Source organism: Hypanus sabinus, chromosome 9 (assembly GCF_030144855.1).
Source record: "Hypanus sabinus isolate sHypSab1 chromosome 9, sHypSab1.hap1, whole genome shotgun sequence".
NCBI classification, from domain to species: Eukaryota; Metazoa; Chordata; class Chondrichthyes; order Myliobatiformes; family Dasyatidae; genus Hypanus; species Hypanus sabinus.
In genome coordinates, this window is record NC_082714.1 from 135,072,090 (window position 1) to 135,133,037 (window position 60,948).

The following is a 60,948-nucleotide window of genomic DNA, read 5'->3' on the forward strand; positions in this document are numbered from 1 at the left end:
TCCAAAATTATTTATGCCAACCTTGAATTTTCAGTGAAAATTTCAGTTCCTCTTCCCTCATGCATGATTATATGCCATTCTTGATTTGGTTTCTTTTGAATTACTGATAATTTTATCTCATCTTTTATATTTCATAACTATAAATACAAAAAATGAGATAATTTAATGTTTTCTACCACTTATTGCAAGCCCTTTATCAGCTTTCTTGACAGACAATTGTTAATTACTAACCTAGATGAAATGGATTTTACCTATTGAGGCATGGTAAAGCCAGCAATACGGGCTTCTGTAACAATTTATATCCTCATTGTTAAATGCTCCACCCCCCCCCCCCAACTGCCAAACGGTAAGCCATTCCATTGGCAACTTCATAGCCCTAAATGATTTGGAACTAAGTGTGATGATCCCAAATATGTTGTATCACAAATACCATTCCAATATGGATTACTTTTATAAGAGATCAAAGGCAAAGGAGGGGATAAAAGGATAACAAAATACTGGATATAATGGAAAGCTTAAATAGTAATATGAAATACTGAAGATGCATAGATAGTCACTGAAGAGAAAAATTGAATCAACATTTCAGATTGATGACATTTCAGCAGAACTGGAACAAAACACAGTTTAACAATTTTTAAGTCACGAACAGTGGTTGAGTTAGTAAAAATAAGAAGGGGAAAGACAGACGAAAAGCAGTAGTGATTAAAGAGTGAAAGGGAGTGGTAAATGGAACAGTAAACTAAAGATGTGCCGAGAGGAGCAAGGATAATGACAACACAACCTCGGATGTTATAATTCCTCAAGATTAAGTGTTCATTGGTGCATTATGAGGCTACGAACAGAGCAATTATGGCATTGGACATGCAGGTAGCAAGGAAGAAGACAACAGAAACAAAACCTTACCACAGGTTTTGGTAGAATATGGATAAGAAATGAAGGAAGTAGTCAGGAAAATGGGATGGAAATGGCCGATGAAAAGTAATAACAGTAGAGACCTTTCATTAACTGAGGGAAACATCATTAAGGAAGCATTGATGTGAAAGGCTGTGTTTTCAAACCAGTAATACATAATGAGAGAAAGTGGAAAATTGGCAGTTTGGAAGGAAGCAAACCACTGCTGCTGAGAAAATCAATTGGCTTATAATGCTTAATAGATAATCCACCAGAAACCGAAACACATATTGGAGATGTTTTGAAGATGGACAAAGTACAGATGATGAAAGGGTGAAAACTGCAACAAGAATTGATGAAATTTGCATTTTAGGGAAGACAGCCAGAAGCACTTATACAATTATCAGTATATTCCTAAATACGATGGAAGGGGATGCAGTAAGAACAAAAGACATCCCAAGTATCTGCAAAATATAAAGGTTTATACAATATATAAGGGTTTCCCTAGCACCATCTTTTATTTGGAAGAAATCCAATCCAAAGTTTTTCAATGTGAGATTAAATTCAGCCAGAAAGAGTTGCACTCATCATTGGGAAATAGTTAGACCTTAATTCAAGTAGTAAGTAGAAGACCCAAAAACACATCTAGGGGGATTGAAGGTACAGTGGAGAAAATGAGCTTGTTAAGAACTATTAAAAAGCAAATTGCACAGGTAAAAGAAAGGAAAATAAAGTTAAGTATGTCCACATAAGGAAGACGTGCCAATGTCACAACACACTTAGTCAAATTTATGCTGTGAAATAAGTGTATTATAAAATTCTATGTATCAGACCTACTGCACCAATATATATGACATTCCATATATGGCGCTTTGGAGATAATTACACAAGAAAGAGAGAAGTCAATGACAACATCGTATTCTCTCAACTGTAACACATTTAGTCTCAAGGACTACCATGATAGTTGCAGAGAGAAGTCAGAAATTTAGTATTTTGCAGCTGCACTAAAATTGTCTTTTCTGATTGCAGTGCCTTTGATGTTTTGCTGTTTCAGCAACTCGGAGCCTAAGTAATTTCACACTGGGACTAAAATGGCAGCACATTCAGTTTGCAAATGATCGATGACTATTATAACCTACAAGTCACGTAAGGTGTCCTAAAACAAAACAATTATTGATCTGATTCTGCGTATTTGTATCAGTTTTTGTTGAATGAAGCAAACTGAAACAGATTAATTTAATGCCTCATTTAATTCCAGTATAGTATGCTGCCTGGTAACATTGATGGCAAAGGAATTTTATATAGTGTAAACCCTTTCACTTCCCAAACTTAATCTCTTCCACAGCAGACCACCCTTGTCTCTCATCTCAGATTATATCATGGCACATTTTCAGCTAAGAGACTGCGTCAACATGGAACAGAATTAGGACGGCTCAAGCATTGCTTGTACTCTCACAAGGAAGACGGTGACCTATGAGTCTAATTAAAGGGCTATGTCCTTCATTCATTTGAACAGCAGTTGAAACCATTATGTAAATTACACAAGCGGTGGTACACTTTTCAACGGAGTTCACTTGCAATATCGTTGGCCAGAGCAGTTAACAATCGAACTTAATCATGGGTACTCATTTAAGTGCCTATGTTTAAGACCTAAGTCTATAAACAAATTAGATCCCAAGTGCCAGAGGACTTTAAAATAATTCAATCACAATTTTAAGATTTGAGTGTGGTTTAAGGACAGGAAAGTGCAGAGGTTGCCTCTAATATTGTAGAGACAGTAGTATAGTTAATGCTTCAGGTCAAGATCTTACATTAGTCCTTCACAGATGCTGCCAGACCTGCTAAGTTTCTCCAGCAGTTTGTTTTTGCTCCAGTTCCGTCTCATGTCTCCTTTTGTCTAATATTTAATGAGGAATATGGCTGCCGGATTTGCATCATGCTACCATCTAGTGGCCATATTATGAATGAACGAGTTCCCTTCGAAAAACAATCCCTCATGAGTTACTGTTCACAAATGAGCTGTTACCTTATAGCAGGGTTGCCATGCCATTTTGCCAAATTGGCGATAATCTTCTAAAAAAAAATTCTCATATGCCAGAGATCATTCTAAATTAGTAACGATAATTATGGATTTTGATGTAAAAGGATGAGTCATGTTGCTTACTTACATGAATTCAATGTTTTATATTAATAGAGATTGATTGAAATTAAGCATTTTAGAAAACCTGCCTAAGTTAACATAGTAATCTTTTGAAAAGGCAACTAAAAAGCAACATCATTTCTAAATAATACTGATATTGTATCTCATATATAAACTGTGAATGTGAAATTATAAGCATTGGCACATACAAAACAAACTAAACCCATTTACTCTTAGTGATACTTTCGTTGTTGCACTGACCGATATCAGTCTTGTATTTATCGATTTGAGAGCTATCCCAGTAGCACTAGTTTCATCAGTCAACTTCCATAATTAGGCATAACCAAGTTCATCACTAAAAACAAAAAATGTCAATGAAAATAATGTTAATATTGGTATTGTAAGATTTTTTAGACAGAAGTTTCAGGAATGGAATTTCAGTGTTTCAGAACCTCACTCTTTGGACTGTTATGCTTTGATCCAGTCACCAGCCAAACTCTTTCAACATTTTTTCATTCAGTTCCTAACTCGACAATTTTTTGCCTCCAATTTAAAATGTTTTCTAAATCAGTTAATTGTATTTCAAAATTAACCTAATTAATCCTCAGCAATATTTCTAAATTCAGTTTGTCTAATGTCACACAACATAATGAACTTTGCATTTTCTTCAGATAACTTGAGATTAATGAATCTTAAAGAAAATTGTTCGGTACAAGTGTTGCTCAAAAATTGCATTCATAAGCCCTGAATGTGTCTTTGCAAGAAATTCAGTATATGGAGAGTGTTTCTTTATGTTTGGGAAATATTTCAAAAGTGCTATTTTCAGCATCATGTTTAAATACTTAGTTTGATTTCAAAGGCCTTTGTATTACCAAACATCAAGTGTGTCAGATCCCGCTAACTTGGTATTCAAGTAATTTAAATCCGAGGAGAAATCTGCAAAAATAAAATTCAATCAACAAATCCATGCAATGTCATATAGTTGTGAAACAAAAAAATTTTATTCATTAAAAAGAGATAAATTTCATCTGAACACTCAATGAATTGCTTAAGGACAGAACATCTACTAAGCTAATGAACATTGTTAGACATAAGTAGTTCTTTGTACACCTAATTCACTCCGCTCAGTAAATTCTAAAATTGTCTTTTTTTCCCCAAAGCATGACAGAAAATAAAATTAATTACCATTGTTACAGTTTTCATCACTTCAAGGCCAGCTTTTGCACTCAGAGCCTCCCTGTGCACTATACTATGAACGCCTTATCAGTGGATGTCCCAACATATTTTACGGATTGACAAAAATCTTCCTCTTATCAATCATGCTGGGTGCACCATCAATTGTCACAAAACTGTTTTTGAAAGGTTAACTTGAAGACCAATTATTTTATTACCGCCTTACACATTTCAACCTCTTTACCAAGTTAAACAGTTCTTCGCATATTTCATCATCTCTACAAAATGGAGGAGTAATGGCAAGCCTGGCTGATGAAGTAACATCGATGCTCCCATCAAGATAAATGGAAAGAAATTTACATGAATTAATGTCTTTTGTCAGTTGTTCTGCTACGATTGTTCACCCCTTATTAATGTTCTATCTTTTACTGTGTTTCTGCTTACTGGTAAATCCTTAATATACTGAATATTTTTTTCTACTTTCTGGAAAACCATCTAAAGAAAAGCACACTTTAACCATGATTCTTCAACAAATTCCCTACCATTAAGCAGTTTTCCACATTGAGCAACGTCCTTTAAAACCACAGAATTATATCTATGTACTTACAAGATACAGTGCAGGATAGGCCCTTCCGACACTTCAAGCTGTGCCACAGAGCAAACCCCAGTTTAACCCTAGCCTAATCACAGGACATTAACAATGACCAATTAACATACTATCCAATACATCCTTGGACTGAGAGAGGAAACCGGAGCACCAGGAAGAAACCCATGCATTCAATGTGGAGGATGTACAAACTATTACAGAGGAAGCGGACTGAACTCCGAACTCAGAGATGTAATAGCATTCTGCTAAATGTTATGCAACCAAGATTCACCATTAAATTTGAAATTAAGTTTACCAATTGAACTTAAATTATCTGGTTCACAAGAAGGGGTTTGAATCTGTACTTCTGGATCACTAGTTCTGTACAAATCGCCACAATTCTCTGCCTAATTGGATCACGTTATGTGCCCTGTTTTAACCCTTTGCCTCACTTCATCTGCATCTCACTCTCCCTCTTTGGACAATCTATCCGCTCACCTCTTACTAACACCTATCCAGTATAAGGGAGAAGCCCCCCCCTCCCCAGAACTTAAGCCCTCTGTCAATTCTTGGTGTGAGTGAGGAGTGTTTGCTGGAATCTGGAGCAACAAAGATCCACTGTAAGAACTCAGCAGATTGAGCAGCATCTCTGTGAGGAATTGTTGATGTTTCAGGTTGAAAACTGGATGTCAATAATTCCATTCCTCCCAGAGATACTGCTTCACCTGGTGAGCGTTTCCAGCAGATTCTTGATTGCTTGTGAAAGTTAGGGAAGTGATCAGTTTAGCAACTAGTTATCTGTGTTGCCAGTTACAAACATTGCCCATGCATTAAAATCCTCTCACTAGATTACACTTTTACTTTTTCTTCAATTTCACCTTCAGGAAATCTCAAGCCTTTCTCTCCTTGATTCTCTCTTTTGTTCCACTGTCCACAAATCCATAACACAAACCAACTTGGAACTACCTGAAATAAAGGTCATCAAATATATAGGACTATATTTTTAGTCGATTCTTGTTTTGCTCTTGCTGGCTTTTATTGCCTTGCCATTTATGAAGTTTCATTATCCCATTTAAACGAGGAAGACCTGCAGATCATTGCTTCCAAACATAAAGTGCCTCATGCTTTATCACTTCTTTTAGTCATGCCAAATCTTTCACCCCAACTCCCCCATGGGCAGTCCCAAACTCAACTGTGAATGAAGGCTTGGGCATGTGGTTAGAAACCACATCCCTTAAAAAACAAGGGCAACAGAAACACCGCAGAAGCCCCAGAGACTTCATCACTGGGAGAGGAAAGATCTTTGCCTAGATGGGCTACAACAGCAGATAACTTGAGAGTTCAGCCCAGGGCAGAGGACTCTGCTGAGTAAGTAAATCTTTCACTCAACCACTCCAGAAAATCCTTGCTGCTTCTCTCATCATGTGAACAGTTTTGTTTCTTTACTGGTGTATCTGCCATTCTGAACAAGCTGTAAAGGGTAAACACAAACTTAAAAATATCTTACTGATAAACTTAAATGACAATTTTAGTAATATATTTATAGCAAAAAATATTCAAGGCAGCTTTAAATTACATACAGCATTTAATGCTTTAATCACTAAATATCTAGTGTTCACTCACAAACACAAGAATATACAAAGAGATCAAAGATAGGACAAAGGTGCCCAACCGTTTTCTAACCAAATACTGCAAGGATTTCACCATCAGAATTTCAGATGGTGTTAAGGAGGCATACAAGAGCAAGATAGACCAGCTAGTTGAGTGGTGTAGCAACAACAACCTTGCAATCAGCATCAGTAAGACCAAGTAATTGTGGATTTCAGGAAGTGGAGTTTAATGAATACACACCAGTCTTCATCAAGGGATCAAAAGTGGGAAGGGCGAGCAGTCTCAAGTTCTTGGTTGTCAACATCTCTGAAGCTCTATCCTGGTCCTAACATATTGATGCAGCTACAAAGAAGGCATGACAATAGCTATATTTCATTAGGAATTTGAGACATGACATGTCACCAGACACCTGCAAAGTTCTACAGATGTACCATGAAGAGCATTCTAATTGGTTACATCACAGTCTGGTATGGAAGGGCCACTGCACAGGATTGGGAAAAGCTGCAGAAAGTAGTGAACTTAGCCAGTTCTATCATGGGCACTAGCCTCCCCATCAAAGACACCTTGAAAAAGTGATGCCTCAAAAAGGTGACATCCATCATTAAGGTCTCCCGTCACCCAGGATATGCCCTCTTCTCATTGCTACCATCAAAGAGGTGGTACAGGAGCTGAAGTTACACGTTCGACATTTTAAGAACAGCTTCTTCCCCTCCACCAGATTTCTGAATAGACAATAAATCTATGAACACTACCTCACTTTCTTTGTCTCTTTTTGCACTACTTATTTAATTTTTAATATACTGTGAAACATCTTACTGCAATTTGAAGTTTTATTATCTAAACAACAAATTTCACAACATATGCCAGTGATATTGAAACCTGATTCTGATTCATTGGTTTGGAAAGTACTGCTGGAATATCCTGGGAAAGTAACTGTCGTGCATTTTATGGTTAGTACCCTACACAGCAATTATGCACTAATAGTGGTGGCAAAAAAGAACTCTTGGGGTACCAATCAAATAGGCTGCTTTATTGTGGCTGGTTTTGATAGTTACTTGTGCTGCTCTTATCTAGTTAACTGGAGAATATTCCAACATTCTCCTGATTGAAATCTTATCGGTGGCAGAAAGTCTTAAGGCTGTCAGTAGCCAAGTCAAATCACTCACAAACTAACCTTGTCCTGACCTACTGCTGTAGTCACGGAGTTTATATGGTTGGTTCAGTTGAGTTCATGGACACGGTGACGACCAGGTTATTGATGGCAGGAAGCCAAGTGATGATAATATCACTGAATGACAAAGCTGATTAGATGCTGACCACAGAGGAATTCCCAGGCTGGGGAGACAGCATCACCCACTACATCCAAAAGTTAATAAGACATTAGTGCCACTGCATATTGCCTCAATTGTCTATATGCGTCCAAAGACAAGGCAATGAGATCTGTTAACCATTTGAATGCTGCAAGATTTGAGCTCTCCACAACATCCCTGGTACAGCAGCAGAGGACAGGGACTTTTAAGGTTTCCAGCAGTCAGTACAAATATCTTCACTTCAATACCACTGCCACTAGGAATGCATAGTCCATTGGTTAAAAAATAAAATCCAGTCTTTTTTTTTTGGAAACCAGAACAAAGTAATTGAATATTATTATCCATTTTGAACATTTTCACCTATTCAAAACCAGCCACAAAAGTATTGCTTGAAATTCATTCTACCCATAGTGCATCAACAAGTGTGCCATGCAACCCATAGATCTGTAATGAACTTATTATTCAAACCTGCTCACCTCTTTTAATTAAAGTTGTTAGCCCCGAGAAATGGGGATTAAAAAAACTCATGCGTGAACATATATCCAACTGGGGTACCAAATTCTGGTCAGTCGCCTTATCTTCAGATATACAACATCTACATATTCATCCCATGACACAGCATAGGTAAATTATCAGACAAAATTCAGCATCACAGGAAACAAACTCTGTCAACAAGCAAGATTTTAATCACCTTTTAAAGAGAAAGATGAATGAATCTAAATTTAATCTGAGGGTTGTAGTAAATAAATGTTAGGTTAACAAACTCAAACTGAAGGATCAGGGGAACAAAATAGCACATTAATACACTTTTTTTTCCTAAACTACACTTCTATAGACTACTATAAAGTTTGTTCCAGCTGAAGGTTATTGCTTAAAATAAGGTAATTGCTGTTCAGTGGGCTTCAGTCATCGTGAGCAAATATTTGGTTTGGCAAGCCAGCGCAAGATCTGTGTGGGGGCGGGGGGGGGGGGGGGGGGAGTGCTTTCAGGACTTTTCAGCAGACTTCAGTTATCATTACTAATGGCTTAATAAATTAAGGCTAATAAAAGGTCTAGTTTTACCTGAGTGTTCATCATGAGGAAGGCCATAGCGTTAGTAGACAAGGGTTAAGAGTGGAGGCTTTGAGGCTACAAAGCACAAGGCTGAGGCAAAAAGGGGAACGTTCCTATTTTTCTTTATTAGTGTATAGCTAGTGCAGTGAGAATGCGTCCAGGGTCAGTAGTGTGTTCTTCCTGACTAATGTGGGAATTCTGGGAGACCTCCAGTCTCGTTGATAACTACATCTGCTTGAAATGCATCCAACTGCAGCTCCTCACAAATAGTGTTAGTGAACTGGAACTACAGCAGAGTAATCTTCAGCTTGTACAAGTGACTGAGGAAGTGATAGGTGCTACAAGGAGGTAGTCACCCCTTAAGTTGCAGGGGCAGTTTGCTGGGTGACTGTCAGAAAGGGACAGTGCAAAGTACCCCTGGGGTTATTTTCCTCAATAACAAGTATACCACTTTGAATACTGTTTTTTGTGTGTGAGGGGAAAGAGAACCTACGAGGCTAAAGCTAGTCTCTGGCGCTCTGGCTCATAAGGGAATGGACAAGGAGTGCAATCATGATAGGGAATTCAATAGAAGATACAGTGGACATGATGATATGTAGACTCCCAGGTGCCAGTATTCTAAAGGGGGAAGGTGAGCAGCCAGCAGCGATGGCACACATTAGTACCAATGTCAAGGGCAGGAAAATAGATGAGGTCCAGAAGAGAGATGATAGTGAGCTATATAGAAAGCTAAAAAGTAGGAAATCAAAGATAGTAATCTCAGGATTGCTGTGTGCCATACACCGGTGAAGACAAGAGTAGCATGATCTGTAAAATGAATGAGTGGCTGAGAAATTGGCTCAAGGGGCAGCATTTCAGATCTCTCCATCATTGGGATTCCTTCTGGGGATGGTCTGAACAAAAAGAATGGATTATCCCGAGGGGGAATATATCCCTGTGGGTAGATTTGTTAGTTGCGGAGGGTTTAAACTTGTTTGGCAAGGGAATGGGAGCTGAAGTGATAGTTTGAGGATAGGGCTGTTTGAATACAGGTAGATACACCATGTAGAGTCTGTGAGAAAGGATAGGTAGCCGATAGGGCAAAATTGCAGTGGTATTGGTTGAAGTGTGTGCATTTTAATGCAAGTAGTATCAGGAACAAGGATGATAAACCTGGAGCATGGGTCAGTACATGGAACTACAATGTTGTGGCCATTAGAGACTTAACTGTCACAAGGGCAGGAATGATTGCTGGTTATTTTGGGGTTTAGATGTTTCAAAAGGAACAGAGAGGTAAAACTGGGGAGCATAAATTGGGAACAAATGTAATTGGGGAAATGCACAATAGAAATGTAAAGTTGTTTAGGGAGAACTTGCTGGGGCTTCTGGATAGGTGTGTCCATTGAGGCAGGGAAAGAACATCAAGTCAAGCAGAAACAAGGTGGTCATTTTAGGTTTAGGAAGCAAGAATTAAACAGGGCTCTAGGGAGTTCCAAGGTAGCCAGGAGAGAGGTGAAGAATGGACTCAGGCGAGCTAGATGGGGCATGAGAAAGCCTTGGCACGGAGGATTTGAGAAAAGCCCAAGGCATTCTACCCATGTATGAAACACAGGATGGCCACAGTGAGGGCAGGACCGATCAGAGAGAGTAGAGGAAACGTATCTGGAGGCAAAGGAGGTGGGAAGGATCTTTAATGAATACCTTGCTTCAGTATTGATCAGTAAGAGGGACTTAGATGATTGTGAGAACAAAGTATGCTTGAATATGTTTATATTAAGAGGATGTGCTAGAGGCTTTGAGAAAACATTTAGTTAAGTCTGCAGGGCCAGATGGGATACACCCCAGTTTACCCCAGGAAGCGAGGGTTGAGATTGCCGTGTCCTAGGCGATGATCTTTGCATCCTAATTGGCCACGTGTAGTATCAGATGAGGGTGCTATTCCTTTGTTCAAGACAGACATATGGGATAACCCTGGGAATTTTAGAACAGTTTTACTTCAGTAGTGGGCAAATTAGTGGAGAGGATTCTTAAGAGACAGGGTTTACAAGTACTTGAAGAAACAACCTGGTTATGGATAGTCAGCAGGGCTTTGTGAGGGGCAGGTCATGCCTCACAAGCCTGATTGAATTGAGCATGTGGTAAAAGTACATTAATGTAGGTAGACCAGTAGATGTGGTGCATATATGACTTTCAGTAAGGCGCTTAATCAAGGTTGGCCATGGTAGGCTCATTCAGAAAGAGGGGAGGCATGGGATCCAGGGAAATTTGGATGTATGGAAACTGAATTGGCTTGTCCACAGAAGGCGGGGTGATGGTGGTAGTAGATGAGAATATTCTGCTCCGAGTTTGGCGACCAGTGGTGTTCAGCAGGGATTCCTGCTCTTTGCGAGATTAATACATGACTTTGAAAACTAAGTTGAAGTTTGCAGATGACACAAAGGTTGGTGAAATTGTAGATATTGTGGAGAGTTGTTGGAGGTTGTAAGGGGACAGTGACCAGATGTAGAGCTGGGCTGAGAAGTGGCAGATGCAGTTCAACCCAGAAAAGTGTGGAGTGCTTCATTTTAGAAGGTCAAACTTGAAGGCAGAGTACAAGTTTAAAGGCAGGATTCTCAACAGTGTGGAAGAACAGAGGGATCGTGGGTCAATGTCCATACTTCCTTAAAGTTACTACACAAGTTGATAAGGTTGTTAAGAAGGCATATGGTGTGTTGGCCTGCATCAGTCAGGGTACTGAGTTCAAGTGCCACGAGGTAATGTTACAGCTTGAAACCCTGGTTACACCACATTTGGAATCTTGCATTAATTTTTTGTCACCTCATTATAGGAAGGATGTGGAGGCTTTAGAGAGAGTGTAGATATTTACTGGTATGCTCAATGAGAGAGCATGTCATAGGACTTCACTCTTTGGAGCAAAGGAGGATGAGAGGAGACTTGATTGTTGCGTACAAGTTGATAAGTGGCATAGATAAGAGTGGATAACTAGGAATTTTTTCCCAGATCAGAAATGGCTAATACAAGGGGACATAATGTTAAGATGATTGGAGGAAGGTACAGGGGGATATAAAAAGGTAATTTCTTTATACAGTGATGGATGCTTAGAATGCTCTGCCAGGATTGATGGTAGAAGCAGATACATTCTGGGTATTTAAAGAACACTTAGATAGGTACATGGATGATAGAAAATGGGCAGTTATGTAGGAAGGAAGGGTTAGATTGATCTTAGAGTATGTTAAAAGGGCAGCACAACATTGCAGGTCTGTACTGTGCAGTAAAGTTCTAGGCTCTGTAACAGGAAACTGAATACTGTACAGATGTAATACAGCCATGACACCGACTAAGCCCACCCACCAATTATAAAGTTCTTGACTATTTCAGTTATTTGACATTACTTTCAAGAGAAATTTGCAAAACTCGAAGATTCAGAATTTAATGCAATTCATGTATAGGTATTCATTGCACATTTTTAACAATACGGTAAATCCAAACATAAATGGAAAGAAAGCTGAACATAACTTAATGGAGCCATGAAGAAGAAATCACTTGTGCTTGCTAAACAGATATTGTTTATTAAGGCTTGTATTCTCCTAGAGGAAAGAAAATCAACCCAATGATGTTCATTTACCTTACAGGCAATATTCCATAGACATAACTAAAATTGTCTAAATAAGTCTAAATGATAGTTTATTTCTTTAAATTGAGGTCCATTTTTATAACTAAGTTTAGAAGAGTTAATCGTTTGCTTCCTAATGATAGTAAAGTTCCTCTACAATAAACACGTGCAAGTTTCTGTGAACTAAAGCAACAGGCATGAGCACCGTTTCATGCTTTATCCAGTCTGCAGCAATTTCAATGGTTCCCTCATTTCACAGACAGTACAGCAAAGTACAGCTTTCGGACAGAAAATGAATCAAAGTATTTCATTTTGGAAGAATCAAGAGACGTTTGCATCAATTTATATTTTTTGAGACATCAACCATCATTTCCACTATTTGTTCCTACATTAAAGCTTAGCTTTACAGAAGGAAAAATAAAATGGCCGTGGGATTTTCATGAAAGAATGCAAATTAACAGCAGCTTGAAAAAAAGCTCAAAGTTAATGCACATCACCAAAAACTAGTAACGCTGAAAGCATCACATCATCCAAACTACAGAAGGCTGATGCAGTAATATTTCCTATAAAAAGGAGCACAGAGTGCTCATCTTCCCAGGATTGCTAAACAAATGCAAGCTAAAGCTTCAGTGTAACAGAAGTTACCAGTGACTGCTACAGCATTTAGGTGCAAAATTACAAACAAAATGCAGACCAGTCTGGGCAAAAACAAAATCAAAAAACTGAAGAGTATTAAAAACATGATATAGCTTAATTCCCCTGCACATAAAGATATCACTGGAGCAGAAAGCTTTGATTTTTCATTCTGATGCTGGAATCACAGCACCAGCTTTTTTCAGTTTTTTTTAAATAATTCATCAAGTCAAATGTTTTCTTATCATTTGTTTCGATTCAGGCGCTCCTGCAGAGAAAGAAAAAAGTTATTTTTGTAAAGGCAAAATGAATCCTTTTCTTTAAACCTACATTTCATACATACTAACAATTCTGTTAGATTTTCAACTGTATTTCATAATCCAGCAACAAAAATTGACTTTTCTTGTCCTCTTGCTTACCATTTTAAAATACAAACAGCAATTCTTGTCACTATTTCAATCAGTTTATAATCATGCATTAATTCATAGTATTACAAAGACTTGTTTTAATCAAGTTCATTTAATAATTTGCTGGAAAGTGAAAATAAGAACAATATACTGCAGTTGACGAACTCTTGTCAAAAAGAAAAACACAATAGGTTGTGAACCAAATCTCCAACTCAAAAGAGTAAATATGTTTAGCTAATCCATATTCAGATAATGATCCAAAGCCAGCAATGCTTGCAGAAGCAGTTCACAGGATGCCAGTCCTTTTCAAAATTACTCACATTACCAATTCTAATATGCTCCTTCTTACCTACCTTGTGCAATGTGAAAATCCCACACCATACATCTCATCAGCTCTTTACAATTTGCAGATTCAACATGCTTCTAAAATAAACTGCATAGTAACCCTTATGTTCTCATATCAGTACAGCCCTACATAGGAACATCACAAATTCACGAATGTGCTGAAGCTGTATCCGCATAATTATTATCAATTAAGATTGGGCCAAAGGAAGAATATGCAGCTAATAAGTTTCAGTTCCTTGGTGGATTCCACAGCAAAATTCGTTTTGTTTGGGACAACCCTACATGCAGCATTATGTTGCCCTTTACCTCCCAAATTGGAGCATCAGAGATGTAATGAAATACCTCAGCAAACCTCTTAAAGGTTATGTTATCATTTATAAAGTTGACTAAATACACTTGGAAGTCTTGATATTTATTTGCAATATACTACTATAGATTTAGTTTGCACTACACGTTATTTCAATATGAACATTGGGGAATCTTGACTGAGATATGCATAGATCAATCAACAAGCAAGTCTGTAACTGGGCTATCCTGGCCATGCCCAATGCACACCAAGCAGTGCCAATTTCTATAGATTTCCAGCTATCACTCTGGGAAATATACTGGCTGAGCCCACACTAAGTATGATAGTCCCTTGCAACGGATGGAAGAAATCAGCTGCTGGGTGAAAGCCAATCAGGGTTATTAATTTAACTTGAATACTTTATTTTTATGATCAGAATTTTTACTATTAAAAAGTAATGCATATGTATTCTGTATGTTCTGTATACTTAAAAATGTCAAGGCATTCATATTAACAACAATGACTTGATGTGGGGGTAGCAGGCCTTTTAATCAGGGCTGCTGGCCAGTTATTCTGGAAAAATCCTCTGAGTGGAAGACTACACCCCAGATGAGAATGTTGTAGGAGCATGGTGTAGAAGCATACAGCTAATGTTTTTGGTATTTTCAGAAAAGCCACTGCATTATAAAATAGATCACAACTCTGTGGGGAATAAATTAGCTTTGAATATTTCCCCACTAAAATTCCAATCTGCACCGAATACACAGAAGGCCAATTCCCACCGAATGTATAATACAACAGTGGGGAAGGAGTTATCCCTGTAACTTTCACAGATCTATCCAATTAAGCAATTGGGGCCACACCACCTGAAGATGATGAAGTGCAATCTAAGCATTGCCGAAAACAATTTGACTCTATAAATAAATCAATTATTGTGTGCCCAATATATAATACATAACTACAACATTAATTTTAAATGTCTTTCTATCCCAAACAAAAGCCTCAGATTTGCAGTTCAAGGTTAAAAATATTTAGGATTACAAAGGAATTGGAATTTTTTGCCTTGGAGTAAACAGCTGTTCTCTCCACAAGATTTTACATCCATATTCTCTACTCCATGCTCCCCAAGGCCAAATTAACCCTTTACCTACTCCTGCTCTTCTAAGACTCTTTTTCCATTTTTCTAAGAGCAAAGTCCTCCTACCGCCAAACTAGAAGTAGGTGAAAAGCCAAATTTTAAGGGTAGAAATAGTGTAGAAAACTTTAGTGTAATCTTTCTGTTAAATAAGCATTATTTCAAGAAAATTACCTGCTCTGCCAATTATTACCACTGGATTATTCCCACTGAAACTCTCAACTGGAATGATTTATGAGAAATGAAATATTTGTGATATTAGAACATCTTCCCTTTCTAAAACAAGAAGGGGTCTATCACAGTGGAGATTATACCAATATGTTTTATAATTGTGCTAATACGTGATTTCTTGAAATTCTCGGTACTTTTTAAGATAGAGATAAGGGATAGAGATGAAAAAGCTGTCAAAGCTTCAGTTTTCTTGTTCTAGACTATAACAGGCAGAATAAGAGCAAATACCATGTGTGGTTCAAAAAAAAATAGGGTAGGGTTGGAAATTAATGCAATCATAAATGCAAGAAGGTGGCACAGGGAATAGGCTGTGGAACTCAAGTTAAAATAAAAGGGTAAAAGACAGTGGTGGAGATATTTTGGCTTGAATTGTGATATGGTGCAACTCAAACTACCTGCGTCTCAATATCACCAAGACCAAGGAGATGGTGGTGGACTTTAGGAGATCTAGGCCTCATATGGAGCCAGTGATCATTAATGGAGAATGTGTGGAGCAGGTTAAGACCTACAAGTATCTGGGAGTGCAGTTAGACGAGAAGCTAGACTGGACTGCCAACACAGATGCCCTGTGCAGGAAAGCACAGAGTCGACTGAACTTCCTCAAAAGGCTAGCGTCATTCAATGTTGTAGTGAGATGCTGAAGGTGTTCTATCGGTCAGTTGTGGAGAGCGCCCTCTTCTTTGTGGTGGCGTGCTGGGGAGGCAGCATTAAGAAGAGAGACGCCTCACGTCTTAATAAGCTGGTAAGGAAGGTAAGCTCTGTTGTGGGCACAGAACTGGAGAGTATGACATCGGTGGCAGAGCGGAGGGTGCTGAGTAGGCTAAGGTCAATCATGGAAAACCTTGAACATCCTCTGCACAGCACCATCCAGAGACAGAGAAGCAGCTTCAGCAGCAGGTTGCTGTCAATGCAATGCTGCTCAGACAGGATGAAGAGATCATTACTCTCCAACACCATTCAGCTCTACAATTCAACCACCAGGGGCAAGACATGTTAAGTGCCGGGGTTAGGACTGAGCTTAAGTTACCACTCAATGCACTTCAGTAAACTATTTAAGAACTTTTTAAAAGCTATTTATTAATGCTTTTTGGGAGGGTGATTTTAGATGTATATCATATTTATACTGAGTTAAGTACTGTATGTAATTAGTTTTGCTACAATAAGTGTATGGGACACTGGAAAAATGTTGAATTTCCCCTTGGGGATGAATAAAGTATCTATCTATCTATCAAAACCCTGTGAAGAAGACCATAATAGAACACAAACCAAGAATTTCTCACTGTTCCAACCGATTTAATAAACTTAGCCCACAGAATGATAGCAAGCAGGGAAGTATAGAATATAGGAAACAAGTACCATATTAGTTTCTTAACCCCATCCCATCAATGAAATCATAGTAGGTTATTAACTTGATTTCACTGACCTCCCTTTGCTTGGAATTTTGAGGTCCTGGTTGATATATTCTACCTTAAATCTGTGTAAGGAACAGTGTCATGACAAAATTAAGACACCATTGCCAAAACTTTAAAGATGTTATCTAACTATTTGTACAACATCTGTAGTCTTTAGAATGATGTGCCCCTACAGAAGCCTAAAACTGGTTGGAAATGTCTATCCAGCCATGTGCCAAGATGCAGCTTAAATTTAAAACCAGATTTCAGAATGCCCTAAACATGGAAACTAGGTTATAGCTTACTGTGTTCAGCATACTTTGACTTTTGTTTAAATTACAAAATTCACACTTTGTAAATGAAATATTGCTCAGCTGTTTTAATAAACTTACTATAAACTCTGCTCACTTGGGAACTAATGTGGCCAATAAAGAGTCGCAGACTTCATGCTGTTTCTACTTTCACAAATGCACTTCAATCTTCTGGATTTTATTTCAGATTTCCAGCATCCGGAGTATTTTATAATATTGCTAGATTGAATTGTCTAAATCCTATAGAAATCTGTGGTAATCAGACCTTTCTATTTGCTGGATTATTTATGTTGAAACATAAACCAGTTTTCCTTTGTATACCTAATTATTCTTTTTGGAAATTTGGGGGGGGGGGGGGGGGGGGAGCTGTTAATTCAATGCCTAGGTCAAAAATCAACATGCTGCTGGTTTCAGAAAAGTTGCTTCATTTATACTGCTCAACAATGCCCAAATGAGAGGCAATTCTACTACAATCCATCCTTATCTAGCAAATCAATTGAGCTGTAAATGCCATTATTCTGTCCTACTAGAATTCAATTTAACAGAAATGTTTTTTTGGGGAAAACTGAAAAGGAACTGGAATGGAAGCAAGATGATAAAATGAAAGACAAATGTAGCAATATTAATACATTTAAAATAGCGACAATTTCCTATCCTGCATCCTACTTTTTAAATCTGTGAAACAAATATAGCTTTATTTCCTAGTGCCTGAAAATTGGCATAGGCATGTCCTCTTCTTTAGATTGAAATTAAATGTCAATGCATCCAGAGAATGGGTCAAGATATTACACAGCTTTTCAAAAAAAAAGGGTTATTTGCTAGATTTTACGCTGCAACGAGTTCAGCTGCACCAATTATGTACATAACCCACAAAAACCCCAAGAAAGTCTTCGACAAATTGACATTTACTTCGCATCTTTACTGTTCTTGGGAACTGGCTGTGTAAAGCTCCAAAATAATGGAAACTCTTTCAAAAGATATATAGATAATGCCAAACTATGACTAACATATGCAAATTTTATTACATGGTGTGTGAGGTCTAACACACTAATTTAGTGGAAAACAGGAGCAACCATTCCAATTTTCCACAAGTAGCTAGGCAAAACATAGGGTATTGAGTTTGTTCTCAGTCTCCACCTTGGCACCTAGTTGGAATTTATCACTCTGATTGATGAATCCTTTGTTGCTCTAGATTAAGTTTTCTATTGACGCTTACCAGAGATCTTTGGAGCAAAACTTGAAGAGGATGAGGACTGATGCAGCCGTTCTGATGCAGCTCATTCTCCCTGAAGCTTGGATGACTGTGCCTTCATAGGAACGGTGGCTGGAAGGGGAAGAGGAGTGGGATGACTTTGAGCACTTGCCGGCCAGAGGCAAGTCAGACACTGATGCTTCAGCCATCTTGGATTTTGTGATCTAATGCAATCTTTGAACCATTTCCCAATTTTATTTCCCTTGGAAAGTTTGACAGTTCACATGAGGCTACATTGTGGTCATGTAATAATAGTGTAATAATCACTAAGTTCAATGAAAAGCCAGAACAGAATTCATTAGAAATAAAGCCATGGCCACAATGCCAAAGACAGATGGGCATGGTACAATCGATCCTCTCACACTCATGATAGTTGCAAAATCATACCAGTTTTCAATAGAAGAAAGAACTGAGGAGCAACAGCGTGGGGAATGAAATAAAGGATATGAAAACAAAATGGGTCACAAATGGGACAGACATCCTAAAACTTCCCACCATACGAGTACTGGCTTTGGATCATTACTAAATTTTATGGAGGAAACAATAATTAACCTTATTTTTCATACTTGTTCATGATCTGAATATTGTTATATCAATACAAAAGTTAGCTTCAATAAAACAAAAAGTTTATAACCAATGTTGAGAATGCCTAAAATGTCAGTGTAACCAAAATCAAAGTTTACAGTGCAAATACGTACAAATATAGTGATTATCTAAGCTTTGCATGACAAGATTCAGATATAACAATTCACAGAAAATCTAGTTACTGAATTGTGAAGAATAACACTGCTGTATTTTAACCATAGAAATGCAGAGAAGCATGTATGTAACTGTACTAGGTAAAGGAATTTTATTAAGATTGGTAAGTACAATTGCACAAAGAACTTACTAGAACATTTATGCTTCATAGATTGGAATAACAGGGTAAAAATTAAACATTTCAATGTTTTATTCAAGAATGCTTACAGCAAGCTTTTGTTCTCATTCTTGTTTACTGGTTCTTATCTTGGTTGCCATTTTAGTCACATATTCAAAGACATAATGTAAATCTGGCCCTCAGCTTTTTCTTTACAAGAGAGTGTAGCACTCTAGATCAATTTGAAATCAGACTTTGACCATGTAAGATTCTAGGCAAAAACCCCAAATTATACTTTGCACTGGCAGAGGCCATAGGCTTGGTGCAAGGAAGAATGATAGTTTATTCTAAAATCATCTGACATTATCATAGCACAGGCAAGGAATATAGTTTAGCAGCTAGACATGGTCCAAAAGATACCAAAACAATAGGAAAAAAGAAAAATATGTGGCCAGATTTGCAAATCAGAAGCATGAACTCAAAGAAATGTTCAAAGTATAAACAATTTTCTTATTTTAATGTTTGAAATGGTTGTATGTTACATTTCTTTATATGGTAACTTTTATATGGGATCATTTTATACTCATCACTCATGTGCTAGCTGTTTTCCTAAATCTATCCCAAGCCCTAGGCAGTCTCTAAGTTTCTACAGTCTGGTCTGAGTATGATTAGCTTTTTGTTACAAAAGGTATATACATGTAAACCAAAGCCACCAAATTACCACAAGTTTCCCCCCAAAACACTAATAAATTCTTTTATAATATTTACCTTGTAAATAATGAGAAGCCACTGGTAGAGAAACCTTGTCCTGAAAATTTAAAACAAAGAGGCAATATCTATTTGATTTGTTAACATACTATTTATGACAGAAGTAACATGTTAATTCACTCGTCAATGCAAACCCCCTCAATGAATACTCATAACACTAAACTCCCAACAGATTCTCTCTAAAAATGCCTAAGGAATTCAATAAAATGCTATTACAGGACCAAATTAGGAAGAAAGGGAAAACCCTGTATTGAGTCACTGTGGGCCAAATGGCTTCTTCCTGTACTGAGTCATTTTACCATATTATTATTTTGAATTAATGCATTATGTTAATTTAAAAAATGGTAACCTCCCACTTCAAATTCGCCATCCTGATGGGAATTAATATTTTCATGAATCAGAATGGATACACCACCCATAGGGTCAGAGTCAATATGTAAAGAAAATCCTCTTAGATGATCCAGCCAGGATCTGCACATTGCTAGCAAAAGGGACATAAAAGTTTAATATTTTAGTTAATCAAACTCTGATAAGTGAGAAGGATGTGTTTTAAATTCCTTTAAATTAGAAAATAAAGGAAACCAGGGTCACTACAATCTCTACTGACTACATTTTAATGTCAAATGGCTGTGACCACCAGAATATACTTGTTTTGCAATAACCACTTTGTGTACTCAAGTGAGTAGCACAGCAGTTAGTGCTGTTCCCTCAAAGCACGACACCCAACTACAATCCAGAATTTGTATGTCTCCACACACTGTTCTCCACATGAGGCATCAGCAAGAAGAGGCAGAAGCTCTCGGCAAGTTTCTTTCTTTGTCTATTGGTGCAGTAAAAAGGGGTCCAGTCAGTGGTGTGTTCTTTATGTCAGATGTGGGTGGGAAGTCTGGGAGACCTCCAGCTTCCCTAATAGTGACATCTGCACGAGATTCATCCAGTCACAGCTCCTTACCGAATGCGTTAAGGAACTGGAACTGCAGCTGGATGACCTACGGCTCATACAGGAGAACAAGAAAAAGATAGATAACACCTGCAAGGTGGTAGTCACCTTTAAGAAGCAGGAGGCAGGTAGCTGGATGACTGTCAGGAGCAGGAAAAGGAACAGGCAAACAGAGCAGAGTACTTTTGTGGCCATTCCCTTTCATAAACAAGTATATCACTTTGGAGGAAATCTGCAGATGCTGGAAATTCAAACAACAACACACACAAAATGCTGGTGGAACACAGCAGGCCAGGCAGCATCTATAAGGAGAAGCACTGTCGACGTTTTTGATATCACTTTGGATACTGCTTGGTAGGATGATCTGCTGAGGGAAAAACACAGCTATCACTAGCAGGGTCTGGCTCTGTAGCTCAGAATGTAAGAGTTTCAGATTTCTGGGATCTCTTCTGGGAAAAGTATGACTAGTACAAAAAGGACAGGTTGCAGCTGAACTCAAGGGAAACCAGTATCTTTACAGGAAGATTTACTAGAGCTGTTGGGGAGGGTTCACACTAGTTAACCAGTGGGGTGGGAACCAGAGTGACAGGTCAGTTCCCTATGGAGGTAAAGCCTGTCACTGGGAAATGAAACAAAAAGCCTTATGTATGTTTGAGGCAGAAGTTGATAGAATCTTGATTAGCCAGGACATAAAGGGGTTCAGGAGATTGGGGCTGAGAGGAAAAATGGATCAGCCATGATGAAATGTCAGAGCAGACTCCATGGGCCAAATGACCTAATTCTGCTCCTATATCGTATGGCGTTAGATCTCTGCCCCGCATACGAATTTCTCTCAATTCACTTCCTATGTACTATGAGCCTACTGTCATTTAATCAAAGGTAAAAACACACAAAATGCTGGAGGAACTCAGCAGGCCAGACAGCATCTAAGGAAAAGAGTAAGTAGTCAATATTTTGGACTGAGATCCTTCATCAGAACTGCTCATTTAATCAAACATTGTTTCTAATTGTTACAAATGGCAGGAGGGGAATATGAAGAGAAGCTTAAAAAAAACAAACCACACAAGAAGACTGGTTACCACTAGGAACCCCTTTTCCACAAGGTGATGAAAACAGGAGCCAATCAAGGACTTCAAAGCAAAATTGGAAAAGTGCTTGATCACAAATAATTTTTGGGTACTGAGGAATAAGCAGGCAGAGTTGATCATTCAAACAGCTTTCTGTGAGGTGATGATTCTATGAAGTCATTCTTTAACTGCTCACAGGTCTACAATTTGCAAATATTTATTATCATCCCTAGTTCTAGTTTTCTCAACACACTTCACCCACTCCACTTGCTGGTCATTACATTTGAAACCTGTGGAATTCCCACTCTAAACCTTCCCTCATTTTCTTATTGAAAACTATTTCATTCAAGATGAATTATTCCTACACATCAATGGTCAATTTGTATTTAGTTGATGTGAAAGCAACTGCCAATAAAATTCAACTCAATTTTATACATCAACATAAATTTTATAAATCAATAAAATTAAATAAATTGCTCTGCAATTTTGGACAAGAAATGAAAGACCAAGTTATGTCTCAACCAAAACTGAACAGCTTATCTTAGTCAGGCCAGACTGCACCATCAGATATTCCAGCATCGTCTATTCTTGTGTCAGACTGCACGTATACTTTCATTTGGATTCATATTGTTCATTAAAGAATTTTCTTAAAGCTTCAAAAACTCTGATGTTATTTTTAATTTATAATGATCAATAACTTTTAAGAAGCAAGTCCAATCAATGGTTTTCGTAAATTAGTAATCAGGGCAGAGGTACGAACCTTACTCTTGGCTTTTGTACTACACTATTGCAAAGTTCGTTTGTTATGTGCCATGTCGTGTGACATAGGCAATCATGGTGTTTCCACGACCATGATTGTTCTTGGCAATTTCTTCTACACAAGTGGTTTGTCACTGCCTTCTTCTGGGCAGTGTGTTAGTAGATTGCAAAGTAGACAACGAAAAACAAAAAGCTACACTTTCAAACTACTCAGTGAACATCATGCTTGGAAGGCACAAAAAAGGCAGCTAATTCAAATATTAGGGTATCATCATACAACTGTTTACAGTGAAATAATTTAACTGGCTGAACACATACTTTGATCTCAGAAATCAGAAAATTTAGATGCACACCACAATGTTGGTTATGTGCAAAGATCAGCTGCATGAACAGTGCAAGCATGGGCCAAACAATAAACTATCATGTCCATCCGCATGGCAACCTGGACATGTCTAAATTTGTAAGAAACAGTGGACCAGATGTTCATCTTCACCATCTTCATGACAATGCACTGGATCAGTCTAGACTACATTCCTTTACAAAACCCTAACACAATATTCAATGAAGAGATGTCCAGGCACTTTCTCGGAAAGAGTGGCAAACCACTCCTAAAGATTAATGACCAGATGAAGGCAAAAGTATGTTCCAATGTTTCAAAACACTTCCATCATAAAAACATACCTAAGCACAAAGATTTTATTACTGTAGTTGAGCATGTACAAAATAGATGCAAGTAGTTCACCCAAATGTAACAGCTTTTACTAGTAGGGTGAGGGGAAAGGACTGCTGATGAAAATTCACTAGAATTTGAATACCATAATTGACCAAGTTTTCATAGACTAATCAATAACAGCTACTTAACATAATACTAGAAAATCCCCATATATGGGAAAAACAACTAGAGTATCCAGAACTTTAAAATGGGTATTGTGATTTAGATTGTGGTTTCACAATTTCATTTATTCACATTTAATCCATTTAAGAGGTTTCAGGAAGTGGGGAAGATGGGAGGTGGAGATGGGTGCTGTTCCAAACAATCCCCAATGGACACAGTAAATTGTGTATAAGTTAAATATTCTCAGTTGTTTCATCTTGCTTACTATTGGACAATCAAACTGGATTCTTACCTCACAATGCATTTTTAAGAATTTTCCTCCAATGAAGGACTGCATTGTTAAGTTTATTTTTGTTATTTCCCCATACCCACTTTTAAACATTGTTAAAAATTCCTAGAGTTTATCTGATTTTAAAGAAACAAACGGGGAGAAATTTGTCTTTCAACAGAAGAGCTGTCCCACTTGAACTGAAATTGTGGCATCAAGTGTAAGCGGCAGCTAATACACTTACAGACTTAGCTCAACTGACCAAATGATGGACCTTTAGAAAATTACTTAACCTACATAGCCGAATGGATGCACTTTCTAAACGTGGCCAATTTAAGAATTATGTGAATACATTAAAAAGATGTTTTAATGTCATTGATTTTTAAAGCTTTTGCAAATTATGTACTATCAATTCCCACAAACCCAAATACAATTTTTATTCAGTATGAACAGTGTACTAATGTGACAGAGTGCAGCATTCATGTAGTTATTTTTGCATCTACTGACAACTACTCAGTTGAAGCAATTAGGGTTTATCTTCCAAATGGCATCCATCCAAACAAAATGTTAGTATTAACAATATACCAATAATATATCTTAGGTGATCACATTCTCCACTCTGAAATCAAATCCACAATAAAATTATTGGGATAGGGGAAAGAATAGGTAGGGCGATAATGTTTCTTGCCAACTTATGCAAAATAGCAGAAGATACACTAATCATCTTGCATATATACTGAATGACAACACTGGCCAGAGTGTTTTGATTATAATTGCACGCCAAATTTATTGGTAAACAGTTCTGTATTATTTTTCGTCTCTACAATATCGTTCAGTGAAATGTATATAATAGATTCAATGTTTACAGCCCAAGAGTAAGTTTACTGGCATTTGAAACAAAATCATGTGCGCATAAATACCCCAACAGGACTCACCTTACGTACAACTTCCTCCTCTTCCTGGCGCTTTTCATAATGTGAAAAGTCATCAAAAATTGAGGTGGTATGCTTGTAAGTAGCAATAATTTTGAGCACTTGCTTGGCTTTTTCTAAAGGAACCTCCTGTGTGTCTCGAGAGTTAGTGACTGGCTTATTATCATTGTTTTCCAAACGGATATGCCTCAGCTGGTTATTAGGCACATCCTTTACAAAGATCCACTTAACATCAAATTTTCCTTTCCACTTGTCCTGTGACCAAACTCCAGCACATGTGCCATAGTCCACTGCTGATTTCATTTCTGCAACTCCACAAAAATGTCCACTGCCATTTACACTGAATAGTAAGTAAACAGGACCCTTGCCAGCCAGCGAGCGATATGCACTGTCCAAGCGTTTATTGCCATGTTCTGTACTGCACCAAATGGAGTACTTGATAGAACGATGGATGTCATCCTCAGAGTAGCTCTTGATAATAAACACTCGACCATTTTTGACATTCCAGTCAAAGTCTTTTGGATTATAGCTGTAAGCAGCCTTCAGTTTTTCAAGGACAGGATGAGTCTCATTGCTTGGTGGAGAGCTAACTGGTACATTACCCAGAGAGTTGTTTTCATTACCAGGTCCATTATTTTGACCAAATGCTGCACCTCTGTTGCGAGGGGCTATCCAACGATTCTGTGGGGGTTGCTGAGGATTCTGAAATGGTTGCTGTGGAATCTGCAACTGCTGAGTTGGAGGGGGCTGAGTCAATTGCTGCTGAGGAACTACCTGAGTAGTAGGGACCTGATTAGGTGGAGGAGCTTTTGCTACAGGTCCTTTATTATCCCACGTACCAATATCCATATTGTGTTTTATAGGAGGTGGAGGCAATGCAGAACTTCCCACTGCTGCTCCAGTCTTTGGTTTTAGTTTTGGTTGAGGCTTGGCTGGTTTACTTGCAATGGCAGCCCATGACGTTGGCTTTGGAGCAGATACACCCACTGTTGAGCCATTTCCAGGTGCTGCATTAGTTATCCCTGGGCTATTCACCACAGACCCCACTGTCTTCACACCTGATGAGGTCACAGCTCCACCAATCTTTAATCCAACCATCCCTTGTTCAATGCTATTCATGCCTGGGGCTTTATTCAAAGTATCATTTGGAAACCCTGCCTGTCCATCTACTATTGTCCCACCCAAAGAACTAGGTGGGTAACTATAGCTACTGCCATATGCTGAACTTGGTGTTTGTTGTCCCTGAGACCCGCCTGTCCCCCAAGCAGAAAACCCAGGATTTTCAGGAAAAAAGTTGAACCTATGCTGATTTAAATATGGAGTGCTCCCTAGGCCCCCAGGTTGACCAAACACAGCATCATGCATGAAATGATGGTCTCCGTTGCTCAGTTGTCCATATGTTGTTAAGTATGGAATAGGAGGATCACCACCAGTGGACCATGGTGCTGCTTCACTAAGAGAATAGGAAAATCCAATGGAAGGAGCATAATAGCTTGACAGATATGGATCAGTCATTGAAGGATAGCTGTTATTCTGTTGATTAAAAAAAAAGCAAAGATTATAGATCCATGCCACAATCCATGCACTTAACTATTCTCCCATTTTAACTTCACTCAACTTAATCCAACTGATTAATTTGAAGTTCTTTAAGATTGTAATTGGCTGCAGAATTTAGATTTTATTGAACATTTGGATAATTAAAAAAAATACTATTTAAAGATATAATTAAACTTCTGACTTTCTATCATACCCATCACCAGACTGCAGAAATACACCGGCTTAGTACTAAAAGCACATAGAATTCGCTAATGTAAAGAGTTTAAATAGCAAATCTGTGATTACGTTTGACTTCTAAATGGAAAGGAGCTATAATAAAATAATGCAACACATCAGTAAAGAGTCTCCGGAAATAGTTAATGTTGTTCATCATATCCTGACCTCAAAATCCTCTAATACCTTAGAAAATTAACACATGGAGGAAAGTGTGAGTGAGAAAGTTGATAGCCTTTCACCCATAGATTCAAACTCAACCATAATCCATAAACTGATTATCAGCATCTGGCTCTCTGGATGATGTTTTTCCAGGCTTTCTTTAAACTTGATCGGTTCATTAAAATGTATAAACTAATACGTAACATAAGAAAATTAAAGATGTATAGGAGTATTAATCAAAATAGCAGTTAATAGTCCTAAAAGATCTACCAGTTGAGCACCAATGTCCTGAGAAGGAGGTGCCACTACAAGTAACATGCCAAACAAAACATCCATTATAAAAAATTCTATTAACTTAAGAAATTGGATGGACGTCACTTATTGAAAATACAGGTGAAAAATCATTTACAACACAATAATACTTTCAAAATAGTTGAGCTATCATTAATGACTCTAATTTCTCTTCGACAGGGAACATTTGACACTTAAGAAATATCAAGATCAAAATTATTGTATCTACATCCAGGCCTAATGTTTTAAAAATTATAAAAACCAATGAACATCCAATCAAATACTGACCAGCAGGAAAGGATACACACACACACACGCTTTGATACAGTTAAACCAAATAATTTTAAGTAAAAGCCTAGTTGATTTTCCACCAATCAAAGGCATTAAGATTAATTCCCCGACTAGGATCAGCACAAGGGCTCAAATCTAGTATTTTACAAATTAAGATGGTTTAGCAAATGTTAAGAAATATAATAAAGTATCATATACACATCTGTCACTTTTGACAGATTACTTGTCCTCCTTCAGTAGCAACATGCTCTATCTAGGTAAATTGAGATCACAAATAGATAGTATTTGCTCAGGATACATTGTGCTGATGGAATACTTGGTCAGGTGTAAATGAATTTGTTTATTCAATTTTTGCCCTATATAAATGACCATAAAATACCAATGACTGTCATACAAATGCAAACTGATACAGTATTGTTAATTTAGAAAAATCATCTGTTATGGAATCACCAAAACTATGAAACAGAAGGTAAACCATTTGGACAAATGTGCCTCTAGTAGGGTTAATAGTTTAACAGAAAATAGTTATTCCATTTTCATTTCTCAGCACTTCTTGTTAATCTCTTAAAGACATAAAATAATCATCAATGTTTTGAAAATGATTTTACATAGCCTTATGTTAAAGGCAAATTTACAATTGTACTGATTATGAAAGCTTATTCCTTAATGGTTACTGGACTGAATTTAAAACTCTCAGGAATGATCTCCAATCTGTGGAAACAATTCTATTCATATATTTTCTTAAAATTTACAAAGATTTTTTGTAAATCTTGAGCTATTCCATTCAGATCCTTCAAATTTGAAAATACAAAAATTGCAACTGCTGCAAGTATAAATTATAATAGAATGTTGTTTAGTAAAAAGAACATTTCAGATCTGGGGTTTATTTTACATGTCATTGATCAGGTACAAAACTGTCTACTGGATAAGATCTGCATATGCTGCACCAATGTTGGGTTATACCTCATAATCTGCTAGCAACCCAGATTAGGTTTTCCCTCACTTCCCTAAATAATTATATAGACATTTCAGCTGAGTGAGTGTTCCTTCACATCTCTCCCATGAGGTGCCATGGTGGCGTAGTGGTTACCATGACTCAGGGTATCAGAGGACGGAGTTCAATTCTGGTGTCCTCTGTAAGAAGTTTGTATGTTCTTCCTGTGACCACGTGGATTTCCTCTGGATGCTCCAATCTCCTCTAATAGTCCAAAGAAGTACCAGCTAGTAGGTTAATTTGTCATTGTAAGTTGTACTGCAATTAAGCTAGCATTAAATAGGTGGGCTTGCTGGGTGGAGTGGATCATTGTGTTGAAAGGGCCTTTTCTAAAGAAATACGGTGCATTACATGGCCCACTTTTAAATACCGTGCTTGGCCAAGCCACAATAGTCTTTAACAGATATCCAAAAGCCAAGTGATCTGAGCCAATTTTTACTAAAAATAATTTAAAATGTGTATTTACATTTAGTTTAAAAGGAGAAAGAATACACATTTCACAAGTTAGGAGGAAGGAATTCATTCCACAGATAAGTATTTCTTGCAAAGTGCACATTTACTGTTGTAAAAGCTTCCTTCTGAATTGCTACTCAAGATCTAGCATTAGCATTTATATATTAGTTAAGTCAGAGTTCAGTATAGAGAGAATGCATGACCCACAAAATGTACCAGCTCAAGAGTGTGGGGTCTTGTAGATAATGGAACACATGCGGATTGAAGAAACAGCAAGTCATTGTAATGTATTAAAGGGCAATGGATGATCCATTTGCTCATACAATAGATGAGCAAAATACTGTGCCCAAATGGTGCTGAGCACCTTAAGTACAAGAGCAGATGCATCCACCAAGAGAAGTTTCATGACTCTGGCACCATGTTAAAATTCACTGATGAACTGATGACACCCAAAGTGAGAATCTCAGACGACAATGAAGAGGTGTACAGAAGTGAGACAGATCAGCTAGTTGAGTGGTGTACAACAACAATCCCTCACTCAAGATTATCAAGACCAAGTGAATGATTATGGACTTCATGAAGGGAAAATTGGGAGAATACACACCAGACCCCATTCAAGGTTCAGCAATGAAATGTACCTAGGCATCAACACCTCAAAGGATCTATCACAGACCGAACACTGATACAGTCACAAAGATGGCAAGCCAGCAACTCTACTTCATTAGGAATCAAGGACATTTGAAATGTCTAAAACTCGCACAGATTTTTACAGATGTACAGTCAAGAGCATTCTGACTGGTTGCATCATGACCTGGTAGGAAGCCTCCAATGCACAGGATGGCAAGAGGCTGCAGAAGGTAGTAGATTCAATCAGTTCCGTCATGGACACAACTGATTCTGCCATCAAGGTCATCCTCAACAGCAAGTACCTCAAGAAGGCTGCATCCATCATTAAAGGCCCTCACCATTCGGAGCATGACCTCTTCGCGATACCATCAAGGTGGTGGTTCAGGAGCCTTAAGACTCTCTCAGGGTTTTAGAAACAGTTTTTTTTTATCTGCCTTCATATTTCTAAACAGTCCATGAACACCAGCTCATTATTTGGGTTTTCCACTAGTTATTAACTTTTATAACTTAGTAACTTTAATGTCTTGCACTGTATGGCTGCCAAAACAATAAATTTCACAGCATGACAGTGATAACAAATCTGATTCTGATTGACCATGTATCAAATTAGTGACCATTTTTGAAATTCTTAAGTTACATAACATAAATTTCAGAGTTCAATACTCATTGGACACAAGACTAGCCAAAAAGATTTTCCAATTAATTTCTCAGTCATTTTGACAAACAGTGGCAGAATGCTATTCTACAGCTGCAAATTTCTACAAAATATTTTTTCTAAAATCCATAAGCATTCACAGTAATAAAAAGTGATTCATCTGCTCCACCATTTTAGGAAAATGTTCTGAAAATAGATTACTGCAGATATTTTTATATCTCTATGAATTTACTTTCAGGATTGCTAATGTTATTCATAACCCATAAAACAGGAAACAAAAATCCAAACAATACAAGTAAAATGTAAACGCAGTCCTTTCACAGCTTTTTTCAAAATACTGAATTAGAATGTAGGATTGATAATGGTAACTCATACTGCATGAATCGAGTTGCTCTGATCACAAAATGCAAAAATAGTAGCTAAAATATAACAAAGCAGAATATCTTTTTAATAAATAAATTTCATATTATAAAGAAAAACTGTACTTAATCAAGTTTATAGCTTAAGATCGATACTCACTGCTTTCTCTAGCCTTATGCTCAACTTTTCAAAAAAAATTGTATTAACCTGCTTTTCATGGCCTATGGTACATATACAACTAAGTTGTTCATTTTAAATATGATTAATTGATTTGTGTTAACCAAAAGGCATTGAGAACAGGGCAGTCACAGTTACAAGTTAGGTCAGAGCTCAAACATTCTCATTGAATGGCAGGAAGATGCACGGGGCCACAGGTATACCCCTATATCTACAATTCCCCTCCATTCAGATTTAGAATTGTTGGGATTTCTTTCAGTTTTTACCAGAATGACCTTTTGCTGCACAAAAACATTTCAGGAACATTTTAATAGTTAAGGAGCTAAAATTCATGGGCACAATTCTATTCGAAATTAAAGATGACTACTCTATAGCTATTATTTTATTCTATGGTCAGATTTTTAAAGTATACAAACGATTATGTAAGTATTAATAAAATAACCTAATGAATCTTTATTCTGAATATTAAAAAATTAACACAGGGTTAGCCAATGCATAATTTTCAGTTAACTCTGGGAACATTTGGAAGAAGTTTACGAAACAAGCTTTAAGTCATCAACCATATCTAATAACATGAGCAATTCAAGTGTAAATAGCAGTAAGTACTTTTAACATCAATTGGAGCAATTAATAAATTTCTTTGAACTAGATTAAAATCAATTATAATCTATGTCATAATAAATGCAATTCATTAAAGTAGAGTAAGTACTGTATACAGCAGACTCTTGAATGGGACGGTAAATTATCCAGTAAACAAGTGACATGAACCAGTTTGACCTCAAGTTTGATACTGAGTGTTAAGTTGGCTGATGTACTGGAAGGCACACCATTGTTGGTTACATTGCCCTGGAAGGAAGGAAGGAAATTTAGCTGAGGTTCTGGATTCCAAACACATCACATGACACCTGCTATTAATGCATGTATAAATATATTGGTCAGGTCTGGAATGAGGTAGACTGCTGATTTCCTCTAGAACAACAATCAATCAGTCTGTTGTCTTGTACGAGTCTTCCAGCAATTGGTCAAGGATCAACCGGAATACTCGGATGAAATATTTCGAGAACAATTGCTCAATGAGGCCACAGAAAGAAAATACATAAAAAAAGAGCATGCATTATCTTTTTGTGAACTAGTAAAATAACTACTGAATTTTAAAAATCCAACATATTGGGGAGGTCCAACAGGACCTGATTAAGAGATTTATAAACAGTAAATAGAATGCAATAGTTATCTGTCTACATCCAGTGTGTGGCACTATGACAGAAGCACCACCTCCAACACAGTAAGTTACTTCAGAAGAATGAAACCATCCATTGCAAAACAACAAAGTACAGCGATTAGCAACATTCCATTAGCCAGGTGCAAAAGAAAACCCGTATTTTTGAATCATTGAATTATCAGGATTAATATACTATTAAAATAAAAATGACAATGCCATCAAGGGAATCCAAATGCACACAAACTGCCCAGTTACTGAATGTGACAACTTTGAACATTCACGAAAATAAAATCTATGTAAAAGCTCTAACAGGAATTAACAGTTGTTCTTTGGGTACTTCACTTTATTTCTGAAATAAAAACACAAGTTGACTTTTTGTGTGCAGAAAATACTCCTCAGAATGTCTCCCAGAGAACTGGATGCATTTTTTTGTGGGCACAATCATTTAAAGTAAGAAAATACATGGTAGCATGACAATGCAAAATAAAACCATCACAATATTCAAATTGTATCAAAACATAATTACTGGTAGCAATATTAATTGTATAACTTTTCTATAATAAATAAAAATGAGCAGTTCCTTAATCCTTTAGTATGTAAGATTAAACAGGATGCACTATTTTTCAAATAATGCATATGGCTTCAAATGGCATTTAAACAATTAACTGTTTAAAGTAGCAAATTGGCACACATATAGTTCTGGCATTGGCACATACAGTTTTTCCGTCATATGAAATAGCTAATTTCATGTCAAAAATATAAACTTCTGTTTATATTCATTTTATATCTTAATATTACAATTAAATTTTAAACAAGAGCTATCACAAACACAATACAAAGGCATTTTCAGATCTACTAGAATCCCAATAATACACATTTAACTCTTCTAATTAATTCTACAGTTTTGTAAAGAACAATGTGCAAAAATCATCCAACTTTTTAAACTACTATAATCACTTTTCTATGCATTAAAAAAATATTTCCCCATTTATAACAGGTGAATTTGGCAGGTTGGGAAGTCCCCGGATCTCTATATAAAATTTGCAACAAACTCACCTGATTAGACTGGCTGCTTAGGTATGGCTCAAAATCGTTGTCGTGCACTGCATCCTTTTGATGCAACGAACCATTTTGCACTGCAAGTAAAACATTGCAATAAACGTCGATAGTTTCCATTTATCTTCAAGAGTTACAATTATACAAGTCACAACTGCAGGAAATCAACAGCAAAACAGATGAACAATTATGTCTGTAAAATTCCATGGTCACAGCGTTATTTGCAGCATTTTATTTTTGAGAACGGCATTTTGCTAAATAACGAAAGAAAAGAAGTCTCATTTTATTTAGATCGGTGAAAGTAAATGCGCCTCACAACTTCTCATCCGAATAAAACATGGCAAGTACAAAGCAGAAGCCTATGATCTTTCCTTTGTATAATTCATCCAAAGCCAGGAAAACTTGGCCTTAACTCCTAACTTTACCCAACATTTCCGCCACATTCACTCTCACCGTTATTGAAGACCAAAGATCACAGGAGACGGCAGAGACGGGAAAAGGAAAGGGAGATGAACCTCTCCTCAAAAAAAGAAAAATAGTAATCGTACATTCAGGATAACTTTATACTTTCTTTAAAACCATCTGCAAGAGCCCGGGCCTCCAGGCCAGCATCTTACCTTTATTCTCTTGTCCTTTTGCTCTCTTGTTTAGGGCCACCGAGCAGACACACGTCAACAGCAGCAGCAAAACGGGAAAGGGAAAAAAGAGAATGTTAGTGCCGATTGCTCTGAACAACCCTTGGCCTCCACCGATGGAAGCGAGCCCGCGAATCCCCCCCAGTGAAGCAGCCAACAAGGGAAGGGGGGGGCACAACAAAGACTCGGCCGCTTCCCGGCCCTGCCTACCTGAGGGTCAACGCTTGTGGCAGACATGCTTCATCAATCACCACTTGCACCCGCTCAGCTGCAGACGCGAAATCCAATGTGTTGTTGAGGCGCTGGGCTCGGAGAAGTAACCAAAGGCCGCAGTTCCCCCTCCACTTCAACTTGGCTCCTCGTACGGATTTCTCAGACGTTTAACCCAATGGCGACCATACTCAGATTCCGATGACGTAGTACGCATTCCGCGCACCCCGGGCGGAGGAGGAGTCTGCCACTACTGATTACGTGTGCACATGACAACCGAGAGGCTCCTGTTCCCCTCCTCTAGTCGCCCCAATTCCCTTCTATCGTCTCCATTTCTCCCCTCCGGCTCCTTCTTTGCTGACGCCGGAGTTTCTGCAGAGGCCTAATTGTGTACAACTTAGGCCGCAACTTCCGTGTGAGTTTTGGGCCCAACAGGGTATCGCGATCTTCTTCAGTAGTTTTTGCCTCCCGTTGTCTTTTCCTTCGGCAAAGGTTCCTCAAACCTAATCACCACCCCCCTCCCCCGCAAACGACCCTTTCTCACAGTTCCCTTTCGACCTGGAGACTCCACTCTAGGCTCTTAACTCATTTCTACTTACTGACGCATCATTAACCTACTGGAATTCTCCGTTCCTCTCCCCCGTTCCAACCTTACTCCTGAACTCGCAATTCTCCATTTACGTTGTACCAATCCCTAACGTTATCAAGCCTACAGATAAGAGGGGACAGGATTGGCGACCAGACCTCTACCTTGCTGAGGCCAAAAAGCAGCTCCTGGGTATCTCTTCGTACATTTCCCCGGACCAAGTCCTAACAAACACGAAATCACTATACCTGATCTTGTTGCATCAGGCAATCGCCCGTCACAGCATTGAACTTGATAGTGTCCCAACCCCACATTACCCATTTCAATCTCCTACCTTAAATCCACAAACCAGGACTTTCCTGATAGACCCATTGTTTCTCCCTGCTCTTACTTTTCCAGATTTATCTCTTCAGACCTTGGTTCTATCCTGTTTTCCCTTATGCAATTCATTCTCCCCTGTAGCCATGACCTCCATCATTCTGACAAATTCCAATTCTCTGGTTCCCATTTCCTCACCTTTACAATTCACATCAAGTCTCTATACCCTACATTCTCATCAGAGAGGTTTTTGGGCCCTCTGCTTCTTTCTGGAACAAACACCCAAATCAGTTTCTCTCCACCAATACTTCCATCTGCCTTGCAGAACAACTGCTTACTGTGAGCAACTCTATCTCTCTGAATTTCTACAAATTAAAGGTATAGTCACAAGGCACTCTCATGGGCCCCCATTTTTGTTGGCTATGTGAAACAGTCTTAGTTCCAAACCTAACTTGGTAACCCTTCCCAATGCTTTCTCCACTATGTCACTGACTTCATTGATGCTGATTCCTACACCCATGCAGAAATCATCAAGTTCATCACCTTTCCCATCAACTTCCACCCTGCCTTCAATGACATCTGAGCAATTTTTGCTACTTCCTTTTCTGGATCTCTCTGACTCCGCCTCAGGAGACAAACTATCCACCAATATCTACTATAAATTTACAAGCTTCCAGAACTACACTGCCTCGCACTCTTTCACTTGAAAGGACACCATCCCTCTCAGTTGTTTATCTATTTTGCATCTACTCTCAAGACAAAGTTCTTTCCCTCTCCCCACCAAACCTTTTCAACTTCCTGCAGTGATCACTCTGTGACTCCTTGACCTGTTTATTCATCGCTTCCCACCTGCTCCTCCTCTTCCTGTCTCCTTGCACTATCTCCTGAAACTAGGAAGAGCAACATTTGTCCTTGCACCTCCTCCTCACCACCATATAAGAATCTAGACAGACATACCACATGAAGGAAAGATTCACATGCACTCCTCCAACTTGGCCTGTTGTATTTGGTGCTTGTGATATGACCAAATATATTAGTAAGACCAAGTGGAAACCAGACAATAATTTTTCAGAACTCTCTCTACAATGGCTATCCTGAATTTCTTGGTTGTATATCATTTCAACTCCCTCTCCATTCCCACACACCTGTGTGTCTCTGACCTTCACTACTATGGTGAGACCAAAAGAAAGCAGAAGAACAGCACCTCATGTTTCTTCTGGGAAGAAAATAGCCCAATGTCATGAACATCTAATTTTCAAATTTCAGGTAGTCTACTTCTTTTATTTTCTTTTCTCACTCTGATCAGTACTCTGAGGTTTTCTTTCCTTTTGTTAACCTCTATCATCCCTGTCACCTTCACTATTTAGATACATCATCGTCGCTCACTTGTTTTCATCTACTCATCACCCATATACTTAATCTAATTTTTTTTTCTTTAGTTCATCTTTCCCATCCCCTCCCAGCAGAGTTCCATCTGTCCATTATCCTTCTCATCTGGTTCCACCAATCCATACCAAAGTTTGTCACCTTTAACCCTTCCCTTCCCCACCTGGCTCCAACTACCTAATTCTTTCTTCTTTCTATTTTTCTTGTGTGGAATGTATCTTTGGCCTCAAAGCAACAGACCCTAATATTTGTACATCTGGACACCAATCAGGAAATGGTCAGGAAAAAATTTGTGCCTGACCTCAACACTTTTTCTAACTTTCTTGATCTAGAGCACCACCTGTTCCTCCCTGATCAATTTCCACTTATGTGCCCTGAGAATGGGAGGAGGAAAAAAAAGATTTAGAAGTGTCATTCCATCATCATTCTGGAGGTTATTCACTATTTCAAAAAATGTCGTTTGACTGAAAGGGGATTGCCACGGGTTTCAAAGTGAAATGTGAATTTATTATCAAGGTATGTATACATATGTCAGCATGTACTACCCTGAGACATATTTTCTTCTGGACATTCACAGTAGAATAAAGAAAAACAATCAGATCAATGAAAAGCTACACACAGGCAAACAAGCAATTTGAAAAAGACAAACTATTCAAACAAATACAAACTAACAAATAATAGATAGATAAATAATTCTGAGAACATGAGTTATGGAGTTACTGAAAGTGAGTCCATAGGTTATGGAATTAGTTCAGTGTTGAGTTGAGTTATCCACACTAGTTCAGGAGTCCGATGGTTCCTGATGCTGGTGATGTGGGACCTAAGGCTCTTGTACCTCCTTCCTGATGGCAGCATTAAGAAGAGAATATTGCCTGGATAGTGGATGTCCTTGATGATTGTTGCTCCTTTCGTGTGGCAACGCTCCTTGTAGATCAAGGGTTCCCAACCTCGGGTCCAAGCACCCCTTGGTTAATGGTAAGGCTGCATGGCATAAAATAGGCTTGGAAGCCCTGTTGCAGATGTATTCAAAGGTTTATGTAATACACTGGGCTGTATCCACTATTTTTTTGGAGGCTTTTCCATTCTTAGAAACATAAAATACCTACAGCACAATACAAGCCCTTCAGCTCACAATGCTGTGCTGAACATGTACATACTTTAGAAATTACCTAGGGTTACCCACAGCCCTCTATTTTTCTAAGCTCCATGTACCTGTCTAGGAGTCTGTTAAAAAACTTTTGTCTCCGCCTGCACCACCATCTTCGACAGCCCAGTTCATGCACTCACCCTCCGCATTAAAAATTTACCCCTGACATCCCCGCTGTACCTACTTCCAAGCATCTTAAAACTGCCTTTTTGTGTTAGTCACAGTTTTAAGGTGAGAATGCTGTTCTTGGACTACAGTTCAGCATTCAACACCATAGTTCCATCCAGGCTCCACAAGAAGCTCAGAGACTGGTCTTGACCATGCCTTGTGCAGCCGGATCCTGGATTTCCTGTCAGATCACCAGCATGTTGTAAGAGTGGGCTTCCTCACCTCCAACCCTCTGACTATCAATACAGGAGCCCCTCAGGGCTGCATACTGAGGCCCCTCCTTTACTCCCTGTATACCTATGATTGTATTGCCACTATCAGCTCCAATCTGCTAATTAAATTTGCTGATGACACTACATTGATTGGCCTTATCTCAAACAATAACGAGGTGGCCTACAGGGAAGAAGTCATCTCTTTAACATGGTGGTGTCAAGAAAACAACCTCTCCCTCAATGTTTCAAAAACAAAGGAGCTGGTTGTGGAATACAGGAGGAATAGAGACGGGCTAACCCCTATTGACATCAATGGATCTGGGGTTGAGAGGGTAAACAGCTTCAAGCTCCTAGGCATCCACATCACCGAAGACCTTATTTGGTCTGTACACACCAGCTGTGTGGTGAAAAGGGCACAACAGCGCCTCTTTCACCTCAGATGGTTCAGGAAGTTTGGTTTGGGTCCCCAAATCCTAAGAAATTTCTGCAGGGGCACATTGAGAGCATCCTGACTGACTGCATCACTGCCTGCTATGGGAACTGTATCTCCCTTAATCGCAGGACCCTGCAGAGAGTGGTGCAGACAACCCAGCACATCTATAGTTGTGATCTTCCCATAATTCAGAATATTTAAAAGGACAGGTGTGTAAAAAGGGCCTGTAGGATCATTGTGGACCCAAGCCATCCCAACCACAATCTATTCCAGCTGCCACCATCCGAGAAGCAGTACTGCAGCATAAAGCCAGGACCAACAGACTCTGGGACAGCTTCTTCCACCAGGCCATCAGAATGATGAATTCATGCTGACTTGAGTGTACGCTATATTACATTGACTGCTCTGTTTATTATAAATTATTATGATAGCACATTGCACATTTAGACGGAGGCGTAATGTAAAGATTTTTATTCCTCGTGTACTGTATGTGAAGGATGTAAGAAATAAAGTTAATTCAATTCAAATTCAACCTGGGGAAAAAGCCTCTGACTATCCACATGATCAATGCCTCTCATCCTCCGTTGCTCCAAGGAGAAAAGGCCAAGTTCACTCAACCTATTCTCATAAGGCATGCTCCCCATCCGGGCAACATCCTTGTAAACCTCCTCTGCATCCTTTCTATAGTTTCCACATCCTTCCTGTAGTGAGGTGACCAGAACTGAGCACAGTACTCCAAGTAGGATCAGTAGATGTAACATTACCTCTCGGTTCTTGAACTCAGTCCCACGGTTGAGACGAAGGTCAATGCACCATATGCCTTCTTAACCACATAGTCAACTTGTGCAGCAGCTTTGAGTATCCTATGGACTCAGACCCCAAGATCCTCCACACTGCCAAGAGTCTTACCATTCTATATTCTGTCATCATATTTGACCTGCCAAAATGAGCCACCTCACACTTATTTGGGTTAACCTCCATCTGCCACTTCTCAGCTCAGTTTGCATCCTATCAATGTCCCACCGTAACCTCTGACAACCCTCCACACTATCCACAACACCTCCAACCTTTGTGTCATCAGCAAATTTAGTAAACCATCCCTCCACTTCCTCACCCAGGTCATTTATAAAAATCACGAAGAGAAGGGGTCCCAGAACAAATCCCTGAGGTGCACTATGGTCATCAAACTCCATGCAGAATATGACCTGTCTACAACCACTCTTTGCCTTCTGTGGGCAAGCCAATTCTGAATCCACAAAGGAAGGTCCCCTTGAATCCTGTGCCTCCTTACATTCTCAATAAGCGTTGCATGGGGTAGCTTTTCAGAAATCTTGCTGAAATCCATATACACTACATCTACTGCTCTACCTTCATCAGTCTGTTTAGTCACATCCTTAAAAAAATTCCTAATCATATTATGCCTCTCCAAATGTTCATAAATCCTGCCTCTCAGGATCTTCTCCATCAACTTAACAACAATTCTTGTGCATTAGTATATCTACAACAGGCTGAAATATAACTAATCAGGATACACTCTACTGTGCATTTATAGAATTTTGTCAAAGGTTTAGATCACATGCCAAATCCATGCAAACTTCTAAGGAAGTAAAGGTGCACTTGTACTTTCTTTGTAATGGCACTTACATGCTGATCTCAGGAAAGATCCTCTGAAATGCTAATGCCAAGGAATTTAAAGTAACTGACCTTCTCCATCTCTGATCCCCTAATGAGGACCTATAGTTCCCTCCTCCTGTAGTCAATAATCAGCTTTTTGGTTTTGCTCACATTGATTCAGAGGTGATTGTTGTGGTTCCATTTAACCAGATTTTTTCAATTTACCATCACCTTTGATTTAGCCAATAAAGTGGTGTCATTAGGCAAACAAATATTTCTCATACTTAGATAACTTTTCATAGCAAAATTATATGGCCACCGCTCTATTTTTTCTCCACCACAGACCCACACTTGACCAACATCTAAATATTCTAACCCCAAATGTTTTTGAATAACTATTGGCCTCTCAATTTAAGCCCTGAGTGAATTGCTGCATAGGATTCACCAGGAGGATTGAATTTCAGAACAAAGAAGCATATAACACAAATCTTAAGTTGGCTCTGGCCCCCTCCACTTGCTTTAGCTGTAGGCCTCTCATGTTGGAGAGCCTTGATTCATGGAGTTCCTTCTCTCAGTCTTACATGCTCATAGATGCTACTCATTGATTTGCTTCTTGGGAAAAATGCAGGGAAATATTTAAGTGATTTGGTATAAAAATGTAAGAAATAGGAGCAGGGTAAGCTCCTCAATCCTTCTCATTCGTACACTCATCAAAATCATGGATGATCTTTAAAGCCATTCATCTGTAGTATCTTCTTATCCATTTAATGTCTAAATTTTGGGAAATCTATCCATCTCTATTTTGAATGAATGTAAGGACTGAGCATTCATAGATGACAATGACTGGAAACTCAGCGTGAATTAGGAAATTAATAAAATAACAATATCCCTTTTGTTACGTATTCAGGCAACAATAAATATATGAGTTCGGCAAGGGTTTCTTATAACAAACAACACGTTTATTAAACACAGAAAACAAACCCCCCAAAAGTAAACAAACACTACCGTAACCGGAAACAGCTGCTGAGCGGCTGTTCAAACAGTTCGTAAAGTGATATTCCAAAACAGTTCTTTGAAGTGATATTCCAAAACAGTTCTTAAAGTGATATTGCCAAAAGTTCGATATGCTCACAGTCCATTTAAAAGGAGAGACTTTACAGGACGATTTAAGTTCTCTTTCACGTCGCTTGCTTCGATCCCCGACGTCGAAATTCCCACGAAGAATTTACGAAACAGAACGGCTTAAAGGCACTGACCTTTCCTTCCTCACTATCCTCAATCCTTTCTGGTAAACCCAGGGATTAACATGAAGATAGTCAACGAAATCCTTCCAAATAAGGATCAAACAAAGGTCGCCCCCGTTTCACCGTAGAAAGCGATTCTCCTCGATCTTTAACTTCCAACCTTGAATCTTCACTCTCCTTTAATTCTCAAACTAACAGAATCATAAAGAACCTGCTGGCAATGACCTTTTAAACTTTAGGCATTAAATAAAAACTTCATCCTTCAACTAAACTGCGTCATCACTTCAAACACGCAGTGGCATGAAGTCAACTTGGCAAATCCAGCCACGAACTGCCCCTCCTCACAGGGTGGGGTCTACCTTTTATAACCTGTAAAAAAAACCCGTCACATGATCTCTACTGGCGGGAAAATGACGTCATTCCACCATCACAAGACCATCACCTCAAGTCCAGTACAGCTTCAACCCCAGTCACGTGACAAGGGCACCACTGTCATGTGTCACGAGTACGTAACACTTTTTACAAATGGTCAGCCAGATCTACCTCTCACCTAAAAGAGGTGATGCAAAATCAACAAGAAGTGTTATCTCAGGAAGGCAATATCCATCATTAAAGACCCCCATCAACCAGACCATGTCCTCATCTCAATGTGTCATCAAATTGGAGGGACTGACATCTGAAGATGCACAACTTGTGGTTCAACAACAGCATCTTCCCCACTGACATAAGGTTGAGAACCGAGCTGAAAAAACTGCTCCTGTCGTGGACTACTTTTCCCTTATCTTGCACTAATGTCAATGTTATGACATTTATTTTTATTTGTTTTGTCATGTAAATTACATAAAATGTTCATTTGTTTAAGTTTATGTAACTTTTGTTTATAATGTACTGTGCTGCAGCAAGAAGCTAATTTTATCCCCTGGCATGTATGTCCTTGACAGTTAGCTTGAACTTCAAATTACCTGCTCACCTGTCACCAAGTTCCTGTTTTCCCTGCTCCATTCCACAAACAGACCTTTTAAAGAGATAAATAATATTTTTTTTCTATTTTGTTGAAAAGATGTTGACTTTTGAAATGAAGCCCTGTAAATGTTTATATTGCCTGCCTTGGTCCATCTCAGCATTTTCTGAAGAAGCCTCTCAGAATCAAGGATGAATTCCATTCACACAGTTCTGAAGTAACTAATAAATCCTTTGCAGATGACTTGGAATGGGTAGAGGGGTGGCTTACATTGAACTTCCATTCTATTGATTACACCTTCTCAATCTAGGGACGTAGAATCCTAGGGACCTTCTGCAATGCTTCTTCACCAGTTTAAGCTACTTTAGGCCTGGGATTCCCATGAGAGGGTGAGGATATTACATTTTTTTTCCAAGAAGGCTTCAAGGACATCCTACTCAAAATGACTTGTGAGAAACCTCAGAGACAATTCAGCAGGCCAGGCAGCATCTATGGAAAAGAGTAAACAGTCAGTGTTTTAAGTTGAAACCTTGATGAAGAGTCTCAGCCTGAAACAGCGATTGTTTATTCTTTTCCATAGATGCTGCTTGGCCTGCTTAGTTCCTCCAGCGTTTTGTGTGTGTTGCTTGGATATCCACCATCTGTAGAGACACTCATGTCTCAGAGACAAATACTTGCATCAGACCTATGATGTCAGGCATGAGAATGATGTGGCCTAAAGTTGTATGAATGTGGTTGGAGTGGGCTAGAGATGGTGGGCTGGGAGAAAAAGTTCATGTTGGTTAATTATATAACCTGAATGTGGAAGTATAGATGCAACATCTACCAATGTACATTCATGCCACCTCAATTATGTTGTGGGAATGCTAGGTTCTTAGTTTTCCTGGTATTTGAGGCTACTGAAGATCAATCTCATCTATAAGAATGCTGTTCTTTGTCTCCAAAATTTTAGGTCAAATGAAGATGACAATTGGAATGAACTGTTAACATTAAATCGTCTATCCTGGCAGAGTGAAAAAAAAATACTCAGTGTTCAAGTGGCTTCACCCGCTTTAATTTCAAGGGAAATATTCATGTATGCCTCAGAAAACAAACTAAATTTTATGTCTGTTAATTACTTTTACTACCTTAAGTAATTCCTAAACTGTACTTCCATTAGTTTCCTGTTGATTTATCAATTAGTAAATGAGCATTATGTTGGAACTAATTCTATTTTTCAAACAAATGAACATTGGTTGCCAGTCTTTATTTATATATAGTTTTTTTTTGTCAAACTCTGTTGTGTTTCTTTTCTCCCTGTAAATGCTTGCAAGAAAATAAATCTCATGGCAGCATATGGTAACATATATGTACTTTTGTTGTAATTTCATTGTGAACTTTGAAATGATAGAAATTTGATCCACTTTGCAATTTTTTGGTATTCCAAAAGGGTCAATAGCTAATTAACCATTTTTGAAGTACTAGTGCTGAGTAAGGCAATGTCTGAAAACCATGCATAATTGATCAGATAAAATTCCTTTACTGATGTTGATTGAGGGATAAAATTACCCTGGGATTCCATTATTCTACTTCAAATACATCATGATCTTTTATACATTCACCTAATAAGGCAAGGGAACTTGCTCTGAATGTCTAATCTAAAAGTTGGTTCCTCCAGTAGCGCACCACTTCAGTAGTGCTGTCCATAAAGTTAAGATGTTCAAGGAATGTTCAATGGTGCTTATGACTATGGCAAAAGTACTACTGCTGAGGTGAGCCAAACCAACCTAAATTTAGGAAACAAACAGTATGAATTTGAAACAACTATTGCTCTGCTGGCTTTGAAAATAAAAACAATAAATATGTCACAGGGATCAAAAAGACAAATATTCCTATTCGAATTACTTCTATAAGTAATGCTGTTTACTGAATATAGGATTTAACTAACAGTCTTGCCTTTGAGTGAATATTGCAGATTGCACAGTTCAGTCTTACTGAAGGATTCTACTCCATTTCCTCCTTTTACACCTCGATGAGTGCCAAGTTTTGTTACACTTTCAAAGTAACTTAGTCAAGACAGGATTGTTATAGTCATAAACAAAATAGTGACCAATCTGTATCTGAAAGGTACCAACCACCTACTCAAACTTTTCCTTGTGAAATTGCTTTTTTTTAACCTTTAATTTGGAAATTGGTAATTTACAGGAGAATTTACCAACACAAAAAGGAATAATAAAATAAAAAGAATCGATAACTTGAAGTTCCATGGGAGCACTAACATTCTGGTGAGTCGCTGGGCCATACAATATAAAAAGTAGAGTGATGAAACACCAGTTCATATGATACCATGGCAACTAACATTGGGAAGTGAAGAAGGCTTTTGGCATTCTGTCAATGAATTTGAAAGTTGAAATGTTATATTGCAATTGTACAAGAAATCGGTGAGGTCACACTTGGAGTATTGTGTTCTCTTTGGCTCATTCTCCTGTAGTAAAGACATTATTAAGTGAGAAAAACTGTACAAAATATTTATAAAGATGCTGCCAAGACTTGAGGGACTGGGTTGTGGGAAGAGTAGAGCAGCAAAGGAGTTTAATTCCTGCAGCACAGAAAACTGAGGGGTGATCTTAGAGAGGTGTATAAAATCATGAGGGGCATAGATTGGGTGAATGCACAGTCTTTTTCCCAAAATCAAGAACTTACTGGTCAAAATGGTGCCTACGTATAATGCTCCTTCGGTCGACATCTTCTGGATAGATCCTGAAACCATATATTTCTCTCCTTTTATGTCTTTTATGTTGGTTTTTCATCTTGGATGTGATTCTGGGACTGTTGGGAGCCTGTGATTTGCTGTTTGGAGATCATTTGGGCTTTCCAGCTCTCTGCAGTCTCCAAGCGGATTCCAGGAGGCAGAAGCAGTGCGAGTGAACCTCATGGTGGGCAGGCTGCGGAACGGCGTGTGAGACAATGTTCAACTCCATTTCACCGATTTAAGCTTATGTTGTTCACCAAGTAAAGCACTGAGGGAGATCGAAACAGTAAGATGAATGTGGAAGTTTGGAGATTGTTTGGGTGTTGCAGCCAAAGGGAGCATACACGAACCTCATAGTGGGTAGGCCATTGGCAAGCCAATCTTTGACTTCATTTCACTTAATAAAGCTTCCGTTGTGCACTGATTAAAGCATCAAGGCGAGAGCAGAGGGTGAGCACCAGCTATCTGTCTTCTGATCGATCTATACCAGAGAGGATTGAGCCTGCCACTGTGCCCGGAGGGTGTTGCCCAAGTTTTTTGCGTTTTGGATGGGGACACGGACTACAGACTTTTTCTCAGTCTTATAGTTTTTTATACTTTGTGTTTTCCACCAGATCTTTCTAATTTTTTTTGTGTGGGGAGGGGATTTGGTGGTAGATATGCCTGTTCCATTTTGTTAATTTTTTTGTGTGGGGAGGTGGGATTTGAGTGTTGATGATCATGCTGCCTTTCTCTTTTTCTAGGTTTCATGGCTACCTGGAGAAGAGGATCTGCTCTCCGATCACCATTAAATGATGAGACTCAAGAAACAGATGCAGCACAGAGCTGATCAAAAATGAACTTCAAATGTCTGTGAACTGTGACTTGTCATGTAAGGACTTCTCTCTGGCTGTGCAAAAGGACAAAGGACTGATTGAATCTGTCAAGAGCAGCAAGAAATATCTATGGGAAAAGTAGACTTGGTGAGTACCCCCTCCCTTCCTCTTTTGCAGTGATTGTATGTCTACTCTTTAGGCACATACAGATAGGGTTATTTGGTGTTATTTCATGTCTGACTGTGGTCAGCTTATGCTCTGTATTATGCTTTGTTATAATTTAGTGTTACATTTCATATATAACACTGTATATCAGATTTGTTTACCTATTCAGGGTCTCTCCCCCCCCTCTCTCTCTCTCTCTCTCTCTCTCTCTCTCTCTCTCCCTCCCCCTCTCTCCCTCTCTCCCTCTCCCTCCCCTCCCCTCCCCTCCCTCCTAGCTGCCAGCCCCCTCACTCACTTCATCCCGGGCCTGCACCATACCCACACCGTCGCGGCACGCCACCTTTTGTCCCTTATTTGGGAGTGAGAAAGTTGGCAACCCTAGCCTTGCTCTATAAGGGCCCTCAGGAGTAGTAGAAATACATTCCACTATGATTGTTAACTTTGAAACTAGCTGCCTCATTTTAGCACTACTAGTGTTAGAGCAGCAGTAAAAGTGAGGCTCCTACTTGTTCCTGTGCTGTAGTTCTTTATGACTCTATGACTCCAACTTGTTAAAGCTACAACATAGAATTACCTGCTTACTAAACAGCAGAAATAAGGTACTGGAGCAATCCTATAATTAAAAACTTCTTATTGTGAATGGCAGTGAATTATGAGCTAGCTTATGGAAAGATTAGACTTCATGAGCATCCTTCACCATCAAGTTGCAGCTACAATGATGAAGCAGTGATCTACTTCAGCTGTTCTCTGAGAGTCCTACCAAGGCAAAGTCAGTTTCCAGTCAAGTTTATTAATTTCACAACATAATAAGAAAGATGTGCAGGATACCACCGAGGTAAGAACTACCAAAATATCAAAGCTGTTGGGATGAAAGTTTATACTGTAGAACTGGCAGCAGCAGCTTTTCCAGTACAGCAGCCATTGCGGAAATGGGGTGGGGGGAAGGGGAATGGTAGATGCTGGAAAGCTGAAATGAAAACAGAATGTGCTGGAAATACACAACATCTATCGGGAACAGTAAATATTTCAAGTCAAAAATCTTTCATCGTCCACATAAATATGCCCACAGAAGCAGATCAGAAGCTGGAAATCAAATGGTAAGTAATTCACCTGTTGGTTGTGCAAAGTACACCATAGTTAAGATAAAACCAAGGAATTAGATTATCAACGTCAAAGTCAAAGTAAGTTTATTAGCAAAGTATGTACTGTAAATGTCACCATATACAATCCTGAGATTCATTTTCTTGCAATCATTTACAGGAAAATAAAGGAATACAATGGAATTTATGAAAAAAATCTATACGTACACAAAGACTAACAAACAACCAATGTGCAAAAGAAGATAAATTGTACGAAGAGAAAATGTAAATAATACTGAGAATGTGAGTTGTAGAGTTCATGAAAGTCAGTCTGTAGGTTGTGGAATCACTTCAGAGTTGAGGTGAATGAAGTTATCCATACCAGTTCAGGAGCCTAAACAAAAATGACCAAAATTAGTATTTTTTAACATCTGTATGACATGTTGTTCGAAGATCGCCCAAGTACTGAGGGAAAGACACAACAATGGAATGAATAGTTCACTGAGTTTTAATAAAAACTATACAGAACAAATGAAAAATAATAAACATTAGGCCAACAGGGCTGCTAACTAAAACTCAGACTAAAATCAAACACTATCACTATGCCTCGGAAGCATTAACTTAATGCCAAACTAATACTGCTCCTTTGCAGTGTCAATCTAAATAGTAATCTTCTTTCCTGGAACATGGACTAAGGCAAGCAGGGAGCGTTGCTATCACTTTACTTTAGTCAAGGTTCAACAGGATTGAAACTAAAAGAAGAGAGTTAAATACAGCCACAATGAAATTCTAATTAGCTGGAACATGCACACTCGTGAGCATAATTGCTGTCCACCTGTGAGAGCACCCAGACTCCATAGTAGAGTCCATCATTGTGACAGCGCCTCCCTCCCTAGGTGCAGCTCCCAAGATGCCACAGACCTCTGCCTGCTGGAATTTCTGGAGGAGAGATTTTTCCAGGATGTCACAAGGTGGAACCCAAGAATATTCCTCAGGACCATAGCCCTCCCAATCCATGAGATATTGGACCTGACCCTGCACCCAGCTAGATGCCAGGAGGCACTGCACAGAAAACATCAGGGACACATCCACCAAGTGGGGAGGAGGAAAGGGAGGAAGTTGATGTTTTGTTGGTCTAGAAATTAATTGAAAGAGAACACAGGAGCCTGGTATAATGTACCTATTTAGTTTTACTTTTGTGAGGTGCTCATTTATGACATGATGTATGCCATTCATGTAACCTGTAATTATGTAAAGAGCAAAGAATGCTTAATCAAACAATACATTTATAATATTATTCAAATATTACTGAAATATTTAATACACAACAGTCCAGAGCTGTCTGCTTAGCTATAAACTTCAACTCAAATGTGTAATGTATTTCTCTCTAGTAATTTTACATACACAGTATACTATGTAATACAATTACTATATAGATATCCACAGCATAGTAAGTTTTAAACTGTCCTATTCAGGCCTGAAGACTTAATCACTGTCTTTCCTGATAAGAGGGGTCACTCTGCTTGGCAGTTGATACTTGTGGTTGTTAAACAGTCTGAGGTTCTGGGGCCTCCTCCATTGTCATTGTAGGACTTGCCTCTGAGTCTGCAGGAAGTGGTTCTGGATACCTTTCTTCTCTAACAATTGACTCTGCTCTCCCCAACTAATTGAAGTGCTGTCTCCAGGTGACATCAGACGCAGTCTCCTCTGTGTAGGAGAGTGGTCCAGTTCTGTCCATACTCTCTCTTGATCACCTCTGTTGTCCTTTGCCAGGTCTGCTTGACCAGGAGTTATGGTGAACTACACATACCTGTCTGTGCTGACTGCTCCTGTGGCTCTTCCCACAGACCCCTGTATAAAGGTGATTGGAGGCACTGCTCCTCCCTCAGTCTCCAGGATGTTGTATGGTGGTCTCTTGCTGCTGACTACTCTCTTCCAGTGAATAAAAGCCTATATCTCGCCTCACGTCTCTGAGAGTTATTGATGGTGCATCAGGAGTGAAACATTGAACCTCCTTGTTTGAGGAGCCCTCAACTTATCTCAGTTGTTTATCCAGCATACTCCTTTTGAGATTGGGTTTGAGGAGATCCAAGCGTGAGCGCAAGGGATGACCAGGAAAGCATTGTTGGGGAGTTGTGGAGTATGCTGCATTGAAATAGGCAATAAGGAAATTGGCAAGCTTCTGATTCAGTGTCAGGTAATGCATTCTATGACATTCTTTGCAATGCATTCTTTAGAGTCTGGACAAAACTTTCCACCAAGACATTTGTAGCTGGGTGGTATGGTGCAGATGTAATATGTCTTAATCTGTTCATTTTTAGGAATGACTGAACCTGTTCTGCAACAAACTGTGGTTCATTGTCATTGACTAAGTTCTCTGGAACACCAGTCCTTGAGAAGAGGCTTCTCAACACATCAACAGTGTGGGAGTCTGTAGTGGAGGCTATTGGGAACATTTCTGGCCACTTTGTAGCTGCGTCCACTACTACCAGGAAATTTGTGCCCATGAATGTTTCGGCAAATCTACATGACTCCTCTGCCACAGAGTTGCAGGCTGTTTCCAGAGAATGGAGAGGCGCAGTTCTTGGCATCTTCTGGATACATTGGCATCCCGACCAGTGCATGGTGAGTTGCTCAATCTGCATTTTAGTTGTCAAGTCTTGCTGACACTTTGGTGATGGCGCAAATGCTGAGGGTGAGACACAGTAGCAGAATGAACAGTTCACTGAATAATAAGAATAAATAAAGAACAAAATGAAAAATAATAAACACTAGACCAACAGGCCTGCTAAAAATAATCTCTCAAACTAAAATCTAACACCATCACTGTGGCTCGGAAGCAGCAGATTTGTACTAAACTAATACTGCTCCTTTGCAGTGCCAATCTAAATAGTAATCTTCTTTCACAGAACATGGTCCTAGGTAAGCAGGGAACATTGCCATCGCTATTCTTCAGTCAACTCTTGACAAGACAAGTGAAAGCAAGGGAGTTAAATACAACCACAATTATACCCCAATTGCCTAGAATATGCATAATCCAAAGGTTTATTTACTGTCAAAATATGTATGCAGTATACAACTCTGAGATTTGTCTCAGGAGCATGACTGCAACCCTGTTCAGCTACTCACCTGCAAGAGCACCCGGACTTCACAGCTGTCGTGGTTGTGCCACTAAAATTAAATATTCCACCATGTGAACAGAGGGATGTGTAGGGAGTGTCCAGGAAGAGGTAGTACCTCTGGTGAAGGGACTTGTTGTGTCCATTCCAGGGCGGCTCACTCAACTTTGGTCCCCACTGGACACTCAACTCTCAACTGTAGCTCCAAGTAGCTGTTTACATGTGATAGCAGCCTCATCCCAGCACACTGCTTTGACAGGCCGGCTAAAGTGAGTGAAGGTAACCAGCGGCCTCTTACCCTGGTGAGATAGGGTCATGCCTGTCCTGGCCTGCAAAGTCAGCTCCGGCAAACTGGGAGGATGAGACCTGCAGTAAGCTTCAACAGCCAGGAAGGTGGTACTACAATGCTTCATAGAGAGCAAAGGGTGTGACAAGGCACAGAAGACATCACAGTCATCCACTGCAACCAAGGAAGACCCCAGTTTGTGATTCTTGTTCATCCCAGATTTCTGAGGTTGAGGAAGTGGGACAGCCCCAGTGCAATGGCTTTTCCGCCTTAAAAATTCTCCTTTACAGGTTTTCTGTCATCATCAGATATGATTAACAACCACCACCGTGTGAGGATCACATAAAAATATTAATTGTCCTGAATTCAAAATGTATTAAGATATATTTCCAGCCCTCACTCTTACATATTTTTTAAATATGGTTTTATAAAAATTAACTCATGGATTCATGTATAAATATCATAAAGAAATATTTAGGGTTAAATCGTGCTGAATAATTAAGTGGAAATTCCCATGCTGTTCTTTATATTCCTCAGTAAACTGCATTTTTTAAAAACCTGGGCACACATCTAGACAGCATTTAATTAGAGACCTACTCTCAAGAATACTCCAACCTACTGAATCGTGGACTGCTGTGGTGACTTGGATTTCTGAATACAATTTTCCATTTGGTGAGTTTGTAATTTCAAAGATACCACCTTGGGGATTTGCTGAGTGAAAGAAAGACATTTTCTCTCATGAACTTAATAGGACGACTGCAATTGTTTATTTTCATTAATGTAATACATACCCCCTGGAGATAATGAAAATTAGGATCTAAATAAAATCTCACAGAAACATGATGCACACTGATCAATGGTTAGGGTTAAGTCTACAAGCCTTATATCCATGGCTCTACTTAATTATTTTTCTTTCCAATTCTTTTTAATGTTTCAATTGCTGACAAAAGATTTGAAAAACAACAAGCTGTGCAGAGTAAAATATAACAAACCATATCTTGATTACCTGCATTGCAACCAAAATGCCAGTTCGTTATATTTGTCTACATTTTGGCAGGATAGACAAAAGACATTTTTTATTATTTCATTTTACAATATGAAAGAACATATTTTGGTTCTTTTGGTATTTCTGTCCACCTTTAGTTAAATCCACTGAACTTGACAACCGTCAGCCCTTACGTGTCCCAAATCAAGATACTAGTTTTGTTTATTTTAAAAGATAGATTTTCTTTCAATGTCAACTCCTTTATTTTCTAATTCAGTTCAAAGTACATTAATTATCAGAATATGTATACATTATACAACCTTGAGATTCATCTCCTTACAGGAAAGCAAAGTACCCATTAAAAAAAATCATTAAACACCCAAGATGCAGAGAGAGGAAAAAAAAATTAAACCGACAACAAAAGCAAGCAAACAGCTCCCACAATAACATGAGTCTACAGCCATCATTCCAGCCAGAGCAGACCACTTCCTCAGAGCTATGCAGAACAGTGAGCAAAACTGCCCCAGCCTTTGCCTCTGTTCCCAACCCTGCCTTTTCTATCTGGCCTGCTGTTTAAATTGACCGAACATCAGGTCGTTCCACACTCTGGAACCCAGGACCTGTCAATTTGATATACTCCGGGCCTGGACTTCACTGCCTTGTTTCTGCCCATGTCCAACTTTTCCAAATTGGCTTGGCACTTAGATTGATCACACTTCGGGTCTTTTCTTCCTCTCTGTCTGGTGAATGGGCCTTGCCTTTGTTCGCCTCGACTTTGCCCCGACTCCATTTGCCTCGACTCTGCTTCACACTTGCTTGTCTACCTCCACCTCAACTCCACTTCCACTCCACTCACCTCGACTCTGCCTCGCCTCCATTGTTTGCAGTGATTGTTTACCAGAAATTTTACCGGGAAAAGTGTTACTCATAAAATATTTAGTTGTGTTCTTTGCTTTGTTTGCCACCAATAGGTAGTCACTGGGCTTCATCTGTATCATCTTAAACCAGACTTCCTTTCACTATGAAAACTTCCTTCTAATCTCCCCATTGATTCTCAAGATTTTGTGTAGGATTGTGCACTGTTGTAATTGTCAAACTCTGGAAACAATCTGTCAAAGTCATGGTCTTTACCTCCATTGAGAATTTCCTTAACAGAAATGATTGAAGAGGCAATTTAATGCTGGAAGTAACAAAGCTGCTATTATTTAGTGTACTAAAGTGTACTCAGAACTTGCTATTTCTGTTATTGTTCTGTCTTTTTAATTTTTTAATTTCAATTAAGTTTTATATTTAATTACTTTCCTCAGTTGAGAATAACATAGCCATAAATAGCTGATCAATTCAACCTGATAAAATTATGTGAGGCACTAATGGGCTAGACATGAACATCTTTTAACAAACATAAGTACCAGAGGATATGCATTTAAAGTGAGGGGGGGAGTATAACGGAGGTTTGCAGGGATTTCTTTTTTACACAGAGTATGGCGGGTGGTTGGGACTGGCTGCCAGCAATTATAGCGGAAGCAGGTACAATAGTGTCACTTAAGCTGTTAAGTACATGAATATGCAGGGAATGAAGGGATATAGATCACGTACAGGCAGAAGAAATCTAGTTTAATTCAGATCATTTTCAGTGCAGACATAATGGCCCAAAGGGCCTATTCTGTGTTGTACCACTCTCCCTGCTGCTTGTTTTCGACAAAAATATTAATGGATATACAAATAATAGCTAATAATTAAGAGCTTAGTCTCCAAGAGTTAAATAACTGCTGTGAAGAACTCCATGCTTAGAAATGACATTACTGAGAATTTTAGAATAATTGCATTCATTTTTGTTGGATGCATTAATTGGAGAGGAATAGAAAATGTACTAAAATAACTTTGAATTTTAGATACCAGAAAATATTTATGTTTTTACAGAGAACCAATAGCAAATCATATATTTTATGTGGATTTGGCTAAGTCTTAAAAAAAACATTCCTGCCAAGTATGAAACAGTACAGTAAATGAATTTATGATAGTAGTTTTGCATTCTATTATGTTTTCAAAATTTGGTTCAATTGACTTCATATGAGCAAGAGCAAAATATAGTAGGAGCTGCAGGTCTAAAGTTAAACTGAAATTGTTAATAATATTCAGAGGACTAGGTGTTACTTCTGAAAGCAGAATCAATTAAATTTTCAGGTTGATACATACAAAAATACATTAGCTAGACATTTGTACAAAGGTTGAGGGGCAAACCATGTTCTGAAGGAGCAAGAGCATACAGAAATACTGTAGACACATGGAATAAGAACAGTCACGTAAAAGAGGAACAGCATCCATATGATATATTTAGCTGAAAAGTCTGTTATTTGTGTAATTTCACCAGAAAATAAGCAATGGACTCTTGCTTACCTTGGAGTTGGAGGTGATTTCCTGAAGCTTATTCTAATTAAATATATTTCTCATTATCCTCACCTGCCTGGAGATTGACGGAATATTGTGTGAGTTCATTGTGAATGTGGCTGTAACCTTTCTAAATGAGGCAAGTAAGTTGTTGGAACAATCTTTTTTCTCTTTTATTTAATTCATTTTTCAGGATGTGAGCATCATTGACAAGGCCTGAATTTATTGCTCATTCCTTCTTGTCTTGGAGAAGATGGTTCCTATTTGCTGGATGGATGGTGGTGTGGAACCACATATCCTATTAACATTATCATGATACTTCCACTGAATATCAAGTGGAGGAACAAATGAATAGAATTCTGCCTGAAAAGGAAGGAATTAGGAATTGAAACATAGGATCCTAACGAGTCATGAGGGAAGAGCTGTTGTATTGCAAACACATAAAGTAATACAACACTCCCCGCCCTTCCTGTTCCAAATTAATTAAGCTGTGTTGAATACCTGAAACTTAAAGGTCTTCATTAAAGCATAGTCTGCAGAAAATGTGGTCTGAATATAATGGTGTTGGATATTTGTTTTTCAAATTGGGAGGCGTAGTGGCAGATAACACAGATTGCTACTTTTATTCAGTTTGCACACAAAAGAATGTAATTTGAGTACAATATTAAAGTTTAAAGTAAATTTAATATCAAAGTACATATATGTTACCATACACTAACTTTCGATTAATTTTATTGCAGGCATTTACAGGATAAAAGAAATACACAACAGCTGGACTGAACATACCGGCTGTGTGGTGAAAAAAACACAACAGCGCCTCTTTCATCTCAGATGGCTGATGAAGTTTGGCATGGGTTCCCAAATCCTCAGGACTTTCTACAGGGGAACCATCGAGAGCATCCTGACTGGCTGTGTCACCACTTGGTACGGGAACTGTACTACCCTCAATCGCAGGACACTGCAGAGAGTGGCGTGGTCAGCCCAGCGCATCTGTGGATGTGAACTTTCCTCTATTTAGGACATTTACAGCAGTTGGTGTGCAGAACGGCCACTGAGGATCATCGGGGACTCCAGCCACCCCAACCTCAAACTGTGTCAGCTACTTCCATCTGGCAAATGGTACTGCAACATTAAGGTCAGGACCAACAGGCTCCTGGACAGCTTCTTTCACCAGGCCATCAGGTTTATTAATACATATTGATCTCATTGAATATCTGACAGTACATTGTATCTGACCGAAATGTATGCAAAACAATAATGTATACAACTTAGTGTTTGGTCAATATCCTCCCACATTTCACTTCCTTATTGCTAGTACATCATGACAAAGACACAACGTAAAGATTTTTATTCTCTCACGTTATGAGATGGATGTAAGAAATAAAAAAAATTACATTCTTAATTCTACAATAGAATTTTATAGGAAAAATGCGTAACAAAGACTAACACATAACCAAGGTGCAAGAAAAGACAAACTGTGCAAATAAAAATATTACTGAGAACATTAGTTTAAAGAGTCCTCAAGAGTGAGTCAATACATCATAGAATCAGTTTAGAGTAGTGATGAATTAAGTTATCCACACCAGTTCAGCAGCCTGATGGCTGTAGGGTAATAACTCGACCTGATGTGGGACCTGAGGCTCCTGTACCTACCGCTCAATGGCAGAAACAAGAAGAGGGCAAGGCCTGGATGGTGAGGGTCTCTGATGATGGATGCTGCTTTCTTGTGGGAGTGATCCAAGTCAATTTGCTCAATGGTGGGAAGGCTTTCCCTGTGATGGACTGGGTTGTATCCTGTACTTCCTGAGCATTGATGTTTCCATTCAAGCCCGCGAAATTTCTCTGCTTTTGATTTAAATTCAAATATCAGTATCTTGCAAGCTTTTCCAAGCCTACAAACCATATAGAACTATTGCCCTTCAGTGATTGTCTTGGTATTTCTTTTACTTTTCCAAAACTGCTTTCTTGCTTCTCTCAGTCTTCACCTTGACAGCCTTCTTTAAGTTGATTTTCTGAGGCACAGCTAGCTAATGTGCACTCAGTGGGCATTTTCTTATGTACACCTGTACACTTGCTCATAAATGCAAACATCTAATCAATGCAACTCTTTGCTTGAAAGCGTGCAGACCAGAGGTTCTGCTGTAGTTCATACCAAACATCTGAATGTGGAATGAAGTTACTTTACACCAGTAAAGTACTGTAATGCATTAGTGTTTACAGTGGATAAACAGAATTACAGAGAGAGAAGTTGGCCAACGTTCATTGGAAGGGGACACTGGCAGGAATGATGGTAGAGCAGCAATAGCTGGAGTTTTGGGGAGCAATTTTGAAGGTGCAGGATAGGTACATTCCGAAGAAGAAGAAACATTCGTAAGGCAGGATGGTGCAATTGTGGCTGACAAGAGAAGTCAAAGCCAACATAAAAGCAAAAGAGAGGGTATATAAAAAAGCAAAAACTAGTGGGAATTTAGAGGATTGGGAAGTTTTAAAAAACTGACAGGAAGCAACTAAAAAGCTATAAAGAGGGAAAAGATGAAATATGAAGGTAAGCTAAGCAATAACATTAAAGAGGATACCAAGTTTTTTTTCAGATACCTAGTGTAAAAGAGAAGTGAGATGTCAGACCACTGGGAAAAGACACTGGAGAGTTGCTATTGGGGACAAGGAAATGGCAGACAAACTGAATAAGTATTTTGCATCAGTCTTCACTATGGAAGGCTCTAGCAGAATGCTGGAAGTTCTAAAGTGTCAGGGGCAGAAGTGAGTGCAGTTACTATTAGGGAGAAGGTGCTTGGGAAGCTGAAAAGTCTGAAGGCAGATAAATCACCTGAACCAGATGGACTGCACACCAAGGTTCTGAAGTAGGAGACTAGTAACGATCTTTCAAGTATCAATGGGTTCTGGCATGGTTCTGGGGGACTGGAAAATTGCAAATGTTACTCCACTCTTTAAAAGGAGAGGGAGGCAAAAGAAAATAAATTATAGTTTGCTTGACTTCAGTAGTTGGGAAGATGTTGGAGTCAATTGTTAAGGATGAGGTCTTGGAGTACTTTGAGACACATGATAAAATAGGCCAAAGTCAGCATGGTTTTGTCACGGTCTGGTCCGTTGGCTCCTCATTTCGGTTAATTTCCTTTTCCCTCTGTTCCACTGCACTCCTTGATTAGGGCACCTGATCCTCAATTGAGCCGGCTGCATAAAAACTCTGGCTTACATCCATTCGCGGCTGGTCCGTCACCTCAGCAGTGTGGCTATGCTTGTTCTGGGCCACCGAGAATGCGTCGAGTTGAGAGCCTGTTATCCACAGTTCCTGGGTTGATTTGAGAACCTGTCGTCCAGCTGAGCTTTGCCGCTTCATGTGCTACCCGGAGTCGAGGTACGAATTGCCTGTCATTGTTTGTTTTTGTCATCTTGAGTCTGGCTGAGTATTGGAGGCTGTTTGTCACTGCTCCGAGCCGTGGTACGAATTCTCTGTTGTTGTTTGTTTTTGTCACTCAGTGGCCAAGTCCAAGTCCAGGCTTCGTGTCCGAGCTCCTCCTGTTTGTTGTCCTGCATCCTCGTCCACATAAGCGTTCTATCCTCGGCCCCCAGCTTTCCTGTCAACCATTAATAAACTGTTAATGCTACTTACATGTCTGTGTCCTGCTCTTGGGTCCACTCCGTCGCATTGCAACAGGTTTGCCTAAGAGAAAATCTTGCCTGACCAATTTTTTGAAATTCTTTGAGGAAATAATAAACATGATAAACAAAGGAGAATAAATAAATGTTGTGTACCTGGATTTTCAGAAGTCCTTTGATAAGGTGCTGCACATGAAGCTGCTTAGCAATATAAGAGCCTATGGTATTACAGGAAAGATACTAGCATGGATAGAGCATTGTCTGATTGGCAGGAGCAAAGTGTGGGAATAAAGGGAGTCTTTTCTGATTGGGTGCTGGTGAGTAGAGGTGATCCATAATGGTCGGTGTTGGGACCACTTCTTTTTACAGTATATGTCATGAGTAGATGATAGAACTGATGGCTTTATGATCAAGTTTCCAGACAATAGGAAGATAGGTGGTGGGGGCAAGTGGTGTAAGGGAAGCAGAGAGGCTTTGGAGAATGGGCAAATAAAATATGGTGTCAGGAAGTATATGGTCATGCACTTTGGTAGAAGGAATAAAAGCATAGATTCATCTCTGAGCCGAAAGAAAATTCGAAACTCCAAAATGCAAAGGCACTTGGGAGTCCTTGTGCATATTTCCCTAAACATTAACTTGCAGGTTGAGCTGGTGCTGAGAAAGTTAAATGCAATATTAACATTCATTTTGAGAGGACCAGAATATAAAACAGACAGACAGACAGACATACTTTATTGATCCTGTGGGAAATTGGGATGTAATGCTGAGATTATATAAAGCCTCACTTGGTGTACTGTCAGCAGTTTTAAGCCCCTTATCTAAGAAAGGATATGGTGACATTGGAGAGGATTCAAAGGAGCATGATTTCAGGAATGAAAGGGTAAGCAGATGAGGACTGTTTGATGGCTCTGGGTCTATACTCACTAGAATTTAGTAGAATGAGGGGAAGGGGATCTTACTGGAACTTCTCAAATATTGAAAGGCCTAGATAGAGCGGATGTTTCCAATAGTGTGAGAGTCCAGGATCAGAGGGTACAGCCTCAGATTAGAGGGCCATTCATTTAGAATGGAGATGAGTAGGTATTTTTTTATCTAAGGCATGCTGAATCTGTGGAAATTGTTGCCACAGGTGGCTGGGAGGCCAGGTCTTTGGGTGTATTTAAGGTAGAGGTTGACAGGTTCTTGATTAGTCAGGGAGTGAAAGATTACAGGGAGAAGGAAGAAGAAGGGGTTTGAGAGGGAAATGAATCAGCTTTGACAAAATAGCAGAGCTATTTTTGTATATTGAGAAATAAAAAGGATATGGGGCCTGTACGGGAAAGTGGTGCTGAAGTAAAAAGGTTGACCATGGTCTTACTGAATGCTGGTGCAAATGTGGGGGTGGGCAAAAGAAGTACTCTTGATTTATTTCCATTTCTGATTAGGTTTCCATAAAATATGGATGCGAGAAATATAGACAACTGTTTTATGAAGTTTATAGTTACTCAGTTTGGAGACTTGCTTTGTATTACAATATTTACATCACTGAGTAACATCAGTGTAAAGGAGAACAAAATAATTATTACTGTAGCTCTGACACAGCACAAAAATACCCAATAAGATAAAGAACACAATAATAATAAAACAGAATAAATATTAAAATCTGAGATAGCTTAAATACATATATTGATTATATCTCCTTGAAGTGGCACAAGGTAAAGGAGTGTCCTTCTATAAGGTGACTAACAGGAAATGATAAAGTAGTAAATCATAAATATGAATAAGTCTGCAGATGCTGAAAGAACTCACCAGCATCAGGCAGCATCTTTGGAAATGAATAAACAGTCAAAGTTTCAGGCCAATACCCTTCTTCAGGATTGAAAGGGGGAAGACACCAGAACAACAAGGTGGGCGGAGGGTAAGGAGGCTAGCTGGAAGGTGATGGGTGAGGCCAGGTGGGTGGGAAAGGTCAAGGGCTGGAGAAGAAGGAACTTGATAGGGGTGGGGAGTGGACAATAAGAGAAAGGGAAGGAGGAGGGGACCTGGGGAGAAGTGATAGACAGGTAAGAAGAGGTAAAAGGGAAATTTTAGAAGAGCAATGGGGGATAGGGGTTTCTGGGTGGAGATGATGATCGGCTTTACTGCTTGGGAAAAGTAAATGTTTTTGAGTCTGGTGGTCCTGGCATGGATGCTACATAGCCTCCTCGCTGATGGGAGTGGGACAAACAGTTCATGAGCAGGGTGTGTGGGGTCATCCTTCATGATGTTACTGGCCCCTTCTGTATACAGTTTTATGTGGGTAGGCTGGTCCCAGTGATGCATTGGACAATTTTGACTACCTGTCACCACCAGTGGCCATCTTGTCCACCACAGTGCAGTTTCTGTACCATGTACCTTGTTAGAAAGCTCTCCACTGCGCAATGTGGAGAATCACATGAGCAGAGAAGTACATAGTACAGCTTTTTTCAGTCTCCTCAGAAAGTAGAGGCATTGATGACCTTTCCTGGTTGTGTAGAATGTGTTCTGAGACCATGAGAAATTGTGCGAGATGTTTAGTTCCAGGAATTTGAAACTGCTCATGGTTTTCAGTTCCATGCCGCCGATGTAAAGCGGGGTGTGATTGGTGTGAGTTTTCCTGAAGTTGATAGCCATCTCCTTTGTCCTGTTAGCATTTAACCATATAAAGATATAACAATTGCAGCATGGAAATAGGCCATCTCGGCCCTTCTAGTCTGTGCCGAACGCTTACTCTCACCTAGTCCCACTGACCTGCACTCAGCCCATAACCCTCCATTCCTTTCCTGTCCATATATCTATCCAATTTTGCTTTAAATGACAATACCGAAACTGCATCTACCACTTCTACTGGAAGCTCGGTCCACACAGCTACCACTCTCTGGGTAAAGGAATTCCCCCTTGTGTTACCCTTAAACTTTTGCCCCCTAATTCTAAACTCATGTCCTCTTGTTTGAATCTCCCCTACTCTCAGTGGAAAAAGCTTATCCATGTCAACTCTTTCTATCCCCCTCATAATTTTAAATACGTCTATCAAGTCCCCCCTCAACCATCTACGCTCCAAAGAATAAAGACCTAACTTGTTCAATCTTTCCCCGTAATTTAGGTGCTGAAACCCAGGTAACATTCTAGTAAATCTTCTCTGTACTCTCTCTATCTTGTTGACATCTTTCCTGTAATTTGGTGACTAGAACTGTACACAATACTCCAAATTCGGCCTTACCAATGCCTTGTACAATTTTAACATTACATCCTAACTCATATACTCAATGCTCTGATTTATAATGGCCAACATACCAAAAGCTTTCTTCACTACCCTATTAACATGAGATTCCACCTTCAGAGAACTATGCACCATTATTCCTAGATCACGCAGTTCTACTGCATTCTTTAATGCCCTACCATTTACCACGTATGTCCTATTTGGATTATTCCTACCAAAATGTGGCACCTCACACTTATCAGCATTAAACTCCATCTGCCATCGCTCAGCCCACTCTTCTAAGTGGCCTAAGTCTCTCTGTAAACTTCCAAAACCTACTTCATTATCCACAACCTTAGTATCATCTGCATACTTACTAATCCAATTTACCACCCCATCATCCAGATCATTAATGTATATAACAAACAACAATGGACCCAGTACAGATCCCTGAGCACACCACTAGTCACCGGCCTCCAACCTGACAAACAGTTATCCACCACTACTCTCTGGCATTTCCCATCCAGCCACTGTTGAATCCATTTTACTACTTCAATATTAGAAAGAGGTTAGCTGCTCGGCATCAGGCTTTGAGCTCTTCCTCCTCCTTTCATTAAGACATTTCATTGTTGTTGGTGATGAGCCCCACTACTGTTGTGTCATAGGCAAATTGACAATGTGATTACTCAGGTGTTTGGCAATGCAGTCATGTGTGAGTAGATTGTACAGCTCTGGGCTCAGCACATGGCCCTGGGTGGCACCCTATGTTGCAGATGATGGGGAGGGAGGAACAGTTGTGCATCCTGACTACCTGAGGTCTGTTAG

At 39.0% G+C, this 60,948-nt stretch overlaps 1 protein-coding gene and 1 long non-coding RNA gene across 9 annotated transcripts; one reads left to right on the forward strand and one right to left on the reverse strand.

Moving 5' to 3' along the window:
* Nucleotides 1–12,159: 12,159 nt before the first annotated feature.
* On the reverse strand, nucleotides 12,160–33,855 carry ythdf1 (YTH N6-methyladenosine RNA binding protein F1). 3 transcript variants are annotated; one of them, XR_009514105.1, is made up of 7 exons: nucleotides 33,673–33,855; nucleotides 33,445–33,469; nucleotides 32,828–32,907; nucleotides 24,776–26,305; nucleotides 19,972–20,011; nucleotides 18,312–18,419; nucleotides 12,160–13,257 (listed from the first exon to the last, which is right to left on the reverse strand). XR_009514105.1 is itself a non-coding variant. In XM_059980632.1 (6 exons), the coding sequence occupies exons 1-6, from the start codon at nucleotides 33,697–33,699 to the stop codon at nucleotides 13,214–13,216; spliced, it is 1,746 nt and encodes a 581-aa protein (XP_059836615.1). In that variant the 5' UTR covers nucleotides 33,700–33,855; the 3' UTR covers nucleotides 12,160–13,213. The 3 variants fall into 3 exon arrangements, 2 of the variants coding, with proteins under 2 accessions (XP_059836615.1, XP_059836616.1); XM_059980632.1 differs by lacking the exon at nucleotides 18,312–18,419; XM_059980633.1 differs by lacking the exons at nucleotides 18,312–18,419; nucleotides 19,972–20,011.
* A 93-nt stretch (nucleotides 33,856–33,948) lies between these two features.
* LOC132399830 (uncharacterized) lies at nucleotides 33,949–56,955 on the forward strand. 6 transcript variants are annotated; one of them, XR_009514111.1, is made up of 10 exons: nucleotides 33,949–34,087; nucleotides 36,295–36,478; nucleotides 43,926–44,005; nucleotides 45,216–45,434; nucleotides 46,713–46,834; nucleotides 48,853–49,156; nucleotides 50,474–50,608; nucleotides 53,293–53,452; nucleotides 54,050–54,491; nucleotides 56,477–56,955. It is a non-coding gene; the product is annotated as an uncharacterized LOC132399830 (long non-coding RNA). The 6 variants fall into 6 exon arrangements; XR_009514107.1 differs by lacking the exon at nucleotides 56,477–56,955 and having other exon boundaries at nucleotides 54,050–54,801; XR_009514110.1 differs by lacking the exon at nucleotides 56,477–56,955 and having other exon boundaries at nucleotides 46,713–46,816; nucleotides 54,050–54,801.
* Nucleotides 56,956–60,948: the final 3,993 nt, after the last annotated feature.

Coding starts and splice junctions, on each gene's coding strand:
- ythdf1 (XM_059980632.1), bottom strand. CDS start 33,699: ATGTCTGCCACAAGCGTTGACCCTCAG. Junction 32,908..33,444: donor AAAAGGACAAGAGAATAAAG/GTAAGATGCTGG, acceptor TTTTACTTGCAG/TGCAAAATGGTTCGTTGCAT. Junction 26,306..32,827: donor TAAGCAGCCAGTCTAATCAG/GTGAGTTTGTTG, acceptor TTTAATCAACAG/AATAACAGCTATCCTTCAAT.